The sequence below is a fragment of the Budorcas taxicolor genome, chromosome 23 (assembly GCF_023091745.1).
Source record: "Budorcas taxicolor isolate Tak-1 chromosome 23, Takin1.1, whole genome shotgun sequence".
NCBI lineage: Eukaryota > Metazoa > Chordata > Mammalia > Artiodactyla > Bovidae > Budorcas > Budorcas taxicolor.
The window spans coordinates 46,756,557-46,828,234 of NC_068932.1; the positions used below are offsets into that span (position 1 = coordinate 46,756,557).

Sequence of the window (71,678 nt, forward strand, 5' to 3'; positions counted from 1 at the left end):
CCGAGGGCGCCGGGGGGCGCCGCAGCGCGGACTCAGGCAGGCGGGCACACGCGCTCAGGGGCAAGCAGTCCTGGCCCAGACCCTCCACGCGAAACAGGCAAGCGGGCAGGCTTCCCGCAAGCCAGGCGTCGCGCTGCCCTGCAGAAGGCGTCGCAGACCAGCCTCGGAATCGCAGGCCTCTCGCCTCCGAGGCCAGGGCAGCGAGCAGAGGGCCGTCCTGTGCAGATGGCCCGCAGCCCGAGCGCCTGGACCCGCGGTCTCCCCGGGGTGAAGGCGGGCACCCTAACTTTCATTTTTCTCGTCCTCTGCCCATTCATTCCTGCGTCCTGAGTGCCTGCCGGGCGCTGGAGAGAAGCCCCTGCCTTTCACATTTGCATGAGGACGTTCGTACACAGAGGACACAGACACACACAGAAGCATTTACAGCAGCGTGGCGAGTGCTGGAGCCCACGGCCAAGCGGGATCGACCGCGGCAGTCACAAACCCGGGGCTTCCTATCACCGAGATGAAGGGCCACACCTTGGCAAACTCCCCCCACCCCCCCACCCCCTACTCAAGTTTTAACTGTCTTACTAATTTAGGAGACTCAGCAGTCTCCTTCATAATCTCCATGTGGGGGCTTTTGAATAAACTCGAGTTAGAAAATTCTAAGCCTTCTTCCCTTAAACCCCCACCCCACCCCACCCCCAACAGCATTATTTACAGAATTCACTTTAAAACTTACGGCAAATATTGTACTACAACTTATCACTAAATTCATTACTGCCCCCACCACCACCCCCTTTTAAACTTTTTAGCTATATATCTTCAGGGTCTCGACGACTTCTGGTTCTTATTTTCTTGACACACACATTGTCACTTTCCTGTTTGGGAAGAAAAATATCTCTTAAGTCATTTGAAAGAACAGTTTGTGTAACCAACTCTACTCTGCAAAAACCCGAATCCTTACAGGGTGCGACGCAGGCCTTTAGTTCCAGAAAACTAGTCTTGAGGTTGGAAATGAGCTTTAAAATACAGACTGTAAAAGCTGCCTTAAACTCTTTTTACTATGTAAATCTTTAAAGTTAAATATTGTGTCTTGACAGAAAGGTTGGTAAGCTATTTTTAAGTTATAAATACATCATAAAGAAGAAAAAAGAAATTTCCACATAGTTTTTCACTGATTTTTATAAATACCACTCAGAAAAAGTGAATTCAAATGTGTAATCAGGCTGAAGCCTTTTGGACCTTCTAAACAACTGGTGTGTCCAAAGGGGACATCACTCAGTGCTAGCTGAGTGTGAGCAGAGACCACTCTTGGGTTGCTGTCTTTGGGAAGGGGAAGGGACACCCAGGCTGCCTCCAACTGGGAACTGTTCATGGGACTGTTTGCCTACGGACACCCCACCCGCTCTGTGTCCCAGCTTTCTGAGGGGACACCTTTGAAATCAAGTGTTACCTTTTGGGAAGTTTGTTCAATTTCTAAACACACACTGAAGGCAGTGCCTGGACCCTTAGTACAGGGTATGCAGTGAGCACTCAGAAAGTACTAACTGGATAAATCCCCTGAAAGAAGACGTCATTATGTGAATTTACTATTCAAAGTGGAATTCCCAAGCCACATCCACCTGAATACTGAGCCACAGAATATGGTTTAGATGCCTGCTTCTCCTGGTAGTTTAACTGGGAGTTGGCAGCGTATTATCCCATTTGCTGTGTCTGCTCTCGCAATGTGGGGTAAAACCTCTCCTGACATAGTCTCTAGGCTTAAAAAAAGAACAGGAGATTACTAGCCTTTTGAAGACTGTGGGCACATCTCTTGGCACTCCGGGTCACTCTCTGTTCAGATGCACTCTCTGAAGGGTTTCCTCGAGGGCGGACGCTAACCTTTCTGGATCTCGAACCCTTAGGGTCTGAATGTCCTGTCCCTTCTTTCTTTTCCTGCTTCTTCGCCAGGATGGCCACCCTTCCCTCACTCGCTTTCTCCTCTGCAGCCTCAGGCAAAGGCGTCTCGTTCTGCCTCCCAGGTCTCGAGCGCGTCTTCCTCTCTTCAACTTTGCCCCCAGAGGCAGGCTTCTTGGCTCCATCTTCAAGGCTCCGGAGCTTCATCTCCTGGGAGGGCTGCATAGACTTCTTTTCGCTTTTTATTTTCATCTTTTCTGCTGATATAAGAACCTCAGGTCTTTGCTCCTCTACAGAAGTTTTAGCAGGACGCCTGGAACGCAGGGACACTCCCTAAAAAAATTTAAAAGACATCCACAAAATGTCAAGAATGAGGAATACAAATTACAGATCTCAAGGTGGAGAACATCATTTGAAAGTGAACTCAAAGGGGAATCAATTGCAACATTTTCCATTGATTCATATCCTAACATGCAAGTAAGTCTAAGCAAGTCAGGGGTGTACCTGTCAATTTGCTCCTACAGAGAAATCACCATTTCCACCAATAAACCCTAAGTAAGGAATTCAGTATGAACTCCAACCACAACACCTGTCATATGTGTCAGCATGATGTTAACAAGCATTAAAAGGGTATTCCAGGAAAACACCCCACTATTCAGACAGCAAATGAATTCCTAATTCTTCAAGTCATTGCTAGAGCAGAACAGGAAAATTTCAATTTCTGGAATCAATTTACAAACTTCTCTGACAACACTTACAGCTCCCCTACTGGCTTGGATGGTAAAGAATCTGCCTGCCATGCAGGGGACCTGGGTTCAATCCCTGGGTCGGCAAGATCCCCTGGAGAAGGGAATGGCAACCTACTCCAGTATTCTGCCTGGAGAAATCCATGGACAGAGGAGCCTGGTGGGCTACAGTCCATGGGGTCGCAAAAAGTTGGACACAACTAAGCAACAAACACTTTCACTAACAGCCCTGACAGTTATGGGTGTCCCAGGACACACACACCCCCTAGGTAAATTGTTCTAATTGTTTAAGTACTGATGTAGATACTACTTGTACTCAGCACTCCGGGTCTAGAACAAGGCAGGACTGAGTTGCCCACTTTTTCTCGGCACAAAGCTCCATATCTGTGAAAACGAACATAGGAAGATCCCCTGGAGGGTGAAACAGCAACCCAGTCCAGTGGGGTCCATGGGGTTGCAGAGTCGGACACGACTGAGGAACTAAACAGCTCTATAAATTCTAAGGGGATGCTTTCCAATGGTCTGCAGCTACTCACTGTGTTGACTGTGGACCCACACTTACATTGGGGTGACATACAGTTGATAGCAAATTTATGCCAGAATGGAGAGCATCCACCCACGTTGCCATGCTGTGCCAAGTCATTCAATCATGTTCGACTCTTTGTGACCCCATGGACTGCAGCCCACCAGGCTCCTCTGTCTGTGGGATTCTCCAGGCAGGAAGACTAGAGTGGGCTGCCACGCCCTCCTCCAGGGGATCTTCCCGGCCCAGGGATCAAACCTGCATCTCTTACATCTCCTGCATTGGCAGGCGGGGTCTTTACAACTGTCGCCACCTGGGGAGCCCACCGGGCACAATCACATCACACCTCCCATCACCTTATTCGGAGCCTGTGTGACTTCTCCTTGCAGATCCATAGCTTTAGCTTTCAGGCCATCGTCAGGCAGGTTTCCCACAGGTTCAGTCGTTTGTGCCAAAGTCCGCAGGCTTCTCTTCTTCACTCCTGGGGGCTCAGGGGGCTCCCGTGTCTCCCTGGGGGCTGTCCTCTGCTTCTTCTGGAGTGGCCTCTCGTCCTCGGGGTCCTGGGCAGCTGTCACAGGGCGCAGTCTCTTCCTGCCTGTGACTCTGCCATCTTCTCCCTGCTCCCTCTCAGGGGACGGGGGAACGCAACTTTCACCTGGGTGTTCTGCAGGCTCTCTGCTGCCCACAGGGTCTTCTGTGAATCTTACTTTAGGGGCCCTGAGGACTCGCCGGGATGTTTCTACAGGTCTTCTGTCTGCTGCTTGCTTTGGGGCTCTCTTGATGGCAGTAGCATTGCTTTCCACTTCCTCGGCCTGATTGGGCTTTTGAAAGGGCTCCTGGGAACTGGCCGGGTCTTCTATGGTCTTCTCCTGAAATGCTTTTCGCCGACTCCTGACGCCAATGAAGTTTTCTGCTGAGTCCAGGTTCCTCCTTGACATTTCCTTGGCCATCTTGATCTTGTTCTCATCGCCCACAGGTTCTGTGTGCATGGCTTCCCCTGGAGTCTGTGCAGGCCTGCTGAGCGCTGAGGGCTCGTCTACAGCCACTTTTCCAGGTGGTGACCTGAGCTGTCTCTGTCTACCTGTTCTCCTGGTGACTGGTTCTGCTGGTGAAGACTGGCGGGGTGCTGGAGCCGTCGTAACATCACTCACTGGTTCCTTGGCCCCATCTCGCTTTTGGAAGAGCTCTTTGGCACCGGCCGGATCTTCCAGGGGTTGGGTCTTTTCCTTCAGTGTTCTTAGCCGGCTCCTGACCCCATTTTCTGCTGGATTGAGCTTCTGCTTTGAATTTTCTTTCAACACTCTGTTGTGTTTTTCATCACGTACAGGCTCGCTGTGTGTGGTTTCCCCTGGTGTCCCTGTGGGTTCTCTGAGCGCCGAGGGCCTTTCTATGTCCACTTTCTCTGGTGACGCCTTAAGCCGCCTCTTTCTGCTTGTTGGTCTGGTGACGGGTTTTGCTGGTGGAGACTGGCAGGGCATTGGAACGGTTGTAACATCACCCTCTGGTTCTTTGACCAGATCTGGGTCTTGGAAGAGCTCTTTGACACTGGCTGGGTCTTCCAGGGGTTGGGTCTTTTCCCTCCGTGTTCTTAGCCGGCTCCGGCCTCCAGTTACATTTTCTGCAGGATTGAGTTTCTGTCTTGGATTTTCCTTCAGCACTCCGCTGTCTTTTTCATCACATGCAGGCTGGCCCTGCGTGCTTTCCCCTGGTGTCAGTATGGGCTCTTCTTTGTCGACTTTCTCTGGTGATGACTTGGGCTGCCTCTTTCTGCTTGTTGGCCTGGTGACCAGGTCTGCTGGTGGGGATGGGCGGGGCCCTGGAGCTTTTGTAACATCACTGTCTGCTTCTTTGGCCTGATCTGGCTTTTGGAAGAGCTCTTTGACACTGGCTGAGTCTTCCAGGGGTTGGGTATTTTTCTTAAGTGTTCTTAGCCGACTCCTGATGCCTCTTACATTCTCTGCAGGACTCAGTTTCTGCCCTGAAGTTTCCTTCAACACCTTGGTGTCTTTTCCTTTGCCTACAGGCTCTGTGTGTGTATCCCCTAGTGTCTGTGTGGGCCCTGTGGATGCTGCAGGCTCTGCCACAGCCACTTTTCCTGGTGGTGACCTGAGCTGTCTCTGTCTGGTCGTTCTCCTGATGACTGGTTGTGCTGGTGGAGACTGGCAGGACGCTGGAGTGATTTTTACATCACTCGCTGGTTCCTCGGTCTGGTTGGGCTTTTGGAAGGGATCTTTGGCTCTGGCTGGGTCTTCTGTGGGTTGGGCCTTTTCTTTAACGTTTCTTAGCCGACTCTTGACGCCCGTTACATTTTCTGCTGAGGCCAGTTTCTGCCTTGAAGTTTTCTTACACACTTTGATGTCTTTTTCATCCTTTACAGCTTCTTTCTGCATGTGTAAGGCTTCCCCCGGAGTCTGGGAGGGCCTCCTAAGTGCTGAGGGCTCTTCTACACCCACTTTCTCTGGCGATGACCTGAGTTTCTTTCTACCTGTTCTCCTGGTAACTGGTTCTGCTGGTGATTTACAGGGTATGGCGGGGGGCTGGTCATCAATCATTATGGGTTGCTTTGCATGATCTGGGCTTTGGAAGAGCTCTTTGAAGCCACTCAGGTCTTCCAGGGGCTGGGCTTTCTCCTTAGTTATCCTGGGCTGCCCCTTGCGTGCAGTTACATTTTCTGCAGAGTCCAGTTTCTCTTCTGGAGCTTCCTGAGACACTGCAGTGCCTCTGTCACCAGCTTCTGGTTCTCTGGGTGAGTGTGTGGTTTCCCCCGGTGTTTGCTGAGGCTTCCTGAGAGCTGAGCAGTCTTCCTGCCTGTCCACTGTCTTGGAAGGTGTCCTGAGATGCCCCCTTCTACCTGGTGTTATGGTGACTGGTTCTGGTTGTAGAGACTGGCAGAGCATTTTAGGGATACTGTTATCAGTCATAGGTTCCTTGGATTGACATGGGGTTTGGAAGAGCTCTTTAAAGCCAGTCAGGTCTTCCAGGGGCTGGGCCTTTTCCCTAAGTGATGCTCTTGACCACCTCTTGCTTCCAGTTAAACTTTCTGCTGAGTCCAGTTTCTGCCTTGGAGTTTTCTTAAATGGTTTTTCTTCACCAATACCTGCTGGTTCTCCTTCTGAGTGCCTGGGTCCCCCTGGAGTCTGTGCGGACCTCCTGAGTGCTGAGAGCTCCTCCTTTATATCCACTTTCTGGGGAGGTGACTTGAGTTGTCTCTTCTCACTTGTTGGCGTGTTGAATGGTTCTGCTGGTGGAGATTTACAGGGCATTGTGGTGAGTTTGCCATCAGTCATTGCTCCATTTGCACGATCTGGGGTTTGGAAGAGCTCTTTCAAGCCATCCAGGTCTTCCAAGAATTGGGCCTTTTCCTGGGGTGTCCTTGGCCGCCTCTTGCTTGCAGTTAAATTTTCTGCAGGGTCTGGTTTCTCTTCTGGAGTTTCCCAAGATGCTGCCGTGCTTCTGTCACCACCCTCTGGTTCTTTGGGTGAGTGTGTGGTCATCCCTGGTGTATGCGTAGGCTTCCTGAGAGCTAAGCAGTCTTCCTGCATGTCCACTTTTTGGGAAGGTGTCCTGAGACTTCCCCTTCTACCTGGTGTTATGTTGACTGGTTCCAGTGGTGGAGACTGACAGAGCATCTTAGGGGTTTTGAGAACAGCCCTTTGCTCCTTGGTGTGATCTGGGGTCTGGAAGAGCTCTCTGAAGCCAGTCAGGTCTTCTAGAGATTGGACCTTTTCCTTGGGTGTTCTTAGCTGCCTCTTAATTCCAGTCACATTTTCTGCAGGGTCCAGTTTCTGCCTTGGTGTTCCTGTGAATGCTTTGATGTCTTCAAAGTCACCTGCTGCTTCTCCTGAGTGCCTGGTTCCCCCTGGAGTCCGTGCAGACCTCCTGAGCACTGAGAGCTCCTCCTCTATGCCCACTTCCTGGGGAGGTGACTTGAGTCGTCTCTTCTTACTGGTCGGCGTGTTGACTGTTTCTGCTGGTGATTTATAGGGTGTTTTGGTGGTTTTGGCATCTGTCGTTGTTTCCCTGGCTTGATCTGGGGTTTGGAAGAGCTCCTTGAAGCCGGTCAGGTCTTCCAGGGGCTGGGCCTTTCCCTTGGGTGTCCTTGGTTGCCTCTTGGCAGAAGGTACCTTTCCTGCAAGGTCCAGCATCTCTTCTGGAGCTTCCTGAGACACTGCAATGCCTCTGTCACTACCCTCTGCTTCTCTGGGTGACAGTGTGGTTTTTCCTGGTGTTTGTTGAGGTTTCCTGAGAGCTGAGAGGTCCTCCTGCACATTCACTTTCTGGGAAGGTGTCCTGAGATGTCCCCTTCTACTTGGTGTGTTGACTGGCTCTGATTGTGGAGATTTACAGGGCGTTTTGGTGGTTTTGTCATCAGTCATTGGTTCCTTGGCTTGATGTGGGGTTTGGAAGAGTTCTTTGAAGCCAGCCAGGTCTTCCAGAGGTGGGGCCTTTCCCTTGGGTGTCTTTGGCCTCCTCTTACTTCCAGCAGAATTCTCTGCAGGGCCCAGTTTCTGCTTTGGTGTTTCCTTAAACAATTCAGTGATTTTATCATCTCCTGGTTCTCTGCACCATGTATGCATGGTTTGCCCTGACGCTGGTATGGGTCTCCTGAGCACTGACAGTTCTTTCTCTGTATCCACCTTCCCAAGAAGTGTCCTGAGCTGTCTCTGTCTATTGGTTGGTGTGACAATTAACTCGGGTTGGGAAGATGTGCAGAGCATTTGGGGTGTTTTGAGAACAGCCCTTTGCTCCTTGGTGTGATCTGGGGTCTGGAAGAGCTCTCTGAAGCCAGTCAGGTCTTCTAGAGATTGGACCTTTTCCTTGGGTGTTCTTAGCTGCCTCTTAATTCCAGTCACATTTTCTGCAGGGTCCAGTTTCTGCCTTGGCGTTTCCATGAACTCTTTGATGGCTTCACCATCACCTGCTGCTTCTCCTGAGTGCCTGGTTCTCCCTGGAGTCTGTGCAGGCCTCCTGAGCACTGAGAGCTCCTCCTCTATGCCCACTTCCCGGGGAGGTGACTTGAGTCGTCTCTTCTTACTTGTTGGTGTGTTGACTGGTTCTGCTGGTGGAGATTTACAGGGTATTGTGGTGGGTTTTTCATCTGTCATTGTTTCCTTGGCTTGATGTGGAGTTTGGAAGAGCTCCTTAAAGCCAGCCAGGTCTTCCAGTAGTGGGGTCTTTCCCTTGGGTGTCCTTGACCTCCTCTTGGTTGCAGGTACATTTTCTGCAAGGTCTAGCATCTCTTCTGGAGCTTCCTGAGACATTGCAATGCTTCTGTCACCAGCCTCTGGTTCTCTGGGCGATTGTGAGGTTTCCCCTGGTGTTTGCTGAGGTTTCCTCAGAGCTGAGAGGTCTTCTTGCATGTCTATTTTCTGGGAAGGTGTTCTGAGACGTCCCCTTCTAGTTGGTGTTATGTTGACTGGTTTCAGTTGTGGCGACTGGCTGAGCATTCTCGGGGTTTTGACAATAGCCCTTGGCAGCTTGGTGTGGGTTGGGGTTCGGAAGAGCTCTCTGAAGCCAGTCAGGTCTTCTAGAGATTGGACATCTTCTTTAGGTGTCCTTGACTGCCTCTTAATTCCAGTCACATAATCTGCAGGGTCCATTTTCTGCCTTGGCATTTCCTTGGATACTTTGATGTCTTCATCACCATCTGCTGGTTCTCTATCTGAGTGTCCAGTTCCCTTTGGTGTTTGTTGAGGTTTCCTGAGAGATGAGAGCTCCTCCTCTACGTCCACTTTCTGGGAAGGTGTCCTGAGACGTCCCCTTCTACTTGGTGTGTTGACTGGCTCCAGTTGTGGAGATTTACAGGGTGTTTTGGTGGTTTTGGCATCTGTCGTTGTTTCCCTGGCTTGATCTGGGGTTTGGAAGAGCTCCTTGAAGCCGGTCAGGTCTTCCAGGGGCTGGGCCTTTCCCTTGGGTGTCCTTGGTCGCCTCTTGGCAGAAGGTACCTTTCCTGCAAGGTCCAGCATCTCTTCTGGAGCTTCCTGAGACACTGCAATGCCTCTGTCACTACCCTCTGCTTCTCTGGGTGACAGTGTGGTTTTTCCTGGTGTTTGTTGAGGTTTCCTGAGAGCTGAGAGGTCCTCCTGCACATTCACTTTCTGGGAAGGTGTCCTGAGATGTCCCCTTCTACTTGGTGTGTTGACTGGCTCTGATTGTGGAGATTTACAGGGCGTTTTGGTGGTTTTGTCATCAGTCATTGGTTCCTTGGCTTGATGTGGGGTTTGGAAGAGTTCTTTGAAGCCAGCCAGGTCTTCCAGAGGTGGGGCCTTTCCCTTGGGTGTCTTTGGCCTCCTCTTACTTCCAGCAGAATTCTCTGCAGGGCCCAGTTTCTGCTTTGGAGTTTCCTTAAACAATTGGATGCTTTTAGCATCTCTTGGTTCTCTTTGAGTGGGCGTGGCTTTCCCCGGTGTTTCGGAGAGCTTCCTAAGGACTGAGAAACCTCCGACATCCACTTTCTGGGAAGGTGTCTTGAGCTGTGTGCTCATCCTGGTGGGTGTGCTGACTGCTCCTGGCTCGGGAGACTTACAGCTCATCTTTGTGGCTTTGTTCTCTGCGTCCGTCACTTCCTTGGCATGAACTGGGGTCTGTAGGAGACTCAGGATGTCCAGCTGCTTCTCTTCCGGCTCTGTGTCCTGCGATCTCTGGAGGGTGGTCAGGTCTGCCGCTGGTTCACACTTCAGCTCCGAGGCTCTTCTTGATCTCCTCACAGCCATCGTCTTTTCAGAATTTTCTTTCGATTCAGTGTTTTGCTTACATTGTTCGAAAGACTTTTCACTTTCCTCTGTGTCTCTCTCCAGCTTCGGCTCTGGTTGTGGTGTTTTCCTCAGACGTCTTCCCAAGATGTCCTTGACGGTGTTGGGTTTTGCGTCTTGGTTCTCTGGCTCCGTACCTGGCGTGTGCACACTGCTGAGCCCCACAGACCTTCTAGACCTGTTTGCACTTGATGTTGCCTTTGGAGTCGCTGCCGTGGACACTGGAGTTTTCATCTCAGCAGCTGTGGTTTTATTCGTGCTCCTCGGTGTTTTCACAGGATCTTCGCTCATTTTAATACTGGGACGTCTCAAGGCAGGGCTTGCAGAACTTTGATCAGATGGCCCTTTCGCTGTATCCTGAGTCCTAGGAAACACATTCTCGCCTATAAAATATTAAAATACACATGATAAACAGATTCTGTTCACTGTGTTGTGCCAATTTGCTATCTGATTCTCATAAAATATTACTTAAAAGCTAGTTTTGGCTCCCATCTACCCTCCAGGATATGAGGCTGTCTCTGTCAGACAGAAATAAATGATATGAACCACACCCATGTACGAATAATGCTGCTGCTGCTAAGTCACTTCAGTCGTGTCTGACTCTGTGCGACCCCATAAACTGCAGCCCACAAGGCTCCCCCGTCCCTGGGATTCTACAGGCAAGAATACTGGAGTGGGTTGCCATTTCCTTGTCCAACGCACGAAAGTGAAAGTGAAAGTGAAGTCGCTCAGTCGTGTCCGACTCTTAGCGACCCCATGGACTGCAGCCTACCAGGCTTCTCCATCCATGGGATTTTCCAGGCAATAGTACTGGAGTAGGGTGCCATTGCCTTCTCCGATGAATAATGTTATGGGTGCTGTAAAGTGAGGTCATCATAGGTGGTGGTAAGGAGCTACAGGAATTAGGTAAAAGAAAAATAATTCCTTAGCTGGGGTTCCCTGGGACTTCCCTGATGGTCCAGTGGTTAAAACCTTCACCTTCCAATGCAAGAGGTATGGGTTGGATCCCTGGTCGGGGAGCGAAAATCCCACATGCCTCTTGGCTAAAAAAAACGAAAATATAATACAGAAGCAGTATTGTAATGAATTCAATAGACTTGAAAAATAGTCCACATTACAAAAAAAAAATCTTAAAAAAGAAACAAGGGTCTTCTGAAGGCTGCCACCAAGGTCTCAGTGACACAGACATTTTTCATCAAACCAGAGAAACAGCTGTTCAATCTGCTGGACCACCAATGCAATAATGGGGATTATACTTAGCATGCTTAGGGTCTGTGTTCCACAGGAAACATGTATTTTTCAGCAACAGGAAGCACCTCAAGCATAGCATGTTATTCTCGCTACGACAGGCACATGGTGATCAGTGTGAATGGCAGAGAAGATAAGACACTGTGTGCCCATCTCATACTCATCCTGCAGCAGGCGTCCACCCCAGAGAAGCCTCAGTACCTGCATGGTGCACACCTGCTGTCTTTCTCTTTGCTGACAGCACTTTCACATCTGAGTAATTTACATACAAGTATGATGAGAGCTTCCCTTCTAGCTAAGTTGGTAAACAATCTGCCTGCAATGCAGGAAACACAGGTTCAATTCCCCGGGTCAGGAAGATTCTCTGGAGAAGGAAATGGCAACCCACTCCAGTATTCTTGCCTGGAGAATCCCATGGACAGAGGAGCCTGGCAGGCTACAGTCCATGGGTTTGCAAGAGTTGGACACAACTTAGCAACTAAACCACCACCATGATGAGAGAGGGCTTCCCAGGTGGTGCTAGTGGTAAAGAACCCACCTGTCAATGCAAGAGACTTAAAAGACACAGGGTTGATCTCTGGGTAGGGAAGATCCCCTGGAGGAAGGCATAGCAACCCATTCCAGTATTTTTGCCTGGAGAATCCCATGGCCAGAGGAGTCTGGTGGGCTAAATACAGTCCACGGGGTCACAAAGAGTCAGACCCAACAAGCAACCTAGCACACACACACACACACACACGATGAGAGATGATTACACTTGGCTGCTTGTCAACCTCTTCACTTAGGCAAGATGAAGAAGGCCACGTGCACACAGGGAGCTTATGGTTAGTAAAAGGGTTTGCCTGTTTATGCAAGTCTCTGAAAGCCAGTGCTGGTTCCACTGCTGATAGAAACTCCCCCTATAAACAATGGGACAAAGAAGCTGGACAGCATAGTTTGTCAGGAGTGTCTGCCGTGGAGAGATACTACCGTAGCAGTTGTAACGAAAGACTGTCTACAGCTCTGACTGAAAAGGTCAAAGCGCTGGGGTGAAAAAAGGAAACCAACCAAAATTTTCCAAAGTGCACAGCAGAGGTTTCTCTCCTGAATGAGGTCCTGGAAGCTCTTCTCCAAGCAAATCCTCTGAATTCGGAAAAGTCGGGGGACACATGCTCATCCTTTGCGGCTTCTCTTTCCCTGGCGTCTTGAACATTTCAGGCAGCCCTGTTACACAACAGTGGAAAAGCAGTTAGTAGACTGCCCATACCTGCAAACAAGCGTGCCTGTCCCCAAGCACAAAAGAGGGGATGGCAGAAGGTAAATAACAGATCATCCCCTAGAATTCCTGGGATAGAGTCTTAGGAGAGGGTGATGCTGGTTGTGAACCCATTTTTAGAAGCGGGCACTGGGGAGTTAGATCATTTATACGTCTCCTCTGCCCTTCTTCTTGGAAAGAAGATCTAATGAAGGAGGTCGACATCTGCAGTCTTTTAGAGTGTTCTCCAGATGTGAGCACTGTGGAGAGGGCAGAGATTGCCCTGTGGGGTCTCCCTACCATGCCTGCTGAAACTTAGGGCCCTCAAGCTCCTTGAAATGTACAAACAAAATGTCTCTAGATTATAAGTGATATAGGACTGCCCATTTTTAGTACTCTCAAGTAATAATATCACCTTCTTTTCACTTTAACACCAAAAGGCAGTACTAACAAAACCTCAAGCTGGGATAAAAAATACAGTTCTCCAAAGGGAAGATTGAAGTTTCTCAAACATTTATTATCCCCCATTCTCCTTACTGTTCTCATTCTGACAACAATGGATCAAAAAGATGCTCTCAGGTTGGCAGCGTCTGCAAAGTATGTTTGGGAGCCTGTTCTGAAGGTGCCCAAGCCAGCAAAGCCCCTTAAAGCCTCATCCATCCACTACTGCTCAGGCGTCACTGAAAATATCCAGGATATTTACGCTTCATCATGTGTTAATGTTTTGTCATAAAGTACTAATGCTGAGGGCGACCATTGTTGCACGTCTACAGAATGTTTTGAAGGAAGGCTGAGAACATCCACACCCCACGTGCTAAGTATTTAAACTTCTCTTCATCTTCGTCTTCATTGTTTCACAACATATACCTTAATACACTCTCAGTGCGCGCAGTTTACAGGGATACACAGATACACATGGAGCTCCATGTTGGGTGGTATAAGCTCCATTGTTTTTTTAATTTTTATTTATTTATGTTTGGCTGTGCTGAGGGGTCTTCACTGCTGAGTGGGCTTTTCTCTGGTTGTGGCAACTGGGGGCTGCTCTTGAGTTACGGTCCAGGCTTCTCAGGGCGGTGGCTTCTCCTGCTGCAGAACACGGGCTCTGGAGCGCAGGCTCAGGATTTGAGGCGCATGAGCTTAGTTACTCTGCAGCACGTGGGATCTTCCCAGACCAGGGCTCGAACCAGTCTCCTGCACTGGCAGGCGGATGCTTATCCACTGAGCCACCAGGGAAACCCGAGCTCCAAGTTTTTTTCCCCTCAGGGAGCATCCTGTCAGAATGCTGGTTACCACTGTTCTACATTTTTGTAGTTTGCTTTTAAAAAGCTAAGCGTGTTGCTCCAGATGTGACTTTAATTAGAGGGCATCTTGCATTGTTATGTAAGTGGTACAGTAATTTTCCCATCTGAAAATCTGCCAGGAGACAAAAACGGGATGCCACCTAATGGATGCAAGTGTCACCTCCCACCAGAAGTGGGAGCTCAGAATGGAAGCCACTGGGCAAGCCATGCACCAATAGCATCAAATCTCAAAGCCAGGGCCCTGCCGTGGCCCTAACCTGGTCCAAGCATAAGCAGGTCACATCACACTTTAAAAACAGCAACACTGGCTCAACTACAAAAGGTTTAAAGAAGCCCTTCCACAGGCCTTTGTTCCATAAAACAAGCGGAGGAAGTCTTCAAGAAGCAAAATATCACTTAAATCAAATACCCCAACTCCGGGGTAACCTATTGGTAGAGATGCAAAGAAAGGGCAATTACACGAGCAAGCCTGCTTTCCTCACCAACCACACAGCAGCTGCCAGTTTTCCTGTACCTGTGATGCTCTCCCAGTCAACGATGTGCATTCACTTAGGTAACCACCAAGGATCTACCTAAGGGCACACAGAGCTGTATTCCATATCCTGTAGTAACTCATAATGGAAGAGAATTTTAAAAAGAATATAGCCATCACCTGGTGGTCCAGTGGCTAAGGATTCGCCTTCCAACGTAGCGGACATGGGTTTGATCCCTGGTCAAGGAACTAAGATCCCAATGTCAGAGGGGCAACTAAGCCTGCGTGTCTCAACTACTGAGCCTGCGTCACCACGACTAGAGAGAAGCCTGCGTGCCACAAAGAACTGACACAGCCAAATGAGTAAAACAGCTAAAGAAATATTTTTTTAAAAATAATTATATACCTATATATTTGAACCTCTGTGCTATACACTTAAAACCATCACAACACTGTAAACCAACTACTCTTCAATCCAAAGGGAAGACAAGCGTGCATTTCCCGTCTGCTTCCTGCAGGACGTGTGACCCCAAATCATAGAGGACCGGTCCTTGCACTCCAATCCACCTCCCTCTTCCTTGAACACTATGTCGCACCCCGTCCTCACCCCCGAGTTGTCTGGATTATTTATCCTCCTGTCCCAGGCACAGCAGATAAACAAACGAGACGCCCACCCAGGTGGGACCCCCACAGGAGGAGGACAGGGCTCTGGTTTATAAGAGCCAGGGCTATGCTTTTACCTGAAAGATCTTCACTGAAGTCCCTTGGTTTGCTGACCACGAAGTTGTTTATCACCCTGTAGGGCCGAGCCGGCGCGGTCACTTTCTCGAGCTGAGCTTTCCCTATGACGATGGTGCAGGGAGAGTTCGCGTGGCCGGTGCTGAACTGACTGTGAACGGGGTCAGGCGGCTTCTGGAAAATGATCGGGAGATCAACAACACGTCAAAGCCTGAAAGCCACCCTTTGCGTCCCCCCGACACGTCAAGAGCACACGCCACGTTGGAACACGCACCTTCGGAGTGTTGGCTCTTCTCTGCCGTCTGCCCGGCTGCTTGGGAAGGCCACGTTTCACAGCTTTATTCTGGGCCTGCTTGGCACCGAGTTTCACTACATCTGCCCATGATCTTGCCACTGTCACAGGAAAGAGATGCGGAGACGTTCCCAAACCGGCACCCACGGAAAAGTCCACCTTGAACCCATCTGCAGACACCACGCACTCACCGATCAAATTGGCCTCCGAGGCACCGCTCCTTCTCCTGGAGAAAATCGTCTGGAGGATCCCGTGCTGGCTCCGCTCCAGGGACGCTCTCTGGGGAGGGAGGCTGCCGCTCCGTCTCCCTCCTTTCCTGGGGACATCTGTCTGATGCGGGGACCTGCCAACCCCCGACACGCAAGACGCCTTGGACAGCCTGCGGCATTGGTCAGGAGCGGCCGCAGAAGCGTGGATGGCATTAGCAGCCGGAGAGCTCATGAAGGCATCCGGTGAGGTCACTTCCAGACGGACTTCTGAAGAATCTTCTTTCCCTGATGGCTGGGGCTGCTCCTGGCAATTGGAATGTGTGTAGGAAACCTTACCCCAAATATAACATCTGTGTAATGAATGCGAAAACCCTACCCACTCAACAATTTTAGTTGTGTAAATCTCAAAGCACTGACTGCTCCGACTAGTGTCTGTCAAGAGTACAGTGGAGATAGGAGTCTGTGTCTCTCACTTAAAAAGAAGGGGGAAAAGAAAGCACTGAATAAGTCTTGACTGAGGCATTTCCAGTGGAAAGGTGGAAGGAACTTCCTGATGAGTGGGGCTCTGATCTATATCCAAGGAAACACCCTCTGTGGGAGTCTAACCACCTCGGGTCAGCATGGGTTCCAAACCCACGGGAAGGGTGGGTTCAGCCCATTTCCAGGGCTCATACAAAAGAGGTGGGAAGGAGACATACATCATGCTCCTATAGCAACAGGAAAAGAAAATTAACTGAAATGAAAAGAAATTAAAGACTACCCAGGCCCTCTGGAGAAGGGGAGCTGGGGGGTGGGGGGCACACCTCTCTAGAGATATAAGATCACACCCCTAAAGGGTCAGTGATGAAAAATTCCAAAGAGCTGATGGTCAAAACCATGGTGTGCATGTCATCCAAGCTCTGTCTTTCACCTTGTCATTCTAAAAGGGAAAGAACACAATCTTACAGCTCTGTCTTTCCAAATGGTATTTAACTATAACCTGAGCGTGACCACTTGGCCCAGAAGTGTGGTCAGCAGGCTGCCTCTGCAGAGAAGGGAGGTCCTGAGGACCCACCTGTGCTCAGCCACCCTTGGGTTGTGGTTCGGAACTCAGGGGTCCATTTGCCAACACCTCTGGGAATGCGTTCTCACAGAGACATTGATGCTTTTTACTTTATTAGAAAGAAGGTCTTCACTGTTATTCTACTAGTGTGAGAGTTTTGGAAAGAGTGAAAAAAAAAGTGTACGTCACTTCAGTTGTGTCCAACTCTTTGCAACATCATGGACTGTAACCCACCAGGCTCCTCTGTCCGTGGGATTTCCCAGGCAAGAATGGTGGAGTGGGTTACCAGTCCCTTCTCTAGGGGATCTTCCTGACCCAGGGATCAAATCCGGGTCTCCTGCACTGCAGGCGGATCCTTTACACTGAGCCACCAGGGAAGCCCCTGGAAACAGTGTGGACCCAGGATGTGCGCCATCATCAGACCCCAGGGGGAGGCCCGCGGGGAACCTCACCTTGATGATTTTCTTCAGGACGGTGGGCGTGTGGGCGGCCAGTGACCGTCTTTGCTTTGGCGTCTCTCCTCTTTTGAGAGGTGTGTTGGGAGGTAAGTTTTCGTCAAATAATTCGGGTCTCAGGCAACCCCCAAAGGAGACCCGCCTCCTCTTCGCAGCCACGCCCTCCATCTTATCTAGAGGAATGGGCACAGATGTCAGAGTGCAAAGGAAACCGCGCCCCAAGTGCGACCTGCTTCCACTAACCATTAAAGACAAACCTACTGCAAGTTCACTGAGGCCTGGCACCTCACCACCTTCATACTCTCCTGATGCTGATGAAGCTAATGAAAGATCCAGGACAAACCACAAAATGCCAAGGCCCAACGTGACAATGCAAGGATTCTGTTTACACGGTGACAAGTCCTGTGCGGACGGAGCCTAAGAAGGGCATGGCTGATCAATGGTTCCCACTGTGGACCAGAGGGATGCCAGCGGTGAGCTCCCTGATCAGTGGTCCCCACTGTGGACCAGGGGGATGCCAGCGATGAGCTCCAGCAGTGGACTGAGTAGGCTTTCCCAAGGGACTCACACTCAGGCCTCACCCAGACCTGCATGTGAGTGGAACCAGGGGCTGGAAGCTTTTCCCAGAGATCTGGACAGGCAGGCCCAACTACACACCTTTGTGAACTGCTCATCAACACAAACCCTTGTCTAAGCGACACGCCCCATTTGTGACACTCATGGGGAACACCATGAAGTCATGCACGTGAGTCTGATTTCAGAACCACACACCCCACCCCATGGGCTCTCTGCAGATGCAGAGCCGACAGCCAGGCACAGCCTGAGCACCCAGGGGATCCCCGTGAGGACTGTGAGCCGGGCACAGCCGCTGAGCACCCGGGGGTCCCTGTGAGGACTGTGAGCTGGGCACAGCCTCTGAGCACCTGGGGTCTCCTCGGGAGTGCGGGAGGCTCCTGAGCTGCATCGCCTGCCCCACGGGTCCCATCTCTGCTGCCCGCAGCATGCCATCAGGTGGCTTCCCCACTTGCAGTAGGAAGAGAATACGACACCTATCCCACTGGCCCACCTATGCCAACACGGAGGCTGGGGAGCCGCTGTCTGAAGGGCACCCACAGCAGCGCCTGGCATGTAAACCCACGGAGGCGGTCCAAGGGTGTTCTAGGAACCACCCCCCATGGAAAGATTTCCAAGATTTCCACTGCTTATTCTAAAGGCTCAACCTATAGGATATAAGAGCTTGTAGTTCAGAACTGAACTCCTATGAAAAGCAATTATGCTCAAGCTTATTCTCCCAAGAATCAAATATATTTTGGGGCCACCCTATCTCCTTAGACCCCTGCTAATTCTTCCCTAGTAGCCAGCACCTCCTCTGGTTGGTGGGTTACCAGGGCTTTCACATAAATCTATGATGACGAATATGGCTCTTATGATAGTCCCTTATTGTCTCACAGAGCGAATCATTAGCAAATGAAGGAAGGGACCGCTAATTCACATCTAGACACAAGGCAGGCATAAACTTTGGGGGGGAAATAAATGGACAGTTAAATAGACTTACTTGTGGAATCACCGAAGCTGCTGATTTCAGCTGCATCAAGGCCGGATAACCCAGGGCCCACTTGTCCAGTTGCTGGGCCCAGCTTCTCAGGCTTGTTGAGAAGATCGCTCTGAATCTTCCTTTCAACTTGCAGGGCCAGTGAAGCTGAGATCATCGGAGGTGGAATCTCAGTTTCTGCAGTCAGACGGTCGACATTTGCAGGCACACTCTTTCTCTTTCTAGAGAAAAGCTTTTCTGGTGTATTTCCAAAACTCCCAACTTTAACAGGTGTTTGATTTTCAGGCAAGGACTTCTGGGGAGTGAACATCTGGTCATCTGCCCTGGAGCCTTCACTTTGGTCTAGACTCTGGGATACACGGCCACCGCCAGCACCCGGGTCTGCACTCCGCCGCCTCCTGGAGGGGCTGTGTGGTGAACACCGCAGGGGCATCGTGGTTTGCTGTGAACACCGCACGGGGGTCCTGGTTTTCCTTGTCTCCGTCTCCATGCAGGCGATGCCAGGACTCTTGGGCTCCTTGGGCATCTGAACCGGCTCCCCGCTCCCCTCTCCCTCAGTCTGGCTACTTCCTTGCTCCCCCAAACTGGGGTCTGCCTTTATGTGGGGGCTTCGGCCCGACTTCCATCTGGATTTGGGGGAGACCAGAGTCTCGTCCTGTAACCCATCAGTGCTTTCTCTGCCTGTTGTGCAGTGACGCTGCGGTCCTGATTTTCTGCGATTCTGCAGAACGCTGACTTTTCCTGGGTTCACATCTAACTCCACTTTCATTGACTCGTAAAGCTTCCTAAAGGGAGACTCACTCTGGTCACTCCTTTTAAGATACTGTATGGAAGAAAGAGCCTTCGGTTCTTCACAACAGGCCCCTGATGCTACACTGGGATCTTCTTTTGAGTCCCCAGTGGTGGGATCCGTCACACCTCTGTGGGTATCTCCAGGAAGTTCTGAGGAACGAACATGACTGGGTGTTTTCCTGGCCACATCGTCTTCCCAGCGCCCCCAGATGGCATGTGCGGCCGTGACGTCTTCCCCATGGGCCACAGGCCTTCCTGAAACAGCTTCTTCCGTGACTTCTGAACAGGCACTGGAATCTTGAGCTTTCCCTTCTTGACAATGAATTATGAAATAATAAGAAGTTTGAGATTTTCTCAATGATTTTAACATGCGCAATATGCACATTTTGGAAACTATTTCAAATTGTCTTAAAAACCTAGCTTTTCACTTGGCCTAAAACTTTCTTAATGTCCAAAATGCATGGTGACAGTATTCTGACACTAGTGTTACAAGCCAAATAGATAAAGCACCTCAGTGCATGACGCCAGGATCAGGCATCCAGCGCTGCCCATCCGCCCAGGATCAAGGGGACAACTGAACCAGCCAACGTGTCCCGACATGCACCCTCCAACCAGCACGGCGCCCGGACATCACCTGGGGGAAAGGTTAACTGGGGTGCCCGCCTATGTCTGTCCCTTCCGCACCACAAGCCTACATGAAGAACTGATCTTACAGGATCTCAGGAAAACAAACGAAAACAGAAGACTACTGACCTGGATTGGAAGATAAGCTGGATCTTGAGACCCGACGCGAAGCTTCCTGTAAATGGGCAAAATATGAAGATCGATTTAGAAGCCTTTTCAGATACTGGCAGTAAATCCTATTTACTAAGATACTCTTCTGGTGGGTGGCCTCCTCTACCCTACTGCTCTTTAGGATGTGAAGAGACTTTGGGAAATGAGCCCAGACCTTCGGGTGCTGGGGCTCACAGCACAGGCATTTCTCAGATGAGTTTTTAATCCACTGAACTTCTGTAAAAGAGGAGTCAAAGCTGAAAGTCAACATCACCTACCCTCAGGGTCTGGGAACCTACCAAAGACACAGGGTCATTGACTTCACACTCCGTTTTAGCAGAAATTGGCTATAGGATCCTTGGGGGAGGTGGGATTAATTTAGCATGTGGGCCTTTGCTGGCAGACACTGGAGGTGTATCTGAAAGCTCAGGAGTTAAGGTAGAGGTTAGGGTTAGGGTTAGCAGCGCGCCCAGAGACTCTGCACCCCCGGAGCACTGATATCAGACCTAGCTTTCCTGCTTGGCCGCCTTCATGATCTTTCCCAGGCAGCTTTTTATCAGGAGAAGACCGACTACAGAATAACAAGAATACAAGATACAGAAGTCCAATACTGTTCCAAAGTTAGAAAAATAATGTCCTCTGAATCACTGGGGGAAATCACAAAATATACCCAAAGGCAAATACTTTAACTTCTGTCTTTAATCAATTTCCGATTTCTTGGTATTGAATGCACTGCTTCTCAAACTTCCTGTGTGAGGGCTCAGTTTCTGAACAATAAAAATGAATTAAAATTTTAAAATCTATACAAAATATAAGCCCATATTTTTTTTTGCACGCTAATATCCAACAGTCATAAAGATCACAGTCAGATGACATGTTCTAAGTATTCAATTTCGATATTTCCGTTATCACAACCCAGATAACACTCTGGTCACAGACCCTTGGGACCTCCTATTTAACCCTTAGTTCAGCTTTTCGATTGCTTTCTTTATACCTACTCACAAGTTAGAGTAACAAGTTCACAAACTCCAGGAGATAGTGAAGGACAGGGAAGCCTGGCATGCTGAAGTCCATGGAGTCACAAAGAGCTGGACACGACTGAGTGGCTGAATAAAAAAAGCAAGCTGGAGGGGGCGGTGGCAGGCGGGACACCTCAGAAGCTGTGTGTATTTAGTTGCTCGGTCGCATCTGACTCTTTTTGACCCCATGGACTGTAGGCCACCAGGCTCCTCTGTCCATGGATATTTCTAGGAAAGAATACTGGCACGGGTTGCCATTACCTCTTCGAGGGTATCTTTCCGACCCAGGGACCGAACCCACATCTCCTGCACTGGCAGGCAGATTCTTTACCACCTGGGAAGCCCTCAGAAGCTAGCCGTCCCCCAAAGCTGATGAACAGGTGGACGTTAGTTACTTCTCTCGGGAAGGAGGAGCACCTTCAAATGCAGAGCCTCTGGCTGATCTCAGGAGTCCCTGTGATAAGACTCTCAAGCCAGGGCGTTCCAACCTGGTCAGACAAGGCTAGCTTGAGTAGCTTCGTAAAAAGGAGGACGGACAGAAGTCTCAGGATTTACCTGGAACATTCTAAGTCCTACTAAATCTCCCAGAACTGCATTTTAGGAAGACGGACCATTTGGAATGTGTTCTCTTCACTGAAAAACAAAAGGCAGTGCCTCTCCTTCAGTGTTATGGGTCATCTGTCCATTAAACCTGGAAAGCATCTCTGGCACCCACAACTCTGATGTGATTATCTCAGAAAAATAAAAATGGATGAATGGGGCACAAAATGAACCACCAGATCCCATGGTTCTGGAATCGGAGTTCTATGTCAGGGCTGTCTTAACCAAAGGTTTGCAAAATCAGATTGTGAGACACTTGAGGAGACTTTGGGGCCCAAAGTGTGATACTCAGTACTCCCCATGTTGAATAAAAGAGGAATGATAGCTTAAATTATCTTAATATATCTAAGCTCAGCTTGTTTAAATACCTTAGTGACACTTTCCTACTATAACTGATAAACTGTTCTCCTGTGTAATGAAACACAGTGTCAGTGCAGACAAAAGCTTTCATATCATCATGCAAAAAAGACTCAGAGCCCAAAGCTGGATGACATCCCCCATCACCTGGTCCCGTCTTTGTCCTGGAAATCCAGGTGACTTGCTTCCATCCTGATGACTTTCATTTTCATACCTGAAGTGCACAGAATCACAGACACATACTCAGGTTAAAGGTTTGTGACCAAAAATAAAACTACTATATCTGACTTATGTCCAAGGAATAAACTTCAGGTTTTGTTTAAGATATTACCTTATTCAAGCAAAGATATTTAGAGTTAGAGAAGTGTTTTTACACGAAAAACTTAGGTAAATTGCTTTGTTTCGTTCAGAACACCATCATCAGAGACTGGGACCAGATTAATTTCTGAACCCTAACTAGCCTTTACAATATCGCTGAGCACCTACTCTGTTGGAACCAACTGTGTAATAGAACAAAACCAGGTGTCTCCTAGTTTTTTCCCACGGAAATCATGTGATGATCTGGAAGGTTAACCAAGAAGCTGGTGGCATCTACCACCTTTCATCACTTTGTGATGTCACTCACTGCAGAGTAATTACAGAGCTATACTTTAACTTTGGATCACTATGAGCTCTTCAAGCTTCCCACTTACTCCATCTGTTTCTGAACAAAGGCCCATTTTAGGAAGATGTAAAGATGTTTAGGAAGAGACACAGTTGTTCTAACAGACTTCGGGTATCAACTCACAGAACATTTTACAACACATACTGAACTTAGGTATCCAGGTAAGAGAGGATGAAAAGAATTTAGATGCCACCTAAGTAAGATCTAAAGGCTGGGCACTGAAGAATTGATGCTTTTGAACTGTGGTGTTGGAGAAGACTCTGGAGAGTCCCTTGGACTGCAAGGAGAGCCAACCAGTCCATCTTAAAGAAGATCAGTCCTGGGTGTTCATTGGAAGGACTGATGCTGAGGCTGAAACTCCAATACTTAGGCCACCTGATGCTAAGAGCTGACTCATTTGAAAAGACCCTGATGCTGGGAAAGATTGAGGGCAGGAGCAGAAGGGGACGACAGAGGATGAGATGGCTGGATGGTGCCACAGACTCAGTGGATGTGAGTTTGAGCAGATTTAAGGAGATGGTGAAGGACAGGGAAGCCTGGTGTGCTGCAGTCCACGGGATTGCAGAGTCGGATGCGACTAAGCGACTGAAGAGCGGTACCAAACAAGACTGGAGCCGCCAGGCGTCTGGGATTGTTCCTCATGGCGCCAGAGTTCTGAACCAAGCCCTTCTTCCTCAAACCCATTTTCTATTTGTTGCTAGAGGTATTTGATCATCTCAATCTTAATCTGAGCAGCATTTCATTGGGGGAAATAGTTCTGGTTCTCCATTCCATATCAGATATTTCCTATCCAGAAGTCTCTATCCAATAAAAACACCCTTTAAAAATGAAGGCAAATTCACAAAAAGCACAGAAAAAGAAAAGATCAGGATATTCAAATCAGAAAATATCTATTGAATACAAATGAAGGCAGTCATGAAAACGGAGTTCCATTTAGCAGAATGGATGACAAAAAGGATCCAAACTATTAATATATTGCTTCCTACAACAGATACAGTTGAGAATCAAAGACACAAATAGTACTGCAAAAATATATATATATATATTTCATTTATCTTAAATTCAAGCTTAACTGAACAACCTGGGCTTTTTTGCTTTGTTTTGTTTTACTAAGTCTGGCAACCTTAGTGATTTGGTCACAGAAAATCACTAACAGCATGTAAATTCTTCTAGACTTCACTCTCTTTCATATGGGATGAAAGACCTTTTTTCTTTCACCCTCTACTTTCCAAAAGAGGGCATCAAAGAACTCAATTTGCCTGCATGATGAGTTTCTATTTAAGACATCTTTATGACTGTGTTTAACCTGTAAGTAAGTGTGCTTTGGCTAAATGTCTAACTTACAGTACTGATAATCATTGAATATTCAGTAGAAACATTTTTAAAGGATACATGTTCTTAAAAAGACATACATAGGATGTAAGTATAATGATGGAGAAAGATACACCAGGCAAACAGCAACCAGAAGACAGGTACAGAGGTTGTACCAACACCAGACAAAATTAACTTTAAGATAAAAATTATTTAGAGACATTGCACATTTTACAATGATGAAAGGGTCAATCTGTCAAGATCAACCAGTTATAGACAAAAGTCCATCTAGCAGCCAGTTCCTAGAGACCATCTAAACCTTAAGGATTATGAAAGTTGAAAACAATGTGATTTAAAAAAAAAAAGAGGCAGAAAGAACTATAGTATGAAATCTCTCATCAAAAGCATTTACTAAAGGTGCAGGATATTTCAGAATGATACATGATGGAGCTTCATCCTCCCACAGGAGATAATTCTTAATTTAAACCCACAGTATGGCCTCAAAAGAGAGGAAGCAAAAACTTACAGAGCTAAAAACAAAAAAGAAAAAAATCCTAAATGCATGATTACAACTTACCTGTCCAAGTAACTAAGAATCAGCAGAAAATGTTACCAGGATTCTAGTTGGGAATTTGAATCTTATGGACCTATACAGATAGAACACTCTGCCCACAGCTGTGGAACACACATTCTTTTCAAACACACAGGACAGGTTAGTACAGAGTTAACCACATCTGATCATAAAAAGCAAGCTCTGACTCATTTCAAAAACAAAATTGATCAAATGTCCACCCAGAATGAATAGTGTATATCTGTGTGTAAAACTGTGGTTAATTCAAAGAAATCCTTAAGCAGTGAGAAGGAATCAACTGGGATGGGTCCACCCATCCTGTCCATGCTGTGAATCTCACAACCGTAAGAGCAGAACTCAGTCACAAGTGTAGGCAGTTTAATAAAGGCAGACAAAACCATAGTGGTGAGAGATGCAAGCTTAGGCAGGAGAACTCCGAAGCCTCTTAGGCAATCAGAAAAGCCACGCTCTCGTGGTTTACGTGGTGAGTGGAGATAGTGATGAGAAGATGCATGAGGAAAAGCTTCCGGAAATGTTGCTGATGGCTTGGGTGGTATATTAGTTCTCTAACCAAATGTCACACCCTTAAACAAGAGAAATGTCTTTCCTTACAGTTCCAAAGGCCGGGAGTCGGAAATCAAGGTGTGGGCAGCATGCCCTCCTGGGACGTCTCTCCTAGGCTCCGGCTGCTTCCTCGGGATTGTCCCGAGTACCTGCTCCCCCGGCTTCTCTGAGTCCTAGTCTCTTCTTATAAGGACACGGGTGGGAGTGGATTAGGACTCACTCTAACAGCCTCAATTTAACTTAATCCTCTTTTTCAAGGCCTGTCTGAAAATGGTCCCATGCCCGGGGAGCTGGGGGTTAGGATTTGAACTTGTGAATTTAGGAGAGCACATTTCAGTCCCTGACAGGTGAAATCACAAGGCTGGCCCGTCCCAATAAGTTGAGTCATGCGTCTCGTTTCGTCTCTTTCTCTATGACTGTACTTGATCTTAACAGAGAGAAGTAAAATGAATGCAGTTTCACAACGTTTGCAGCAACACGATTCTCCTTTAGGACCTGGTTGCTGTCCTTGGCACAGATATCTGCTCTCAAATCCTTTAGCTGGGCACAATAAACTCCATTTGTCATTCCTTCTAGATGCTCATGAATTTATTTAGATGAAGACTTAGTGATGGGAATGACAGCCTCAAACATGTTGACGTTTACCCGCATTAAAGAAGGATCCCTGGTGAACTGTGAGGCTGGTTTTTGGTGACTCAGAAAGTCTTTAGCCCAGTTAGATCTTACCTACCTGAAAGACCGATCAACAATAGTTATCACATCGCCATGTTCTAGCTGTACAGGTTTATCAAAAGTTGATCCATTTATTTGTGTTGGATTTGTGGAACTCAAATTAAACAATACTGCCTATAAATAGAAAACACAGGAGAACATGTCACTAGTAAATGGATACAAAGTGAAAAGTTTTTAAAAATAGACTTCCCAAAACCCACTCACCTCTTGCTCACTGATTTCAATTTTGCAGTGCTGTTTGGACACTACAGGAAGCTGAATACGAATGTCACACTCGATACCCCTTAATTTGAAAGAATAAAGATTTTTTAGGTTGTTGTGATTAAAAAAAATTTACTGACTCAAAATAAAACAGCATTTGATCTGTTAATGCAATGACATAAAGGAAAAACAAACTGGGCAATGTAAATGATCTTTGCATTTTGCTGGCAATTTTTACAAGTATTGTAGAAGCAGCTACTTTAAATCATTAAAACTTAGAGTACTTAAAAAAATTATAATGGAAAATATTAGAATACAAAACTGAATTTCCTTTTGCTAAACTATTTATGCTTATAATTATGAGACCCAGATAAAGGAGTACTTCACATCAGTTTGGAGAATAATTATTTTTTGGACTCTGCTTTTTTTTTTTTAATAAAAAGATTTACACATGTTTGTTGGTAATGCTATGTATGTTTAAAGGTTTAATCAGCACCAAAAGTGCTGTATTTCATGTTAGGACCTCTCTGTGCCTCAGTTTCTTCATAGACCAAGAGGACTCCATTGGCACCAACATCATGGTGCTCTGCACACAATTAAATGAGTTACCCAGGTCTGTCACTTCCCTGGCACGCAGTAAATGCTCACAACTTGTGAGCTTTTGATTGTTTTAAAACTGCACTATTAACTGACAAAGTCACAAGTCTCCTCTCATTCCAGACACTAAACACAAGCAACAACCAGTTATCTAGATGCAACCTGTCTTTTCACAGGAAGCTGACATCAGCAGCAAGCACCGCAAGAGAGAAATCCCCAGACCACCAAGAAGCTGGTCGAAGATGCCTGAGCAAGGCTCCCTGGGCCTCTGGTGCCCCTGGTACCATCCTAAGTTTAACATGTTTGAACAGACCGTGACGCCTCTGTTCTCAACAGGAACCTCTGGAGCCTTAGAGTAGCCCTTCCTCCCCGTGTCACACGATCAAACACTACAAATGGGTTTCTAGATTAAACAATCTTGCATAAAAAGACACTTAATCACTACAGTAATGAAAGAATGCCTGCCATTTGATACCGAAATTTTTTTTTTTTGGTCTTTTCCTTTTGAAGAGAGTAGAAGTTATGGAAAGTGAACAGCTACTCTAAGTCAATGAAAAGATTTTGATTTTGAGGCATGAGAGAAAGATTATCTCGTTAGAAATGAGAATGTTTGGCAGGAGACTGCCAGCGAGAATCGCTACAGAGCAGTGGTTCTCCACCTCGGCCCCTGACATCCCAGCCAGACAGCTCTTTGTAGGGGCAGCCGTCCTGTACATGGTAGGACTGGCAGCAAAGCTGACCTCTGCTCCCTGACGTCGGTGACGTGGAGCTCCCACATCGTGACATGAAAAAATGTCTCCAGACTTTGCCAGGTATCTCGGGGGGTCATATGGCTCTCAGCTGACAACCACTGCTACACACTGACTCCAAACCCAATTCTCCAGCTGATGTTTCAACAGGACAATTGTTGGCGTGCCAGACAGTAACCACCTCTGATACACCAGACCCCATACCAGACACCAGCTACATAATTATTAACAAGACAGTTTCTGTTCTCAGGACCTTAGGAGTGAACCGGACAAACTGCAGTCTCATTACCACGTGTAAGTTAGGAAAAAAAAGAGCAGTGCTCAGTGAAGTCTTCTTCTCAGGGTACATGAATCGCTCATGTAGGAGGGTAGAGAGCAAACTTCAGAGACAGAAGCGCCAACTGGCCAACAGCACCAAGGTGAGCCAGAGTTTGCCCTGTGGTGGAACGTGGGTGCAGGATGACTGGTAGGAGGATGGAGTGTGGGTGGGAGGGGGTCAGGGTTCCACCAAACAGGGTTCTACAGGGAGGGTAACTTACCCATCACTTTTAGAAAACGAGAGCCGGGCATGATTAACAGTTCCTGTTTATACACGGACCACAGTTACTGCCACCAACAACACAGGAAGGCACCCAAAGAAATGTTCTCAAAACACAATCGGAAGGACTCTTCTTCCCATTCCCACTTTTTTCCCAAAAAGACCAACAAGCCAACACAGATCCCTTCCTTATTTGTTCAATAGTAACCCCCAGCAGCCAAGGAATGCTCAGTTCAGAGTTTTCAGATGAGCACAGCGGCCTTCGAAAGCCTGCCTGAAGTCAAGCAGGATTTGAGAATCCTTTACATTTTTCTCTAATTATAGATTTTTATCAAACCAATTTTTAAATCTTTGATTAAACACACACACACAATTATATAAACATCATCCTCAAAATTCTATTTCACATGAGTCAGCCAGTCACATTGACAGTACATAGGCAATCCTGAGCAAACCCAAGGGCTCCTCTGCTCCTGGAGCTGTGCGTCCCATCTGTCAACCTGTGGTTAGTAACACTGAGGGGGTTTTAAAGCCAAATTATGTCAATTGTCCACGCAAGGGCAGGGCTCACCTTCCAAACATGCAGGTGCGGAGGCTCAGCGGAAAGTGAGGGCCATCCACCCCGCTCCTTTTGATGGTAACCAGGCGTCTTGTAGGACCCATTTTCTAAACAAGAATTTGAGTATAATCCCCGACGGGAAGGTCAGACATCAAAAGGTTTGCTGAAGCGGACTTACAGGTCACTGAAGGAAATAACAAAAATAAAACACGTGGGGAGCCGGAGGTTACCCTAAAGCAAAGAGCTAAGAAGGCACTTGTAAGTGACCAACTGGGATCGCTTCACCAATGCTCCGGCCGCCCCGACCCACACTTTATACTGACCGCTGTGGAAGCCCCAGGCTGGTCCCGGGCTGCCCCCCCACAACTCGGGGCCCCCCTCACAGACCTGCGGCCAGGACGGCGCCCACCAGGGTCGCGGCCCCCCCGGAGGTTCCCGCCGAGACCCCACGCGAGCGCTGAGAATGAGCAGGGCCCAGCCCAGGGCGCCGGTGCCCGCAGAGTCCCGAGTGGTCCACGCGGCCCCCCCGGGGCCCCGCCAGCTGCCCCCGCACCCCGAAGGGCCCCGGCCGCGGCTCACCCGGGACGAGTCTCCCGCGCCGACGCCAGGGGATCGATCCACCACCCCGCGGCGCGCACCTCGCGTCGGCCCCGGGAGGAGCAGGGGACCAGTCCACCTGCGTCCGCCTCCCGGCCCGCGCCGCAGGGACCGACCGGGCCTCAGCCCGCAGACTCGCGCCCACCTCCGCCGCGGCTGCGGTCCCCGCTCCACCCCCCGCCCTCGCCCCTCGTCCTCGCAGGCGGCCGGATGGCCCAGCCCAGCCACGTCCCGGAGGCGCCCGGCGGTAGCGGCTCGGGCGCGAAAAGCCGCCGCGGCGCCCTCTCGATTCAAATGATAACATCGATTCAAATTTGGCGCTAAGCGCCGCGATTGGGCGCAGTGGCGTAGAGACAGACCAATGGGAGTGGAGGGGCGGGCAAAGGAGAGGGTTAGGGCTGCGCGGGGCGGGGCGGGCTCCCGGCTTAGACACAGACCAATGGGAGTGGAGGGGCGGGCAAAGGAGAGGGTTAGGGCTGCGCGGGGCGGGGCGGGCTCCCGGCTTAGACACAGACCAATGGGAGTGGAGGGGCGAGGCTGGGGCAGGGTTAGGGCTGCGCGGGGCGGGGCGGGCTCCCGGCTTAGACACAGACCAATGGGAGTGGAGGGGCGAGGCTGGGGCAGGGTTAGGGCTGCGCGGGGCGGGGCGGGCTCCGCGGGGGCGGGCTCCGCGGGGCCGGGCGGACCGTCTTGGTTCGCGTACATTCGCGGAAGGCGCCCTCGTTAAGGGTCCTCCACCCTTACAGCGCAGACCCTGCTGAAATGCAGCCGGGTCCCACCTCCGCGAAAACCTTGCCTCCTTTTCTCTAAGGATCAAACACAGTTAACAATGGTACATAGTATGTTACTCGTTGCTGGTAGGTTTACAGTTTTTTTTAAGTTCCTCTATTTCCCTAAAGATGGCCAATTGTTACAAGCCATCTTTTGTGTCTTTTCCCAGTAATACACACGATTCTCTTTTTTTGTTTTTAAAAAGGCATGAGGAATATCGTAAAATACACTTTTTTCCGCACTTATACTCACTGCTTTATAAAGATGTAGACAGCGTCTTCCTCTTTACTTTTTGGTGGCTATAAAGTATTTGGCTTTGAAATCGTAATTTTCTTAATCTTTGCTATTGACTGTCATTAATTTAGGTTTTCTAAGATTTACTGTGTTTTCCTGTTAGGAAGAATTTTCAATGAGTAAAGCTTATGCACTACAAAATGGATGAACTGTAAAATAATTAACCACGGGATTCCTCCATGTGCGTGACCGGACGGGCGAAAGGAGATGCCGCGGGCCATCACGCTGTGAAGGGAACCGGGGACGGTCACCCTTGGAGCTTGGTTCTCCTTGATCGGGAACTGCTGTTCTCACAGCTTGATCTGGGAGCCCTCGGGTCTGAGATCCTTGCAAAGGGAAACCCACTTTTGTAATAACAGACAGTCCTTGCCCTTTTCACTGCCATTTCTTATATGTGGAGGATGGCATTTCCCTGGTGCAGAAGCAGATGAGAGAATCCAGCTGGTTGTTTTTTGGGTGGTTTTTTTTTTTTTTTTTTTAAACTAAATCAGTATCACGGAGATTTGCAAAAAACATACAATAATGCTGCTCTTTCACTAATTTTTAATAATAGAGGTTGTTTTTTTAAAAAAGGTGTTTCTATGTGAAAATGAAACGGGATCATCACTGCTTTAAAATGAATTGATAAACGAAATTTTTTTTAAGTATTAAGTAAAAATACAAAGTATTAATAGCCTATATAAACAAAAGGGCTTAGTGGTCCTCAGTGGTTTTTTGTAAGAGCGAAAAGGGACCCTGAGACCCTGAGCCTTTCTGCTCCTGAAAGACAACTCAGAGATATATTGCCTGCGGGAAGGTGGGAGAGAACCTAGAAACGTGACGCTCCTGTATAGGATTTCCAGCTCTGGGTCCTGTGTGACAACGCTGCTGGGGCTGGGTAGTGTAGATGCCTGGATTCTATTAACCTTCTTGGGGGTTGGTTTCATTTCTTTCCCCTTACACTATCGAAGCTCATCCCCGATCCACCCCGTGGAATGCTGCTCGGTCACTCTGCTTATTGCTTGTCATCAGGACTGTTCTGTGACCCTGTGGGAGCAGCCTACTTAGAACTAGGAGGTGCTAGATTTCCTGTGAAATGATCTTACAAACCCTCGGCCACACACACCATACCTTCAGTCCTCCAGCGAGAGCAGGGAATTAGGAAAGACTTCAGGGGCCGTCAAAATTGGGGCGCTTAGATGTGCGGGAGGACCCCCTTTTAAACTGTCGATGGTAAGCTGGAGCAGCGGTGATCGACGGGAGGCTTGCTCCACAGCCCCAGGTTCCATCAAAGCCCAGGTCTCACTCCTGGGAGGAGCATCCCTTTGCACAATCAGCCTTGAAAAGGACCCGGAATAGGGACCCTGTAGTTAAAGCACCGCTGACTGGGATGGACAGGACTCTGCCGACGTGGGGAGTTTTCAGGGTACACACTTCCAGACCTTCATACTCTACACGCATGCGTGCGCGAAATCAATCAGCCTGAGAAAGTGTCTTGCGGTGGGGGTTGGGGGAGGGTGGTGGTCCTTACCCCCGGGCTGGTCTCCCTGGCCCTCCCCCTTCCTACTCTCACCTGCCAGAAACTCCGGAAGAGGCATTACCCCGCACCCAATAAAGGGACAGTTCAACAGTTCCGGTAAACTCCAAGACCCTCCGCCCGATTAGAGCGTGCACTTCCAATAAACTGAATATATGTTTAATATTTACCATCTCTGAGATGTTTGTCTTCTTTGGTCATCCTTGTTCCAGTAAATAGTCTACTGTGTATACTGACACTTGGTCCTGCTGGGGTACAGAGAAGGGGCGAGGAGGGAGGCTCCCCTCCAGGCCCGTCCCCTCCCCCCACCACCTCCACACACAAGTTCAGGGTCTCCTCGCAGGGTCTCCTCCGCATGGGGCCGGTGCTCATCCCAGTCCATAGGCTCTCTTGAGTGCCAGCCAGATGCCCTGGCCCCGGGACCCCTGGCTGCAGGTAGGGGTCGCAGAGCCCCCCAGCAGCGGCCCTAGACTCCTCGCTTCACTCCCCACCCCCTTAATCACCCTTCCAGTCCAGGGAGGAAACAGCCCTTAGGCGTGGATCTGGGACAAGAAAAGCGGCTGAGGGTGGGGCTGGGGTCCTTCTGATGTGCCTCCTGCAAGCTCTTCCTTCGTGTTGGTCAGCCGCCCTGCTGAGACCCTGGGGCCCCCTGGGTGTCTGGTCACTGTCAGCTCCAGCGCCCATGCCCAGGCGTTGACCACGCCCCGGGCACCTGCCTTTCTCCAACTTCCAGCCCCAAAGCTGGGCTTGCTTCCCCAGGCCCTAAATCTGGGTTCTCCTGGGCTCCCTACACAGGATGCCATTTGCCTCTCATCTCAGTCAGAAGCTGGACTCCTCGACCACTCCCCCTAGGCAGCATTCCACAGGTGTGGTGACCAAGAGGTCTGTGGGGTTGCCCCTACTTGACTGCCAGCCTATGTTCCCACTGGGTCTCCTGGGCCTTCATTCCTGGCCCCTCTAGGAGGCTAACTGCATCTGGGCCCAAGCACAGGTGGGGCCACACCTCCCCTTCCAGACTCCCCATCACCTCCCCATTCCCTTAGTCCTAGCTCTGAAGGGGTGTGGTACAATCCTGCTGCCCCTGGGACCTCACCTCAGGACCTTCTGGAGAGGATCTGATCACAGCTGCTGCAGTCCCCAGATCATGTGACTTCCTGGCCCACACCCTTCAGAGGTTGCTAACTGCTTTCAGAATTGAATAAAAACGCCTACCAGGACCTAGAGGCCCCTGTAACAGGGCCTCTGCCTCCTTGGTCCGTGTGGTCCCAATTCACTTCCAGCTCAAGCCCCTTGAGGTCTTCCTTCTCCAAAGGTGCCCAGATCTCTCCTAGCCTCAGGGCTGTTGATTCCACCCACTATCCCAGGGAACTATTCACTGCGGGAGGAAGGGGAGGTGGGCTTCGCAGACAGGCTGAACCACAGCTAGAACAGGTTGTTTAAGAGCCCACCTTGAGGAGTCACCCTGGAGGTTCCCAAGCAGTGAAGGATGGCTCCAGCCACCCAGCACCTGCCCTGTGTGCCCACACTCGACTGAATGGCCGAAACGGGAAGGGGAACCAGCGCACTGGTTTCTACTTTGAGTTTAAAGACAGAAACTGGACAGAACATCGCACCAAAAAACATGAAAGGAATTTTTTTAAAAGCTAATAGTATATGTTGTTGCTATGAAATATTTGGAAAATAGACGTGTAGAAGGAAAAAAAAGTTATCCCAAGATGCATACACAGGCACACACAAAGGCCCAGTCCTATTTTTATCTGTATAGTGTTATTTTGCACGATAAGCGGTGCGTATCTGTATAAACACACACTAGTTTTTCTTATACTTTCATTTAGGATTAGTACATAAACATTTTCTCATTCACTTTTGGTGAATATCACTTTGATAATCTTAATTCCCTGTGTTTGAACATTTAAGGTTTTCCGCAACATTTTATTATTATAAATAATTGGCTAATGCATATCTTGGCAAAAACCTTGTTTTGACAGAACAGATTATGTCTTTAGTTTATATTGCCCAAAATCTAGTTTCTAGATCAAATAATATTTGCTTCTTGTCATCGAATTGCATGCTTTTCAAAAGGCTTACAACAATTTTTCTACTCAGCGCAATGCTTGAAAATGCATATTTTACTACCAGTTCTGAGCATTCACATTTTAAATTCTCCGCTACTTTGATTAGCCAAAGATGGGATATTGTTTCCATTTCAATTTTTATTTTTATTTTTTTAATATTTAATTTTTTTGAAATACAATTGATTTACGATGTTGTATTAGTCTCAGGTAAACCACAAAGTGATCATTTCAGGTGCACAACTATATATATGTATATATACATACATGTATTCTTTTTCAGATTCTTTTCCATTGCACATTAATACAAGATATTGAGTATAATTCTCTGTGCTATATACTAGGTCTTTGTTTGTTATCTATTTTTCATTTTGAATTTAAAAAGTCCTGGTAAGGTTGAATACTTTTCCTTACCTATTTAAATTTTTCATCTTTTTTACTTTTGGGCAACAGTCTTTTTTGTGCCATTTCCCTAAGTATCTTTAATGTCTTTGAGTTTTCTCTATCAATTTATATAACAATATATAAATTATTGTTCTTCAGAGTTAGTAGAATTTTAAAAGTCAGGCATAAAGCCAAAGAATATTTAAAGCCATTTGTTGGATTCCTTGGATAAATGTGTATAAAGAATAAAACTCCCTAGCTCTCTGAGAAAATTCTATGCATGACTGACATATATGGTAGGGGCAAGGGACAGATAAGATCAAAAAAGCTGTCTTCAAAGATGGCCCAAAAGCCCACAGTGAGACTCCCAGAGTAATGTCGCTTGTGAGTATAAAATAGGAAAATAAAAGTAAAATAAGGTCAGAAAAGACAGCAGGTGCTTGATCCCTGGATTCCTTGAAAGCACACTGGATTCCTTGATCTCTATCCAGGAGTGGCTTCACTTCAAATGGAGACACTGGCATATCAACAGGCAAAGGACAGTGCAGGGCTCTGCCAGCATACCGACATCCCCAAAAGATGCTGAACGAAACCACCACATCAGAGGGGAACTGACATAGGAGGGAACGATCTTATTGGAGAAGGTTATTACCTCTAGGTATATGATATATGAGTAGCTGAACTAGATAGGTAATTGATAATCTAATATAAAAGATTATTCTTCCCATTGTCAAGGGTTTGAGAAACCATGTGAAATGTTCAATTCTGTGGTTCTCATAATTCTTGGAATCCCAGGGCCAGATGGTGCCCCTGGAGAGAATCTCATGAATCCTCTTTCCCAGAGGTAACGTGTGTCTCATCATTGAAACTCCGCTGGACTCAGTCTTGAGCATCTGGCTCTTGCAAAATGAAAGTAAAGATCCATGAGCTTTATTGTTGTTGTTCAGTCGCTAAGTCGTGTCTGACTCTGCGACCCCGGGGACCGCAGCACGCCAGATTTCCTCTCCTCCACTGTCTCCCAGAGTTTGCTCAGACTCATGTCAGTTGAGTCTGTGATGCCATCCAACCATCTCATCCCCTGTTGCCTCCTTCTCCTCCTGCTCTCAGTCTTTCCCAGCATCAGGCTCTTTTGCAATGAGTTGGCTTTTCACATCGGTGGGCAAAGTTTTGGAGCATCAGCTTCAGCTCAGTCCTTCCAGTGAATATTTAGGCTATATTTCCTTTAGGATTGAATGGTTTGATCTCCTTGCAGTTCAAGGAACTCTCAAGAGTCTTCTCCAGCATGACAATTCAAAGGCATCATAACATCGGGAAAGGTAATTTTCCTTGAGATCAACTCTCTTTCACCAGTTTTTAAAAAATTGCCCTTTACATAAGTCTACTCCTAGAGGAAGTTTTGCTCATGATGAACTGGGCAGTTAGTAACTAGCAAAGCTTAACTATTTGCTTCACAAATACAGCACACTGACAAGCAACCGAGTTTCCAGGTGTGATGGTTCCTCTGGGTGACAGACTGTAAGCTGAGCAGGACAGGGCCCTGGGAGCAAAGGTGAGAGAGGAGCCATACACAAGTCAGGGCATCAAGTACCTTGAAGAAAGTACAGGCCAAATCGGAGCACTTGTTGCTAAAGACAGAATGAAGCTAAAAAGTTAGGAGTCCTAACCTCCTATCCTAATACTGTAGGAAGACTCTGTCACCTAAGAAATAAAGACATGAATTGCAGTGGAATGTCCTAGGCAATTATCATGACAAAAGAGAAAATGATTTCCCCAGAGAACTGTAAAAGCAAGCCCGGAAGAGGTCTTCAAGTATAGAGGCTGCAGAAAATTTGTCTTAAATGTGGAAGAGCTCAGGGCTGGGGGCAATGGCAACCCACTCCAGTACTCTTGCCTGGAAAATCCCATGGACGGAGGAGCCTGGTAGGCTGCCGTCCATGGGGTCGCTAGGAGTCGGACACGACTGAGCGACTTCACTTTCACTTTTCACTTTCATGCAGTGGAGAAGGAAATGGCAACCCACACCAGTGTTCTTGCCTGGAGAATCCCAGGGACGGGGGAGCCTGGTGGGCTGCCGTCTATGGGGTCGCACAGAGTCGGACACGACTGAAGCGACTTAGCAGCAGCAGCAGCAGCAGAGAATCCAAGACTGAAGATGCCATTATTAAGGTTCACTGCTGAACAGTAAATAAAAATGCAAGTGCAGAACTAAGGCCAAGTGATGGTTTTTGGGAAAAGGGTATCTTTTATGGAGGGGATATGCTCTGACCATGCAGACCTAGCAGCTAACAGCAATTAGGGTGGGGTTGAGGTGAGAATACATGGAAGCGTAAACAAGCTCTCTGATTGTCTTCTGTGGGAATTCCCATCCTCCCAGGTATGAACTGGGAGTAAAAGAATATTACATCGGATTAAGTACCGTGTCAGAGAAGGTTTTAGCTAATTTTCAAGAAGCCTCATATTAAGAAACCAAAAGAAGGGACAAAGATATTATATAAAGCTGTTAGTAGAAGGGTAGCCATTAGACCATGACTAGAAATACTCTCAAAAATCGAAACATGCAGAAGAGGCAGAAAATACAGATAACATATTGAATAACTAACTCCATAACTGTATCCATATACACACCTAGTAAACTATAACAAATACTTATCAAGTGTCTCAAGCATATATCAAATATATCAATCATTCAATACCTTTCAGTGGCCTATTCAAACAAGAATTTTTAATATTTCTGTAAACTGCTGTGAAGTGGTTGCCTCCAAATATTATCAAATGAAACGATACATTAGGACAAGTTGCATCTAGCATGCTGTGTTCATCTAAAATATAGGCTTATGAATACAAATGCATATTTGCTCTTATTGACATGAAGCAATATACATATAGCATATATATGTACATATACATATATATGTGTATAATACCCATATAATGTAAAATGCATATAATGCAAAAATGCAGGGTGGAGCACAAGAAAAGAGGCTAGATCTCTCTGAACCTACTTTCTTTGATAGGTTTGACTGTTGAATCATGTTAATATTTACATAAATATAAAACCAACTGAATCAGAGACATAGAAAGCCCTAAAAGTAGAAATGAAAGTGAAACTAACACTCAGACAGCAGTAGAGCCGCACAAAGAGCAATAATTTAAAGTCTTACAATAACTTAATGGCACATCCCTTGATAGTCATTCCCTAAGGGCATAAAGGAACTGAAAAATAATATCAAGCAGTTTTCAATGATTGCATTGGTAGCAATATTGATATCATTATTCTGATCTTATTATGATGGGAAAAAGCAAATAGGTAATTATGTGCGTATCACCAGAGAGTTTTTCAGCCTAAGAGAAAAGGATATAAATATGAACTCAACAGTGAAGTGTTCTGTGCTTCCCTGCAAAGAAGGGACCCCCCTCAAATTTGCTTTGGGTGTTGGGCCCTCCCAACTGTCCGGAGGAGAGTCTGAAGGTCTCACGATCCAGGTAACTGAGGCCCTAGGGGAGCAGGCAGCTTCTCTCCAGGTCTGAAAAGGCTTGAGGGAGTGGGGAAAAGAGCCCGGCTTGGGGTGTCACGGTGGTCGGGAGGTGGGGCCGGCAGGCGGCAGTCTGCTGCTGGGACCCTGCTGTTTGAAGGAGGGAGCCTCTGGCCTGTCTTATCGGCTTCCTCAGAGGTGGGGCTGGTGCGGGACTGGAAGGGGTGCAAAGGGTCAGCGTCAGGCATCATAATGACAGAGTCAGGTTCCTTCTTAAGTAAATTTTGAATTGGAAATGGCTGTATCAACTCATTCTTTTAAATAATTATTTAAATGGCTGTATTATTTCTTTTAAATAAATGCCCGTATTATTTCTTTTAAAATGTAAAAGAGAAGACGTAATTCCTGAGAGATTCCTTGAAAAGACCTTGAACTTACCCAGTAGTTACAAGTGTCCTTACCTCCTAGGTTAGGTCCTCTCAATACTATTTCCTATGGAAGGAAACCTGGTTTCCCTATGGAAATAATAGTAAATTCCATATTGGGGGCAGGAACGGGGCAGGATAACCCCAGACTAATCTGACACATCAGTAAGCAAGGATGTCTCTCAGAGATGACTGGGGTCATGTCTAAAGAACCCAGGAGCCACGGTGAAGAGACCCCCTTTACTCAAACTTTCGTATTCGGGAAAAAAAAAAAAAACCTACAGTGAACTGAAACACAAAAAATAAATTCCTCAAGTTTACAACGATTCCTTAAAAAAAGAAAAGAAAAGAAACTCACTGGACACCTTCAGAGGATGTAAGGAAACCAGTCCATTCTGGCAAAGCAAGGGAGAAGGTTGAGTGAAAACTTGTCTTTCTTACATCAGCTTGTCTCAGGGCAATGATGCAGCTGATTAGGGAACGTTTCTCTTTATACAGGCATTTAGTAAATGCCCAGAGAAGGGAAACTGTCAAAGAATCTCATAACTCTGCAAATCCTTCATGAAAAAAATACATCCAGGGGGTGATCGTGGAAGGGTACTCACATCGCAGAAAGAGACTGAGCTTCGTGTGCAGGCTGCAGGCAGTAGATACCTGGATCTCCAAGGGGGTTCGGGAGTAAAGCACCTGGACTGAGGTTTGGCCTCCGGACGGAACTACCCGTGTCCAGGAAACCCGAGGGAGAGGAGTCCGTATTAAACAGCACCAGTGACAGGCAGAGGTAAGATCAGGGGTGAGAGACTCTGCAGACAGGGAACATGGTTTCTTCAATGTCCTACAAGGAAACAAACAAAAAATAAAGGGGCCAAAGGAACTATATATTTAAAGGAGCAGATAAGAAAGTCTTGGATTCAGCTATGACAGAATCCAAGAATTCAGCTAAATGGGTCTTAGACCCACTCTCCAACTGCCAGCAGTAGTAAAATGGAGCAAGATATCTGAGGCACTCTCCGCAGGAACTGGGCCATGGCCAGCTCAGGCTGCATCCTTGAGAAAGGAAGCACGGGACTGGAGTCACGTTCTCCCCCAGCCGCACTCCGATTGTGTGGGGGTGCAGGGAGGCGAGACCAAGTGGAGAGGAGTCGTCTCACCGTCCTGAGGAGCAGAGACTAAAGACCTGGGTGCTGAGAAGATTGGGGTGGGGGGTGCTGCAAGAGGAGGGGCCTCGTGCAGAGGGATGGGTGTGCAGACACCTTGGCTGAGAGGCCTTAGCCAGGGGCTGGACTGCGCAAGTCCAGGGGAAGACTTTGCAAAACCTGATAGCTGTTGGGAAAAAGTTTGTCCAAGGAGATTTCTATATCCAAGGAAAGTACCATGTTTTTAAAGCAGGGTGTGTGTGTGTGTAAATAAAGACATTTTCAGATAAATACAAGCCCAGAGAACTAGCATTCATTCTCAAAACACCAGGAACTGCAATTTTAAAACCACAATGAGACACTGTTTTTACACACCCACAAGAATGGTTAAAATTAAAGAGACAGAGAATAGCCCATGCCGGGGAGGATGTGGAGCACGGGGTGGGGGGTGGGGGACTTTGGACGTTGCTGTGGGCATGCATGTGGCGTGACCAGGACAAAACCTCTCGGGCAGATCCTTACAAAGCCAAACATCTTCCCTGCGATCCGCAGTTCCACTCCTAGGCATTTGCCAAAGAGAAATGAACGCATATTGCCACAGAAAGATTGGTGTGAGTAGCTACATCCAAACCTGGGAGCAATCCAAGTATCTATCAACAGGATGTTTCCTGAGAGGCTATGTTACATTAGAGGGGCTTCCCTGGTGGCTAAAGAACCTGCCTGCCAATGCAGGAGATGTGGGTTTGATCCTAGGTCCGGAAGATCCCCTGGAGAAGCCAATGGCAACCCACTCCAGTATTCTTGCCTGAGAAAATCCCATGGACAGAGGGGCCTGGCAGACTTCAGTACATAGGGTTGCGGAAAGACAGACTGAGGGGCTAAACCACAACGTTACCACACAGGCTGTGTTCCAGTCACATGGTGAAATACTACAAAGGACTAAAAAAGAAGGACGTCTTGGTACATAAGACATTGTGACTCAATCTCAAAGAACATGATTACTTTGGGTAGAAGGAGTTAGGCACAGATGAGTATGCCTGTCCATTTATGTGAATTTCTAAAACAGGCAGAATTCCTGTAAGATAACAGAAGTCAGTGGTTTCTGGTGGGCTGGGTGGTAGGGGAATGGATTGCAAGAGGGAACTTTCAGGGGTGATGGAAACCTTTTATAGTTTGATGAATGTGTTCATCACACAAATGGTTATATTTGACAAAACAAGGATCTGTATGTCTTGGTATATGAAAAATTTTACCTGAATTAAAAAAATGTTTTTAAATCAAATGAATACAATTCACAGGCCTTTTTAGACTTGATTTAGAAAAATCAACTGTTAAGGACACATCTATAAGGCAGCTGGAGAAACTGGGTCACTGAATGAATATTTGATGATATTAACTGGCTGACTTTATTTTTGGGGCTCCAAAATCACTGCAGATGGTGATTGCAGCCATGAAATTAAAAGACGCTTACTCCTTGGAAGGAAAGTTATGACCAACCTAGACAGCATATTAAAAACCAGAGACATTGCTTTGTCAACAAAGGTCGGTCTAGTCAAGGCTATTGTTTTTCCAGTAGTCATGTATGGATGTGAGAGTTGGACTGTAAAGAAAGCTGAGCACCGAAGAATTGATGCTTTTGAACTGTGGTGTTGGAAAAGACTCCTGAGAGTCCCTTGGACTGCAAGGAGATCCAACCAGTCCATTCTAAAGGAAATCAGCCCTGAATATTCATTGGAAGGACTGATGCTGAAGCTGAAACTCCAATCCTTTGGCCACCTGATGCAAAGAACTGACTCATTTGAAAAGACCCAGATGCTAGGAAAGATTGAGGGCAGAAGGAGAAGGGGACGACAGAGGATGAGATGGTTGGATGGCATCACAGACTCAATGGACATGAGTTTGGGTGAACTCTGGGAGTTGGTGATGGACAGGGAGGCCTGGAGTGCTTTGGTTCCTGGGGTCGCAGAGCCAGACACAACTGAGCAACTGAACTGAACTGAAGGAAATGCTTTTGATGTGATAATAGTATTATTATTGTGACAATGGTATTGTTATGTTAAAAGACTTCTGTTAGAGATACACACTACCTATTTACGGAGGAAGAGATAGGATGTGTGGGATTTATTTAAAAATAAACCACTGGAGGGCTTCCCTGGTGGCTCAGCGGTAAATCCTCCAAGGCAGGAGGATTGTGGGAAGACCCCACATGCCGAGGAGCAACTAAACCTGTATGCCACAACTATTCAGCTTATGTTCTAGAGCCTGGGAGCCACAGCTGCTGAAGCTTGTGTGCCTTAGCCCCAGGGCTCTGAAACGAGAGAAGCCACTGCAATAAGAAGCCAGCACATTATAACTAGAAAGTAGCCCCACTCACCACAACCACAGAAAAGCAACGATGACCCAGCACAACCAAAAATAAATACATACATAAAATTATTTTTAAAAAACACAGTTTATTAAAAAAAAAAAAAAAACCAGTGGAGGTCAGAGGTGGAAGTGTCCTGGGGACATGGGTGAACGCAGATGCCCGTGTACATCAATTATTGAAGCTGGGTGATAGGTACATGGGGGTTTGTCACGTTACACTTATTGCCTCTGTAAGTTTAAACTTTTCCAGGAGAAAAAGTTTTAAAAGTGAAGCGTAAGAATATCAGGAAGCATTTCATGGGTGGGCCTGGGGTTCTTTGGCAGGGGTGGGGATGGGGGTAGAGCAGGCAAGGCAGAGATGCCAAGGAGACAGAGGAACCCAAGTGTGTTAAGTCTTAAGGGACCAGTTAAGACCCATGGCCTTCCTGACCAGGTAATTACTGGGCTCTGGGTGGGGTCCTGGAGCTGCCTACCGCAGCCAGATGGGCCACTTGACAAGCCTATGCCTTAAAGAAGTTTCTATTACAATTTTTAAAGTACAGTTCAGTTCAGTCTCTCAGTCATGTCCAAAATGCTAGAAATTACCGATAGTTCAGTTCAGTCACTCAGTCGTGTCCGACTCCTTGCGACCCCATGGACTGCAGCACACCAGGCCTCCCTGTCCATCACCAACTCCCAGAGTTTACTCAAACTCATGTCCATTGAGTCGGTGATGCCATCCAACCATCTTATCCTCTGTTGTCCCCTTCTCCTTCTGCCTTCAATCTTTCCCAGCATCAGGGGCTTTTCCAATTAGTCAGTTCTTTGCATCAGGTGGCCAAAGGATTGGAGCTTCAGCTTCAGCATCAGTCCTTCCAATGAATATTCAGGACTGATCTCCTTTAAGATGGACTGGTTGGATCTCCTTGCAGTCCAAGGGACTCTCAAGAGTCTTCTCCAACACCACAGTTCAAAAGCATCAGTTCTTCAGCATCTAGCTTTCTTTACAGTCCAACTCTCACATCCATATAGGACTACTGCACTTAAGTAAGCAATTACTGTACTTAAGAAATTTTTTTACTTAAAAAATACTTTACTTGAAAAAAAGACTTCTGTACTTAAATAACCAATTACTGTACTTAAAAAAGTTTTTTTTAACTTAGAAAAAGTACTTTACTTGAAAAAATACTACTGTACTTAAGTAAGCAATTACTGTACTTTAAAAAATTCTGTGAAAATTTTTAAAGTACAGTAATTGCTAGCATTTCAAGGAAAAATCTAGCCTTGGGGCATTTCTTGAAAGCCAAAAAGAAAAAAGAAAAACCGAATCAGGCCACCCGCATCAGGCCCAGCCGGCTCCGGACTTCTGGAGCCAGTGGCCTGAGCGACCCTGGCCCCAAGCATCCTGGCCGCCCCCTCGGCTGGTGGAGCCCGGAAGCTGGGAGGACCAGCCCGCGCGACGCCCCGAGCGCGATGGGCGGGGCCGCAGCGCCACCTGGCGACCAAGCAGGGCCACTGCGCCTTCAGGTAGAGATGCCGGTCTCGGTGCTGGCGCAGCTGCAGCCCTGCGGAGCTGGGACAGGGGCTTAGGACGCACGGGGCGCGTCTGTGCCACTCCGCGGGGAAGACAGCTCCACGTCTCCGCGTTTGTGCCTGAGGTCATTGCACGTCTCGGAGCTGTGCTGGTACGGGGATGGGGCGGGGTGGGGGGCGCTGTATACACGGCTGCCTTGTGCCAACGCGCGCGGGGTTGCCCTGTATCTCGCCCGGCAGGGAGGGGCCTGGAGACCGGCAGGTCCTGTCCGCTGGGTTTCCTGGAATCACGGGTCCTCCTCCAAAGCAAACCCAAACTGAGTGCTGCCGGAGTAAGACTGATCCAGATAAAAACCGTCATCGACGGGAGAACTCTGAACGCCGTTAGGTGCCAGTGTGTTCCGAAATACTATGGGAGAAATGCGTTTGGCTGTCTCATGAAGACTTTGCATCATTACTGCAGTAATTCTTTTGAATAATTTGCCACTGCTGTAATGATACATTATTGTCTGAAGATTTTGACCTTTTCTTTAAAAACAGTTTGGAAACTTTAGACATACCTGCCCAATTCTGTTTTAGGCATGTATGAAGTGTCTGCTGAATGCCAGAAAGTGTGTTAAAAGGGCAAATATGATGGTCTGTGTTGCAAAAGGCACCCGGTCTTCAGGGGATAGTTACCCGAGAGACCGTGAATGGGGTGTGATGGAGTTACCGAGCTATAGCGGAGCCTGTGTGTTATTCAGAGGGTTGGGCTAGTGCGCCATCTAGAGAAAGATCTCGGTAGTCAGACAGCAGTGCTGCGCTCAGTCGCTCAGTCCTGTCTGGTTCTTTGCTATCCCGTGGACTGCAGTCGGCCAGGATTCTCTGGCCATGGGGATTCTCCAGGCAAGAACAGTGGAGTGAGTTGCTGTGTCCTCCTCCAGGGGATCTTCACAACCCAGGTATCACACCCAGGTCTCCTGCACTGCAGATGGATTCTTTACCAACTGAGCTACGAGGGAAGCCCTAGAATACTGCAGTGGCTGACCTATCCCTTCTCCAGAGAACTTTCCTGACCCAGGAATCAAATCAGGGCCTCCTGCATTGCAGGCAGATTTTTCATCAGCTGAGCTACCAGGGAAGGTCAGTCCGACAGCAGTAACCACCGCAAAGATGTCAAGAGGTTATCTGTATAAGAAGGAGCCCGGTTCTGGTTAACTTCCATTTCTGTGCAGCTGGGAATGTTCTCCAGGTAAACTTTGCAGAGAGACTGAACTGAGAGAAGTGTGCAGGATGTTAGAATCTGTCGTCCTGAGCTTACTGCCTGGAGCTCTGAATTAGTTAACATGATTGCAATTTTTATCAAGGGCCTGTTCTGTATCAGACCTCTGCTCAGCACAGCAGGCTTCTCAGAGTCCTAGAAACTGTGGTTACTACCGCCAGGGGCAGGACTGTGTGAGATCCTGGGGTGCAAAATGTAAGGAAGTGTTTGTGTTACGCAACACAAGTTCTTGTGCTCAGTGCACAGTGAGGCCAAACAAACCATCAGAGTTTGGAGCAGAGAAAGGTTTACTGCAGGTCTAGGCAAGGAGACAGGTGGCTCATGCCCCAAAGCCCTATCCTGAATGCACAGCCTGACGGGTGAAAATGTTTCCAAAATTCAGCCTCTGTACACTGCTGATTGATTAAATCTCGGAGACAGTTTTGGTTCAAGTGGGGCTTCCTCAGTGGCTCAGCGGTAAAGAATCTGCCTACAATGCAGGAGACACAGACAGGAGATGCAGGTTCCATCCCTGAATCGGGAAGATCCCCTGGAGAAAGGAAGTGGCAACCACTCCAGTATTCCTGCCTGGGAAATCCCAATCCATGGGGTCGCCAAAGAGTTGGACTCAGGACTCAACAACAACCACAACAGCAGAAAGAAAGAGCTTTATTGCTTTGCCAGGCAAAGAGGGCCACAGCAGGACAGTGCCCTCAAAACTGTATGACCACCCCGGAACAGGTACTGCAGAGTCTTACAGTGATCAAAGGGCAGGCTGTGGTCACTTCATGGACAGTCTTCTGATTGGCTGGTGGTGAGGTAATTGGGAGTCAGCATCATCAACCTTCTGGTTCCACCCAGTGTGGGGTCTATACGTTTATGGGCAGCACATAGTTAACTTCCCCCACATGGTGGGGGTTTCTGTATCTGCTAAACAGCTCCAAAGACAATGAATGGCTCAGAATGTTACCTATAACCCTTGAGGAGGAGCTCAGACTCCTTCAGTTCAGTTCAGTTCAGCCGCTCAGTCGTGTCCGACTCTTTGTGACCCCATGGACTGCAGCACACCAGGCCTCCCTGTCCATCATCAATGCCTGGAGTTTACTCAAACTCATGTCCATTGACTTGGTGATGCCATCCAACCATCTCATCCTCTGTCATCCCCTTCTCCTCCCACCTTCAATCATACCCAGCATCAGGGTCTTTTCCAGTGAGTCAGCTCTTTGTATCAGGTGGCCAAAGTATTGGAGTTTCAGCTTTAGCATCAGTCTTTCCAATGAATATTTGGGACTGATCTCCTTTAAGATGGACTGGTTTGATCTCCTTGCAGTCCAAGGGACTCTCAAGAGTCTTCTTCAACACCAAAGTTCAAAAGCATCATCAATTCTTCAGCACTCAGCTTTCTTTATAGTCCAACTCTCACACCTTGACTGTGTTTCATGGCTAAAGTATTGTTCTTTTGCCTTGCTTGGCTCTTTTCCTTTCTTTCAGCATTTTCTCACTTCTCTGATTGTATTTATTCTTTGACTAAAGGTTTTTAAACAAACAAAAAGGCAGGCAGAGGGCATGGGTGGGCATCTATTTTGGGCAGGCCTCCTAGGGTCCTGCTCCGTTACAGAGACTTCTGGAGTCGACATGGACTGGCCTGGTCATGGACAGCAGCCCTGCTCTGTGGGGAACCGGCCCCCACCCTTTGCTCACTCCTCCACTGAGACCACACCTGCCTCTTGGCACTTGTCACAGACTGAAGCTCTAATTCACATTATCATTTGATACAAATAGTGATGCCGATCATGTTGGAAGTCAGGGCGGGGTCTCCCATCTGTTGTGAGTCAGGCAGGACGGTCCCTGGTTTCCTGTGCTATCTCATTATCCTTTGTGACAATCTGGTGGGGGAAGAATCATCTCTATTTGGGAGAAATATGTGGTACATGTATACAATAGAATATTACTCAGCTAGAACAAAGAGGGAGTACCTCAAGGCTGCATATTGTCACCCTACTTACTTAACTTATATGCAGAGTACATCATGAGAAACACTGGGCTGGAGGAAGCACAAGCTGGAATCAAGACTGCCAGGAGAAATATCAATAAACTCAGATTTGCAGATGACACCACCCTTATGGCAGAAAGTGAAGAAGAACTAAAGAGCCTCTTGATGAAAGTGAAAGAGGAGAGTGAAAAAGTTGGCTTAAAGCTCAACATTCAGAAAACGAAGATCACAGCATCCGGTCCCATCGCTTCATGGCACATGGATGGGGAAACAGTGGAAACAGTGGCTGACTTTATTTTTCTGGGCTCCAAAATCACTGTAGATGGTGATTGCAGCCATGAAATTAAAAGACGCTTACTCCTTGGAAGGAAAGTTATGACCAACCTAGACAGCATATTAAAAATCAGAGACACTACTTTGTCAACAAAGGTCCATCCAGTCAAGGCTATGGTTTTCCCAGTGGTCATGTATGGATGTGAGAGTTGGACTATAAAGAAAGCTGAGTGCTGAAGAATTGATGCTTTTGAACTGTGGTGTTGGAGAAGACTCTTGAAAGTCCCTTGGACTGCAAGGAGATCCAATCAGTCCATCCTAAAGGAGATCAGTCCTGGGTGTTCATTGGAAGGACTGATGTTGAAGTTGAAACTCCAGTTCTTTGGCCACCTGATACAGAGAGCTGACTCATTTGAAAAGACCCTGATGCTGGGAAAGATTGAGGGCAGGAGGAGAAGGGGACAACAGAGGATGAGATGGTTGGATGGCATCACCGACACAATGGACATGGGTTTGGGTGGACTCGGGGGGTTGGTGATGGCCAGGGAGGCCTTGTGTGCTGCGGTTCATGGTGTCACAAAGAGTCGGACACGACTGAGCGACTGAACTGAACTGAACTGAATTGGTGGTAAAAGTAGAGTCTGGCCATAAAGAACAATATTGCATAGGAACCTAAAATGTTAGGTCTATGAATCAAAGTAAAGTGGAAGTGGATAGGAATGGGTGACTTTAATTCAGATGACCATTTTATCTACTGCTGTGGGCAAGAATCCCTTAGAAGAAATGGAATAGCTCTCATAGTCAACAAAAGAGCCCAAAATGCAGTACTTGTGTGCAATCTCAAAAATGACAGAATGATCTCGGCTTGTCTTTAAGGCAAACCATCTAATATCACAGTAATCCAAGTCTGTTTCCCAACCACTAACACTGAAGAAGCTGAAGTTGAACAGTTCTATGAAGACATACAAGACCTCCTAGAACTAACACCAAGAGAAGGTGTTCTTTTCATCATAGGGGACTGGAATGCATAAGTAGGAAGGTAAGAGACACCTGGAGTAATAGACAAATTTGGCCTTGGAGTATAAAATGAAGCAGGGCAAAGGCTAACAGAGTTTTGCCAAGAGAACACACTGGTCATAGCAAACACTGTCTTCCAACAACACGAGAGATGACCCTACACATAGACAGATGGTCAGTACCCGAATCAAACTGATTATGTTATTTTTTAGCTGAAGATGGAGAAGCTCTATACAGTCAGCAAAAACAAGACTGGGAGCTGACTGTGGCTCAGATCATGAACTACTTCTTGCAAAATTCAGACTTAGATTGAAGAACGTGGGGAAAACCACTAAGCCATTCAGATACGACCTAAATCAAATCCCTTGTGCTTGTACAGTGAAAGTGACAAGTAGGTTCAAGGGATTAGATCTGGTAGACAGAGTGCCTGATGAACTATGGGCAGAGGTTCATAACATTGGATAGGATGGTGGTTTAGTCACCAAGTTGTGTCTGACTCTTGCAACCCCATGGACTGTAGCCCGCCAGGCTCCTCTGTCCATGGAATTCTCCAGGCAAGAATACTGGAGTGGGTTGCCATTTCCTTCTCCAGTTGTATAGGAGGTGCTGATCAAAACAATCCCCAAGAAAAAGAAATGCAAAAAAGGCAAACTGGTTGTCTGAGGAGGCTTTACAAATAGCTGAGAAAGTAAAAGAAGAGAAAGGCAAAGAAGAAAGGGAAAGTTATATCCATCTGAATGCGGAGTTCCAAAGAATAACAAGGAGAGATAAGAAAGACTTCTTCAGTGAGCAAAGCAAAGAAATGGAAGAAAACAATAGAATGGGAAAGACTAGAGATCTCTTCAAGAAAATTAGAGATACCAAGGAAATATTTCATGCAAAAATGAACACAAGAAAGGGTAGAAATGGTGTGAACCTAAAGCAGAAGAGATTAAGAAGAGATGGCAAGAATTCACAGAAGAACTGTACAAAAAAGTCTTAATGACCCAGATAACTGCAGTGGTGTGATCACTCACCTAGAGCCAGACATCCTGGAATGCCAAGTCAAGTGGGCCTTAGGAAGCATCACTATGAACAAACCTAGTGGAGATGATAGAATTCCAGCTGAACTATTTCAAATCCTCTAAAGATGATTCTGTTTAAGTGCTGCACTCAGTATGCCAGCAAATTTGGAAAACTCAGCAGTGGCCACAGGAATGGAAAAGGTCAGTTTTCATTTCAATCCCAAAGAAGGGCAATGCCAAAGAACGTTCAAATTACCATGTATTTGCACTCATTTCACACGCTAGCAAGGTAATGCTCAAAATCCTGCAAGCTAGACTTCAACAGTAGGTGAACTGAGAATTTCCAGATGTACAAGCTGGATTTAGAGAAGGCAAAGGAACCAGAGATCAAACTGCCAGCATCCACTGGATCATAGAAAAAGCAAGGAAATTCCAGAAAACATCTACTTCTGCTTCATTGACTATGTTAAAACCCTTTGAATGTGTGGGTCACAACAAACTGGAAAATTCTTAAAGAGATGGGAATACCAGACCACCTTACGGGCTTCTTGAGAAACCTGTATGCAGGTCAAGAAGCAACAGTGAGAACTGGACATTGAACAATGGATTGGTGCAAAATTGGGAAAGAAGTACATCAAGGCTGTATATTGTTATCCTGTTTATTTAACTTATATGCAGAATACATCATGCAAAATGCTGGGCTGCATGAATCACAAGCTGGAATCAAGATTGCTGGGAGAAATATCAATAGCCTCAGATAGGCAGAGGACATCACCCTTATGGCAGAAAGCAAAGGGGAACTAAAGAGCCTCTTGATGAAGGTGAAAGAGGATAAAAGCTGGCTTAAGACTCAACATTCATAAAATGAAGATCACGGCATCTGGTCCCATCACTTCATGGCAAATAGATGGGGAAAATTGGAAACAGTGACAGACTTTATTTTTTTGCGCTCCAAAATCACTGCAGATGTGACTATAGCCATGAAATTAAAATACACTTGCTTTTTGGAAGAAAGCTATGGCAAACACAGACAACATATTAAAAAGCAGAGACATCACTTTGCCTGCAAAGGACCATAGAGTCAAAGCTATGGTCTTTCTGGTAGTCATGTATGGATGTGAGAGTTGGATCATAAAGAAGAGTGCCAGGCGATTGGTGCTTTTAAGCTGTGGTGTTGGAGAAGACTCTTGAGAGTCTCTTGGACTTCAAGGAGATCCAACCAGTCCATCCAAAAGGAAATAAACCCTGGATATTCATTGGAAGGACTGATGCTGAAGCTGAAGCTCCAATACTTTGGCTACCTGATGCAAAGAGCCAAGTCATTGGAAAAGACCCTGATGCTGGGAAAGATTGAGGGCTGGAGGAAAAGGGGGCGACAGAAGATGAGATGGTTGGATGGCATCACTGACTCAATGGACATGAGTTTGAGCAAGCTCTGAGTCGCAAAGAGTCAGACATGACTGAGCAACTGACAACAGTAACAATAAACGAAGAACACAGTCACTGAGGCCCGGGGCACGTGTCCTTGTTAACACGCATATATCCTCATGATTTCAGAGTTACAGCGTGTCCTCGGCTTCTGCAGGGAATAAGTGTCCACAGATAACGTCCTAGGAATCAGAAGGACCCGGATGCAGCCCTTGACTCCAGGAAAGTACACATCTCCGTTGTTAACTCAATCTGCTGGAGGTGAGCTCGCGGGAAGCTTGCTTGGAAGAGCTGTGGCCATAATTAGAACAATCCCTCCCCCTTCTCGATGGGCTCACGTCTTAGGATGGAGACCCCATGCCTGCTCCTCTGGTAGTTGGAGGTTTTGTTCCATTTACTGGGATCTCAGAGGAAGGGCTTGTTCGAGCTGGAATTAAACAGACACGGCAGGTTCTACTTCTGAGAAGTTCTACACATTTTTTCCTCTTAATCAATTATTTGTTGTTCCCCACAGTGGCTCCTGATGCTTGAGATGTTCAGGGGTGGATGTGGAAAGAAGAGAATTTACCCCGGCTTGTCACTGACTTCTGCCTCAGGTCACATGAATGAGTAGGTGAATGGACGGGACAATAATATAGTGACATATTCATGTTATGTTAATGCCATGTTAATGACATAGCACTTAGGAGGCCCTTCCTATGTGAGCTGAGTACCATAGAGGTCAGTGTTTCTCAACTCCAGAATCCCATTAGAATTCCCTGGAAAGCTTTAAACAGGAAAGTCTGAACTCTATCCTCGACCGGCTTAACGTAGGACCTTTGATTTCATGACAAAAGACTCGCAGTCCGAGAGTCACCAAGGTGGATTTTGTCATCTCAGCTTCACGAAAGGCCTGAGACCAGTTTACAGGTGAGGTAATGTCACTAAGAGCCCCTTCATCTCAGGGGTGATTGAAATACCATTTCACTTCTTTTTGATTTTAACAAAGTCCAACTTGGCGATTTTTTTTCCTTCAAGAATCTTATTTATTTATTAATTATTATGGCCATCTGATGTGAAGAGCTGACTCATTTGAAAAGACCCTGATGCTGGGAAAGATTGAGGGTGGGAGGAGAAGGGGACGACAGAGGATGAGATGGCTGGATGGCATCACCGACTCAATGGACATGGGTTTGGGTGGACCCCAGGAGTTGGTGATGGACAGGGAGGCCTGGCGTGCTGCAGTCCCTGGGGTCGCAAAGAGTCGGACACGACTGAGCGACTGAGCTGAACTGAACTGGTTATTATTTCGGCTGGGCTGGGTCTTCGTTGCGGTGTCTGGGCTCCTCTTCGTTGCCGTATCTGGGCTCCTCTTCGTTGCGGTGTGCGGGCTTCTCCCTGCGGTGGCTCCTCTGGTGTAGCACGGGCTCTAGGCACGTGGGCCTCAGCAGCTGCTGGCTCAATAGTTGAGGCACCCGGGCTTAGCTGCTCCAAGGCATGTGGCAACTTCCCAGACCAGGGATTGAACTGGTGTCTCCTGCATGGCAAGGTGGATTCTCAACCACTGGACCATCAGGGAAGCCCCTGACTTTTTGTTTTGGTTTTGAGCCTAAAGATATGCACCTTTCTCTGTCTTACTTGTTTGCTCAAGTTGCTTGGACCTGTCAGACTCCTTGCAACCCCATGGACTGTAGCCTGCTGGTTCCTCTGTCCATGGAATCTTCCAGGCAAGAATACTGGAGTGGGTAGCCATTTTTTACTGTCTTAGGATGGCAGACTCTAGCATCGTTTCTTAGAGGTGTGAGCTGGGTGACTTTTTGGCAACGTCTCAATTCCTGAGCACCAGTGACTTCACAGCATCCTGAGGTCCTTTTCGTTTTCTTTGTTCCTGGCCCTGGAGTAACAGCTGATGCCTTTTCTCCCTGAGATGCTCGTGTCCGAGAACGTCCGTGCCCCACCCCAGCTCCGCCTCTTTTCCACATCAGGTGCGTTTACATCCTGCCTTTCATGATTTCATTGCAAAGCCTGCCCCATGAGGGCACCCCACCCCTGCCTGAGACCCCAAGCCGTGGGCTCTGCTGCCCTGGCACCTCTGCCCCCTGCACAGATCTGGAGGGTGCCGACCCAAGGCCCAGGGGTCCGCAGGGCCGGCCCCCCCCCGGGCCTCTCCCCGGCCTCGCGGACACCTCGCTGTGTCTTCACACGGCCTTGCCTCTGTGCATGAGCTCCCGCTGGCATTTCCTTTTCTTACAGGGACTCCAGTCCTGTGGGATCAGGACCTGCAGCCGTGAGGGTTAATTTTGAGTCCGGATCCGCTTCTGTGATTTCCCCGCCTTTGTTACTATAGGCATACAGAGTGGCCTGCCTCAGGGAGCCCTGCCCGCCCCCTTCGACCTGACCCTTGGGCTCGGGTGCCCTGGTTTGGCTCACAGGGAGATAGCCTGACCCTGCCCACCTGTGAAGGCTTGTAAGGAAGTGAAACTAACACACCTCCCTTCTGAGGCTGGCCATTTTAGGAGATAATTTGCAAGAATTAAACCTTTTTTTTTTTTTTTTAACTTCGCTTCCTCACCTACCCCCATCTCTGATTCCTAAAAGAACCTGGCTTCCAGGCCCCCACAAGATGGCTATTTTGAGGCGCTAGCCTGCCATCTTCTTGGTCAGCCAGCTTTCCAAATAAGGCCACCTTCCTCGCCTCAACACCTCCTCTGGGATGTACTGGCCCACTTGGACTCTTGGGTAGCAAACCCGTTCTAATGACCTCATGTGTTTGATTACCTCCAAATACAGTCACAGTCTGAGGAACTGGGGGTTAGGACTTCAGCACTGTGTGTTGACAGGACACAGTTCTGCCCATAACTGACCTGATACAGTTGAGGAGACCCTGGGGTTGGTGGCAGTGGGAGGGCTGGGTGACTCTGCTCGGGGTGGAGGGTTTCTGGGGTCCAGCCCGCAGACTACAGGAGAGAAGCCTGCCACGTCGGGCTGGTCCAGGCTCTTCTTGAGCTTCGTGGGTGGGGGGCAACAGGATGACTCCTGAAGGGAACCCTTGCGTGGGGCCCAGCCAGGAGACCCCGCCGCTCTGAAGGCAGGACTCCAGGGACTGGAGCGGGGAGGGGATAAGCTTGACTCTCCGCCGGAGCCGGACTCTGAGCATCCTCTTTCTTCTCCACTAGTCATCTCTCTGGCTTCTTCCCACCATTGCCGTTCCCTTTCCTTCAGAACCAGACGGGGGCAAACAAGCCCAGGGCACCGGTGTTTACCGCCTCCCTGCCGGGCCTGCCTCCTTCCCCTCATCCTAGCCTGTGGCCGGTCTGAGGCCCCACTTTGGCCTGACTCTGGATTTCACGTGTCGGGAGTCGATCCTGGTCCCAGATCTTCCAGCTCAGAAGTGGGGCTGCAGGATCTTACCGGAGTTCTAGGCGTAAGTTTTTTGAGAAAAACTACATATTATTTTCCATAGCAGCTGTGTCATTTTACAGTCACAAACGCCTCAACGCTTGTTCTCTCTCTCTTTATATATATAAAATCACCATCCTAACAGGTATAAGGCTTGTCAAATGATGAAGACAGAAAGAAAATTTGCTATATGCAAACAGTGGACTATTATTCAGCCTTAAAAACAGAAGGAAGTAAAAAAAACAGAAGGAAATCGGATTTTTTACCCATAGAGGTTATTACAGAATATTGAGAATCTGAAAAATAGTGATTGCATATGTATAACTGAGTCACTTTGCTGCACAACTGACACTAACACAACATTGTAAATCAACTGTTGCTGCTGTTGTGTAGTTGCTAAGTCCTGTCTCACTCTTTCGACCCCATGGACTGTAGCTCACCAGTCTCCCCTGTCCGTGGGATTTCCCAGGCAAGAATACTGGAGCCGGTTGCTATTTACTTCTCCAGGTGATCTTCCCAACCCAGGGATCGAACCCGTGTCTCTTGCAAGGGGAAATGGATTCTTTACCACTGAGCCACCAGGGATACCTCAACTGTACTCTAATTTAAAATAAGCTAGAAGTCCTGAGGCCAGAGGCCTGCAGAATGAGCATTTGTTATAGAAAAGGCCTTCATAAAAGTTTACATTTTTTGATCGCTCTGATCGGCTTCAACTTGCTCCTAATTGCTCGGGTGATGGGTGTAATAGCTAAACAGGGGATAATGATGGAGGAGGCCATTACCTGAACGGTAGTCTGTGTGCCAGCATGGAGAGAGGCGAGTCTTGCCTCCTGGAGTTGAAGCCCCTTTGTTCTGCAACAGGAAACCCCTCATGACCTGAAGGCAGCACCTGTTTTAGACTTGAAGCTCTCAGGTGAGGTGCAGCTGAAGCTCAGTGACTGTTCTGCAGTTGTCTCGTCATCAGGAGGACGCGTCTACGAGGCAATCTCCTCTGTAAACACAGACACTGATTTTATAATTTGCTCTCAGGCAACTGATAGGGGGGCTGTTTTTCTCCTGCCTTTTCATAGCAGCTAAATCACAACCAGGGCTTTTCAGAGCTCAGCAAACCGGCATCATTAAAAACAAAAGTTATTAGTTTTGATGCCAAACAAGATGCGGCTGAAATGAGTGAGTGCAATTCACATCCACACGCCCGCTTTCTCCTTTATCCTCTCGCAGAGCCTCCTCCCATCTCTCATGTTCCTTCCTTCCTTTGGGATGTTCCTTCCTTTCTGCAGCCCTGGGTTTGGACTGATTGCTGCTGTTTTAGGATTTGCACAGGGTACCTGCTTCCTGTTAGCCCTAAGCAGAGATGGGGGCCTGGTAGGTTCACGAACTGTGACTATTCAATGAGCAAGAACGTTGGCGTCTGAATCTCTGGATGACCTTGGGACATTCCCACCTGGCATTCTAGAACTGTTCCGAACCAGCTGCTTTAGACCAGATGGCAGGTTCTGTTCTCTTTGGACCTCAGTTTTCTGTCTTCAAACCTTGATGTGTGTGTGTGTTTTGATTTTTTTAAAATTTTTTAAAGATTTTTTTTGATGTGGCCCATTTTTAAAGTCTTATTGAATTTGTTGCAGTATGCTTCTGTTTTATGTTTTGATTTCTTGCCCTCCAGGCATATGGGATCTTGGCCCCCTGACTAGGGATCAAATCCGTAACCCCTCTATTGGAAGGCAAAATCTTAACCACTGGACTAACAGGGAAGTCCCCCTTGATGCGGTTAAATTTATTTTTCTTCATTCTCTGCAAAGCCCTTTATTCAAACAAATAAAAGCAGGAACGTGTTTTGAGTGGGGTGAGGGGATAGAGGGGTCAGGGAGACGACCCCAGCCCTGTAGCCCTGATCCACCTTGGAGGCCCACGGGGTCCAGGTGGCTCCTCAGATCCTCGGTGGTTCTGCACTCATTGGCCTGGAGGTTTACGTCCTCCACCTGGTCCATCAGTTCCGTCTCAGGTCAGTTGCTTCCGTGGGCTCATTGTGCTCAACTGAGGGGCCAGCACTCACCTGGCCGCCACTCTTCCAGGCCAGCCGTCTATGATTCTACAGGATACCCAGGATCCATTGCAAGGGAGTGGTTGGCAACCATCCTGCTGTGGGTGCCCTGCCCCGTCCTCTCTGCATCCCTAGGGTCTCCCCTCATTTTGGTGTCACCCTGCCAGTGGTCACCCACCCTCAGAGCTGCAGGTCCAGACACCTCACAACCTGTCTCTTTTCTTTCCTTCCGACCCCTTGTCTCTCTTCCACAGCTGCCAGATGAAGCTTTTGTAAAACAACTTTTGCCCACCCATCACATTCCTCCTTAGAAAGTTTAACAACCACCCCCACATGCCCCAGTAACCATGAAATAAAGCCCCAGTTCTTGACCTGGCATTTAGGGCTGACCACATTCTGCTTGAAAAAGACCCTGATGCTGGGAAAGATTGAGGGCAGAAGAAGAAGAGGGTTACAGAGGATGAGATGGTGGGATGACATCACTGATTCAGTGGACATGAACTCGGGCAAAATCCGGGAGATGGTGAAGGACAGGAAAACCTGGCGTGTTGCAGTCCCATGGGATCGAGAAGAGGTGGATATGACTTGGCTACTGAACACCGTTCTAGTTACCAGCCGTCTTCCCAGTTCTGCCTCTGAAGGATGCTCAGCCACCTCATCACCTGCACTGCTTGCTGGCTTCCTTCCAAATTGTGAGAAGGAAGGAAACAGGAAGAAAGAAAGACACACGGGTAAAAACAGGAGGGAAAGGAGTTGGAATCTCTGCTGCCTTGACTCTGGCCAACTCTCCCAGAACCCACTCTCCCGGCTGGAGGACAGAGAGCTCCCATCCCCCAACTCACTGCTTCCACCAGTGGCAGAGTTCCCGGAACTCAGGATTTGGTTCAAAGAAAAAAAAATCCCTTAGGCAGAATTGTGGTGATCAAATGAGCAGACAAGGATTTGCATTAGTTGCTCAGTTATGTCTGGCTCTTTGCGACCCCATGGACTGTAGCTCATCAGGCTCCTCTGTTCATGGGATTCTTCAGGCAAAAATACTGCAGTGGGTTGCCATGCCTTTCTCCAGGGAATCTTCCTGACCCAGGGATTGAGCTCAGGTCTCCTGCATTTCAGGCAGATTCTTTACCATCTGAGTCACCAAGGAAGCTTGATGGGGATTTAATCCTAATTTATTAACAATCTCAAAGTATATCTCAGTGTGTCTTGGTCTGTCCTATAGAAACTAGATTATGACGGAATGAACAGATGAGGTTAAATACACCTGCACACTTCCCCCAACCCCGCCAACAGCATGCTGGAACACCACACGTGGTAAGTGGACATCACTGATGTTATCCCGGGGTGTCACCTCATAAAGGGACAGGTGTTTCAGCAAGTATTTACTGTCCGTCTTTGGTTCTCAAAGTGCCGTCTGGAACCTTAGGGAAGCCGCAGAAAATGGTGCAAGAGAGGGCTGTGTGGCCTCCTGTGAGTTGCTAAACCTCTCTGAACTTCAATTTTCTCACTTGCGAAAGGGGAAAGCCTTAAACTGGTTGACTCAAGTGAACCTCACAATCTGCAAGAGTATCACTTTCTGCCTCCTTTAAGCCAAAGCTCCCTCTGATTCTCTGCCCGGAATCCTCCCTGTATTCTTCTTTGGGATCCACAAATTCCCAGGCTCTGAGCCTGGACAGGGGCAACTGGCCTCGGGCATAGAGACGGTGGAGGGAGAAACTCCAAGGGAAAGAAGGACTTGAGGCCAATGTGGCTGGGACTTCCCTGGTGGCCCAGCAGCTCAGACTTCACCTTCCAGTGCAGGACGCACAGGTTCAACCCCTGGTAGGGGAGCTGAGATCCCCCATGCCTGGAGGCCAAAAAGCCAAAAACAGAGGACCAGGCAGTGTTATAATAAATTCAATAAAGACTTTTAAAACGAAAAGCTAATGAAGGTCTCCCCATGTGGCTGGGCTGCGGGGAATCCAACGTGAGGGCCCGGTCACCAGCCAGGGCTTTAAGGTGCAGGGAACTTCTGGCTGCCAACGGTTAAGGCAGCACCTGGATTTTTTATTTGTTTACTTATACAGTTGGCTATGCCAGGTCTTAGATGCAGAATGTGGGCTCTTTAGTTGTGGCACGTGGGATCTAATTCCTTGACCAGGATTTGAACCGGGGCGCCCTGCTTTGGGAGTGTGGAGTCTTAGCCACTGGACCACCACAGAAGTCCCCTGAATTTTTATGTGAGAAAATAGATCACTATTTTCCATAATTTATAAGATAACATTATTCACACTTAGATGGAATAATCACTTAATTCATTTAAAAGATGGAATGTGGAATAAGGATTAGGGGACTTTTCTTTAAAATGTGTACATTTTGAATCTGACACAGAAATTCTACCCCAAACTCCAGATGCTCTTGAGAAACTGATCTAATAAAACGAAGAATTAGAAAGATCACTCCTAATAGCTTAAGGAGAGTTTAGTGGTTTAACAAGCAAAGCAGATGGTATTTTGTTAAGTGAAGAAAACACACTTTCTAAAACAGAAAAGTATAGTGTGATCCCATTTTATGGAAAAGATCCAAGAAAGAAAAATACAACATATATAGACAGTAAACTATCTGAAAGTATATAGCCTATTGAATTTTTCCATCTTTTGAATTATATTTAGTGCTTACATTGAATGTTTATTTGATAAGAAGAAGCAAGCATACTTAAAAAGTCTTACTTTTATGTAACTCTTGATAGAAACACATGCTCCATCTATGAGTCAGTCTTGCCAAAATAATCAAACCTGATTCTCCATAAATGCTGCAAATTCAACGACCAACTCCCAAGAAATACAGGGGATCCACAGGGGAGTGATCAGCCCAATGCAAATGGAGGAGAATGCTAAGGGGTGAGTGACTGGCTTCTTTAACAGATAAAGAAATTGGCCAGAGATCAAGATGAAGATAGGAGGAGAGGAGAGAGAGAGAGAAGGAGAGAATTTAGAAACTCCAGGAGGCTTCTTAAGAGGGGCAACGGCCATTATAGCATGTGAAACTTATTTGGATCTTAACTCAAAGTGTAAACAAATATCACCCAGCACATTTATGGGACAATTGGAAAGTGCAACTCGGTCTATGTCATGCTGTTAAGGAATTCTTGCTAATGTTCCTTTAGGTATGATAAGGATTTTTATTTATGCATTTTTAAATATTTATTTCGCTTATTTATTTGACTTCTCTGGGTCTCAGTCGCAGCCCTTGGGATCTTGTTCTTGCTGCGGCCTGCAGAATCTTTGGTTGTGGCATGTGAACTCTTAGGATGTGCTCGGTCGCTCAGTCATGTCCGACTCTGTGACCCCATGGACTGTAGCCTGCCAGGCCCCTCTGTCCATGGCATTTTCCAGGCAGGAATACTGGAGTGGGCTGCCATTTCCTTCTGCCGGGTATCTTCCTGACCCAGGGATCTAATCCGTTTCTCTTAGGGTAACGATTTTTATATGTTCAAAAAGACTGACTCTTTAAGACAGACCCTAAATATCTCCAGTTGGCTGGCCAGGACCTGCTCCCCAGTAATAAGGGAAGGAAGCGGACGAGTGGGTGGGGACCCAGGAAACAGGATCTGCCCGTGAGTTTTGAATATTGAAACTGGGTTGGACCCGGCATTCCGATCACTGCCCTCCTTACTTGCGTGCCTGTTGACATCTCCCGTGATGACGGAATCTGGAGAAGTTGCCCTTGTTTTCTGGAGTGACTCGGACCAGCTCGCCGGGCTCGAGGTCTCTGCCCACCTTTTCCCTGGAGGACCCTCCAGTGCCCCTCCTTTGCCATTTCCTCTTCTTTCCCACTTGGTGGTTATCTGGAGAACTCCGGGGGTGGACTTGCTGGAACCTCGGCAAGGTGCTTCGTGTCTCTCCACCCTGAAAAGGGTTTCCTCTTGAGTACTTGAGGACCAAAACTACCTGTGCTAGGAAGTCTCCTCCCCGGGGTCTTTCCATGCCTGCCACTTGCCATTCACGGTGGGCAGCAGGGCACCACCTTTGCCGTTCAGGTACGTTACCAGCTAAACCCGAATCATTAGCCTTAATACAACTTTAAAACAATTATTGAGCTAACTGGATGCAAATTAAACAAAATGAACCTATAAATATATGTGTTTTTCAAATTAGTAATTGGATTTTTTGATGATCTTTGGCGTGACATTGATAAGCTGCCTCTCATAACGGTCTAATTAGGCAATATGTAAACTTTGGCATTCGGTTCTGTCCTGGTGCCTTTTTCAAATGATGTTTGTAAAATTTGCAATTTCATATTACAGATTAAAAATTAAAAACTGCAGGAGGCTAACATTAAAATGAGAATTCATTTCAGGGAAAGCCCTGTAGACAAAATTCACCCTAATAGAATTGTGCATAAGGGGCTGCAAATCACGATGTATAGTTACACAAGGGAAGCCTTGTCAAAACCAGTATTGTTGGTCTGTAGTTCTATTCACAGTATTAAACCCATCAGCAAAGCCACTTTGGGGAAAATGTGAACATTATCAAAGAACAGTAAATTAGCAAGAAATTAAAGCATATACCCTTGTATTTCCAAAACAAAAGATCCCTTCATTAAAAACCTTTCATCAGTGGTTTAATATTCATAGCAGTAATTTGCATAACTAAATCAGTTTTCACTGATGAGAGACGACCAAAGTTTTTTCACTAATTTCTTTTTTGAATGAGCTCTCTAGTTTTTTGATTAAAATTTCACACCAGTAGTTGAACAGAATTGAATACACGGCTTAGCCATATTTGCAAGTATCATCTTTTAAAACACCAGATTAAATGTTACTTCTTGGGAAGGAAGGTATTGTTCAAAAAGCTTTGTTTACCTTAACTGCACCTATTTTTCTCTCCTTGACACTTGGGCCTTGAGTAGACAAGCTTGGTGAGGGGCGGAATCAAGTTCGGACTTGTTTCTTGGTCTTTTTCCTGAACCTGTCGGTGGGCGTTGTCTGAAGGAGCTGCTGAGACCTGCTAGTTCTCACAAAGTGATCTCCTACACATGTTAGGATGTTTTGGCATCTTTGTGAAAGTACCTCCCAGCACTGCTTCTCCTTAGAAGAGGTGGTACCCTGGGGAGGAGGAGAGGCAGGGAGGCCAGGCCATCTGGGCAGGCCTTGGAGATGAAACAGGGTGATTGTGATTTTCAGAGTTTGGCGTTTTTTTCTGTGACATCTGCCCATCTGTCTAACAGTTTAATCCGAGTTAAAACCGAGCTCACAGCCTCTGTGCAAAGCACGCAATTATTTTCTCCTCTTTCAACCTGAGGGGTTCAAAGGTCAGTTGATGCATACTTTTTGATAGTGCAGAATGCGGAAGGTAGTTTCATGACTTTGATCAGTTGTAGGTGATTTTCAGACTTCTTGAAAAAGTGCAGTTGAAGATCCCAGGGACTTTTCTGGGTGTGGAGCTTGCTGCCTACTTGCAAAGCCGTATCTGGAAAGTTCTGGTGCGTTGACCTTCTCCTGGGAGCAGCATCTCCCCACTTTCCTGGTCCCAGGTCACCCCCAGCCACTGCCTGAGATGTGGCTCAATAATTCCAACTCTGGGGAGTTGTGGGTCAAAACCACTCTTTCCCCACAGATGTTCAGCTTTCACTGACGAACTGGTTTCTGGAGATTCTTGCATTTTTGAGGACCAGTTGTATTTCTTGATACCCAAACCAGGAAAGTCAATCACTGACATAAAAATGAGGATGTTAGGAGAACAATTTTTAAAATTGCATTTTATTGGAGTTTTCAGTTCAGTTCAGTTGCTCGGTCTCCGACTCTTTGTGACCCCATGAATCGCAACATGCCAGGCATCCCTGTCCATCACCAACTCCCGGAGTTCACTCAAACTCATGTCCATCAAGTCGGTGATGCCATCCAGCCATCTCATCCTCTGTCATCCCCTTCTCCTCCTGCCCCCAATCCCTCCAAGCATCAGAGTCTTTTCCAATGAGTCAACTCTTCGCATGAGGTGGCCAAAGTACTGGAGTTTCAGCTTTAGCATCATTCCTTCCAAAGAACACCCAGGACTGATCTCCTTTAGAATGGACTGGTTCAATCTCCTTGCAGTCCAAGGGACTCTCAAGAGTCTTCTCCAACACCACAGTTCAAAAGCATCAATTCTTCGGTGCTCAGCTTTCTTCACAGTCCAACTCTCACATCCATACATGACTGCTGGAAAAACCATAGCCTTAACTAGATGGAACTTTGTTGACAAAGTAATTTCTCTGCTTTTGAATGTGTTATCTGGTTGGTCATAACTTTCCTTCCAAGGAGTAAGCATCTTTTAATTTCATGGCTTCAGTCACCATCTGCAGTGATTTTGGAGCCCCCCAAAATAAAGTCAGCCACTGTTTCCACTGTTTCCCCATCTGTTTCCCATGAAGTGATGGGACCAGATGCCATGATCTTCATTTTCTGAATGTTGAGCTTTAAGCCAACTTTTTCACTCTCCTCTTTCACTTTCATCAAGAGGCTTTTTAGTTCCTCTTCACTTTCTGCCATAAGGGTGGTGTCATTTGTGTATCTGAGGTTATTGATATTTCTCCCAGCAATCTTGATTCCAGGTTGTGCTTCTTCCAGCCCAGCGTTTCTCATGATGTACTCTGCATAGAAGTTAAATAAGCAGGGTGACAATATACAGCCTTGATGTGCTCTTTTTCCTATTTGGAGCCAGTCTGTTGTTCCATGTCCAGTTCTAACTGTTGCTTCCCGACCTGCGTATAGGTTTCTTGAGAGGCAGGTCAGGTGGTCTGGTATTCCCATCTCTTTCAGAATTTTCCGCAGTTTATTGTGATCCACACATTCGAAGTGGATCTTTTAGTGACTATTGGAGTGCAGTTACTTTATAATGTTGTGTTAGTTTCTACTGGACAGCAAAGTGCATCAGCTGTACATGTACATACACCCCCTCTTTCTTGAATTTCCTTCCCATTTAGGTCGCCACAGATCACTGAGTAGCGTTCCCGGTGCTGTGCAGCACGCTCTCATTAGTTATCCATCTTATGCACGGTGTCAGCGGTATATGCATACCACTCCCAACCTCCCAATTCATCCTATCCCCCTGTCTGCCCTTGGCGTCCATACTTTGCTTAAGAGAACATTTTTATAAAACATTTATAAAAATGGAGTGCCTTATATTTCATTCAGTCGGTGTATAATGTAGAATCTATTGGACACCCCACACTCTGCTTTTTTTTTGTTTTTTCTACAGAGGTCCTCAAACTCTCTGTGCTATGGATTCAGTAAGTGGCTACACAATGCAGTTCTTGTCTGGGATTCGTATATAGCCTGGGGTGGCGAGTTCTACCTTTCAACAGATGAGAGTATTTAGGGTTGGCCAAAGCATCTGTCTACCATGCAGGAGACCTGTGTTCGATCTCTGGGTCGGGAAGATCCTCTGGAGAAGGAAATGGCAATCCACTCCAGTACTATTGCCTGGAAAATCCCATGGACAGAGGAGCCTGGTAGGCTACAGTCTATGGGGTCGCAAAGAGTCGGACATGACTGAGCGAATTCACTTCACTTCACTTCACTTCAAAGTCAAGTTAAATTTTTTCTCATCAAATTATCAAGTCAGCTTACCAACTTGTTAGCCTATGTAACCAGATCTCACCAGGAGATCAATCTGTATATCTCTGAAACTAGGTTGAAATATTCCGTTTCATGAGAGTTTAAATAAAGCCCTTTTCACTCCTCGACTGGCCTGCGGTTCTCATTTCATTGTCCACTGCTCTTAAACAGCCATTTTTAGGCACTGGTTCCTTGGCTGCCCTTAAAAGCCTCTTCATCCCTGGAAAGTGGGGTCAGAGAGAGTGGACATCTCCACCACTCTTGGAGAGACCAGCAGAATAGTAGGAGTCAAAAAAGGAGAAAATCGGAAGGCACTGGTATGTCTTGGACCAGAGTGATTTGGCTGGTAGAAGAAAAGGGTGGGCGGAGGGCTTCCTGTCTGTGGGGGGTGGGGTCTGTCCTTGGGAGGGGGAGAAGGCAGCAGTGTGTGGGGTGAACCTGGCCCCCATCTGCAGGAACTGGTCTTGGACGAACCAGTCTGGCCTCAGAGCATCCCCCACCTTCTTCGCTTCTCCACAGGGGGGTTACATCCAGCCCAAGGAGGTGGAGGAAAGCTGTTGGGAAACCTTGATGACCCGAGTCAAGGAGGGTCAAGATGAAGGTAAGTCTGAGCTGGTTGTCCTGGAAACAGGGGAGCCCAGGAGGCAGGGCTGTGCCTGAGGAGGTACCCCTGCTTTCCTGGGGCTCCTAACTTCCCGACCTCTGTGACACTTTAATGTGGGCCCAGTTCTTCTACAAGAGTATATGACCTTGGGAACAACCAGAACTTCTTGATCCATGCAAGGGTATTAAATGGAAGTTTTAGATAAAATGCAGGACAAAGAGGGCTGTGATGGAAAGAAAAAGCAGAGCTAAGAGAGGAACATGTTTGAAATGCAACTTTAACGGCGAGATCGGGGTCTTGGTGGTCATCTTGGACAAGTGGCCAGAGGGGCATCTGCCCGAGTGCAGCCTTGCTAAGGGAAACTGGAGGATGCTGGTTCGCTCAGTAAAGCCCCAGGGCCAGCGCCCCCTGACAGAAGCCACATTCGCTTTTGGAATCCGTTTTAGAGCAAAGCTGGCCACCAAGCATTGGTTTCTTGACTGAGTTCCACCTTCAGAGCTGATGTCCAGCCCTGTTTTAGAAGGAGGTGTCAGCCACCGCCCACGCCCCCCGTTCAGGCTTGTGCTGATTTTCCAGGATTGAAGGAACACTTGGCTCCCAGCACCCCCGATGCCTGATGCATCTAATCTCTGACACCCTGCCAGCTCAGGAAAGATTTCATAATTAAAAATGTAAAAATGTTAATTACCTGAAGATACTTCCTGATGGGTAGCACTGATCAGGAGGGAAATTGATGGTATTAAGACAGGGAAAATTATTAGATTAAGCAATATTCATGGGAAATATATCTCATAAGAGCCCTGTGTGTGGTCAGGCATGTTTGGTTTTTTTTTTTTCTTTCCTTTGTAGGAGGAAATGCACTCAACCGAAAGAGAATTTGATGAACCAAGTTGATCAGAAAGAAAGGCATGTCTTCCTGGTCAGAGAAACACTCAAAAGTCCAGGAAGGATGCAGGGAGACAAGGAGGAAAGAACCACTCAGCTTTGATGTTCCTGTGGCCTCATGAGAGAGCTGTCATGTTGAGGGAATCGGGTGAGGGGAAGTCCTGCTGAAGATCTGGGCTGGGGTCATTGGTGGGTGGGCTGAAATGTGCCCAGGAAGAGTGTGTGGGTGCCTGTGCCCACACCAGGGGGTGTCTGATGCTGGGAGAGATTGAGGGCAGGAGGAGAAGGGGACGACAGAGGATGAGATGGTAGGATGGCATCACTGATTCAACGGACATGAGTTTGACCAAACTCCGGGAGATGGTGATGGACAAGGAAGCCTGGTGTGCTGCAGTTCATGGGGTCACAAAGAGTTGGATGTGACTGAGCGACTGAACAGCAACAATAACTCCGGCTGGGGTGTAACGAGCACCTCAGAGCAGCATCGTCTGCCCTGTTGAGTGCCCTGGCTGCCTGGAAGACTTCTGTAAAGGTCCAGAGTTTAAGCTCATTTAGGTTTAAAACCAAGCAGTTTACGTTTTTTTCTGTACCTCTTTTCCCAACTACTCCTCTTTGCTGAGATTTCCCCACAGCAGCCATACATACTTCACACACAAACAGCAAGGCTGTGTGCCAATCGAAACTCATTTATAGGTGTTAAAGTTTGAATTGCATACAGTTTTTACGTGTGGTGAAATAGCTGCTGCTCCTTCTTTCTCCCCCTATCATTTAAAAATGTAAATTCTATTCTTAGCTCATGGCCTGCAGACTGTAGTCGGCCAGCACTTGCTGGGTGGGACTATCTTAGAATCTTTACTGGCAAGTCTCCTCCTTGATAATTTCATGTATTTTAAACTCTAGAAATGAAACTTGCCATCTTAGTTGAACGAAACCACAACATTAATTAGAAGGCAAGAACTGAGATGTCTTAGTGGGTCACGGGTGATAATTCAAGTTGAACAATAATTTGAATCTTTTCTGAATTGCTGCAGTAAATTTTAAAAACTGAAATATAGTTGATTTACAAGGCTGTGTTAGTTTCAGGTATACAGCAAAGTGATTTATATATATAATATATATATGTTTTATATATATATATATATATATATATATGTATGTATTATTGTTGTTCAATTGCTAAGTCGTGTCCGACTCTTTGTGACCCCAAGGCCTGCAACATGCCAGGCTTCCCTGTTCTTCACTGGGTTGGAGATATATACATATACATATACATATATATATATATATATATATATATATATATATATATACACATGGTGGTGGTGGTTTTGTCGCTCAGTTGCGTCTGACTCTTGTGACCCCAGGGACTGTAGCCCACCAGGCTCCTCTGTCCATGGGATTTTCCAGGCAAGAATACTGGAGTGGATTGCCATTTCCTTCTCCAGGGGATCTTCCCAACCCAGGAATCAAAGGCGGGTCTCCTGCATTGCAGGCAGATTTTTCACTGACTGAGCTATGAAGGAAGCCCTATATATATATACATGCTTCTTTTCCATTGTAGGTTATTATAAGATATTGAGCGTTGTTTTCTGTGCTATACAGTAGGTCCTTGGTTATCTATTGTATGTACAATAGTGAATTCTGGCATTTTGTCTGCTTGGTATGATGTACTGTTTAGACAAGAGCTTATGTGGATAGTCATTCATTCTTGACAAGAGTCAAATGTCTCTGTGTATCAGTGTGAGGCCCTTGGAGACACAGCTGTAAGATGGTGAGGCAGAGCCCCTATATAGTTTATGGCTTAGAGAGACCAGCTGGGACGGGTGGTTTAATTGCTAAGTGGTGTCCCACTCTTGTGATCTCTTGGACTATAGACCACCAGGCTCCTCTGTCCGTGGGATTCTCCAGGCAAGAATACTGGAGTGGGTAGCTGTTCCCTTCTCCAGGGGACCTTCTTGACCCAGGGAATCAAACCTGTGTCTTCTGCGTTGCAGGTGGTCTCCTGCATCGCATTCAGACTCTTCACCACTGAGCCACCAGGGATTCCCAGGGAGGCCAACTGGCGTTTAGCAATATCTGCGCAGGTACCCATGTCATGATGACTTTGTCACTGGTATTGCAGCAGTGCCTCATACGTATCTCTCGGACCTTCAGGGTGCCCACCTTGCAGCTACCTGTGTCCACCTCTATCTGGGGCTCTTCTCTCCCTGCCTCCTCCCCTACCTGTGGGAAGGCCTGCTGGCTACAGCAGGTGTGCCCCCCTGAAGTGTGACACCTGAGGCAGTGATGGAGGAAGTGACGCCCCTTCCAGACTCGACCAAGCACTTCCAGAGGAGGTGTATAAATACCTCAGCTCCCTTGCCCCCCGAGCAGGAAAATACTCCCATTTTACACCATTTCCTAGCGTTTCCCCATAGGGAATAATCACCCATACTGACTGCTGGCTTGAAAACAGAGGGTGACATGTGACAGCTTGTGATCAGTCTGTTGGATCAGAGAGGCAACATTTAAACTGAGTGCTGGCAGAGGAAGTGGGAGCTAGAGCAGGGGGCATCAGGGGTGTGCATGTGAGCGCCAGAGGACCTTGAGTAGGTGGAAAGAAGCCGGGGTGTCTCACCACCTGCTTTGCTAGGCACTGTGCCAGGTGAGGGGGAACTGAGGTTTCTGCTCTCATGAAGCCAAAGGTCAACTGTGGTCAGATTCCTAGAGGAATAATGGGCTGTATCTTGATCTTTCTAATTTTCATATTATCTTCTGATATAGAAATATTCTATATGTGCAGAGAGTAAGTTGCAGAAAAATGGAAGGAGCACAAAGCCAGTGGACCCCTGGGCTCTTAGACCCTGGTGTTTCTCCCTCTGTGATGCTATTGATGGTTCCTGAAAAGGGAAAACCATCTTCTACAAAACCAGGGGTACCTGCCCACCACGCAAAGCAATTCAGAGCACTCAGCAGTAGACCAGGGGCAGAGCCACCCGGAGTCCGTTGGGAATGCTCTGCGTGAAGTCCCTGCAAGATTGTTTTCTACAGACACACATGGTAGCCTGTGTATCTGTTTTATAAAAATGGAACCCCAGGAGTTGTCACTCTTTTGAAACCCATTGTTTCGTTAGTGTATAATGAACAATTTCTGCGCTAAGAATTAGACATCTAGTAATTGTTGTTGTTGCTCAGTCGCTAAGTTGTGTCCTGCTTTTTGTGACGTCATGAACTGCAGCATGCCAGGCTTCCCTGTCCTTCACTAACTCCTGGAGTTTGCTCACTCAAGTTATTGTTAGACATCTCATAATAAAGAATAATTCAGATGACTGTACTATATATTCCAGGACATGGATATTCTGGGATGTATTTATAAATATTTTTTTGCTATTATAAGCAGGGCTGTTAAGAATAGTCATGTATGTTACATTGAGCCGATGTGTCCAGCAATTTCTATAGGCTCAGCTCATGGACTCAGAGCATGCTCAGAACTGTGTCTATGTTAATTGATCCTCTAATTTATTCTCCTCCTTCAGTTGTGTTTAAGGGTCCTTCTATCCCCATCCTTATCAGCTCCAGATATATCTGGATACCAAACATTTCATATCCGTATCATATCCAGATATCATATATTTCCATGATTATCAATAACTCATAGTGATACATCCTAAAAATTGAAACAATTTTTATCAGTGCCACACAGGTTGGGGCAGCCTAGATCATGTACCATGGGTCAAACCTGAGCCCCTGCCTTGGAAGCACAGAGTCTTTTTTTTTTAATATAAATTTATTTATTTTAATTGGAGGCTAATTACTTTACAATATTGTGATGGTTTTGCCATACATTGACATGAATCTGCCATGGGTGTACATGTGTTCCCCATCCTGAACCCCTCTTCCACCTCCCTCCCCATCCCATCCCTCTGGGTCATCCCAGTGCACCAGCCCCGAGCACCCTGTCTCATGCATCAAACCTGGACCGGCAATTTGTTTCACATATGATATTATACATGTTTCAATGCCGTTCTCCCAAATCATCCCACCCTCACCCTCTCCCACAGAATCCAAAAGACTGTTCTATACATCTGTGTCTCTTTTGCTGTCTCGCATACAGGGTTATCGTCACCATCTTTCAAACTTCCATTTATATGCATTACTATACTGTATTGGTGTCTTAACTGCTAGGTCACCAGGGAAGTTCGATAATAGGCCTTCTGAGTGCTCTGTTTGCCAAGCTCTGAGTCTGATGCTTTTCACGCATGGACTGTTTGGTTCCGTGTGGGGGACAGGACAATGCCCTCTCAGAATGTCCACATCCTAATCCTCAAAACCCATGAGGATGTCACCTTACATCATAAAAGGGACTTTGCAAGGGTGATTATGTCCATGATTCTGAGACAGAAAGATTATCCCGAGCCCAATATAATCACAAGGACTCTTAAAATGTGGAAGAGGCAGCAGAAAGTCAGAGCCGGGGAGAGCCTGGAAGAGGCTCCACTGCTGGCTTTGAGGATGGAGGACGGGCCAAGGAATGCAGGCTCCGTGGAGGCTGGAAAAGACAAGGGAGCAGAGCCTCCCTTAGATTGGAACCCAGCAAGGCCACTTCTGGACTTCAGACCTCAGAAGCTGCTGTTATGCAGTCTGACTCTTTGTGACCCCGTGGACTGCAGCGCCCCAGGCTTCCCTGTCCTTTATCATCTCCTGCAGTTTGCTCAGATTCATGTCCATGGAGTTGATGATGCCATCCAACCATCTCAACTTCTGTTGCCCCCTTTTCCTACCTTCAATCTTTCCTAGCATCAGGATCTTTTCTGATGAGTTGGCTCTTTGCATCAGGTGGCCAAAGTATTGGAGCTTCAGCTTCAGCATCAGTCCTTCCAATGAATATTCAGGGCTGATTTCCTTTAGGATGGACTGGTTGGATCTCCTTGCAGTCCAAGGGACTCTCAGGAGTCTTCCACAGCCCCAAAGTTGGAAAGCAGGGATTCTTTGGCGCTCAGCCTTCTTTATGGTCCAGCCCTCACATCCATACATGACCATTTTCTCAGACCTCAGAACTGCTGGATGACAAACCTGTGTTGTTTGGAGCCACCATGTTTGTGGTAGCTTGTTACAGCAGCAGCAGGAAGCTAATACTTTCATGAGTGGCACCCTGGTGAGAGCTCTGCTCTGCTCCCCACTTCACAGAGGAACCCGAGGTGTGCAGGTAAATCACGGGCTTAAATGAACATCGTGAGATTCTCTGTAATCTGCGGCACATCTAACAATAGGCAAAGCTGCACTGGGACTCAGATGTGTTTTCCTGAAAACAGTGATCAAATAGACTTCAGCCTGTTTCTTGCTGCCAGTCTGAGTGGCTAAAACCGAATTTTTTCAACTTTTTCTTTTCATCTTTATTGGCCATTTGGTAATTTTTTACTCATACCCATTCCCATTGATTTGCAGGAGCTTTTCATATTTTCAGCATAAAACCATTGTTTGTCAGGTATATTATGAGTATATATTTTTATATACTCATAAAATACAATATTTTTAATATTTTGTTGTTTATTTTTGTTTAAAGTGTGTTTTCTTATATCAAAATTTAATTTCTTAATTTTTATAGCAAAATTTGTCCATCTTTTTTAAGATGGCATTATAATTTTAAAAGACATTCTCCACTCCTTGTGTTTTCTTTTAATAATTGAGGGATACACTTTTTATATTTCACTCTTTGACACTTGTGGAATTTATTTTGGTGCAGAATAGCCAAGAGTCTAAAGTAATTTTTCTTTCCTTTTTCTGAATTTCTGTAAGTTCCTAGATCTGTGTCTCTATTGTCTGGACTGTGATCCGTTGCTCTGACTTTCCTACACAGGACACACAGCCCGAGCTACGGTCACTGGATAAGATCCTCCGGTATACAAAAGATCAGGTCGGCTTTGGGGGCATCAGCTGTGCTGTTCCTATTATCTCGTCTTGCATTTCCGATTTATAAATAGCTTACATCTGTGTCTCTTTGTGTTGTCTCATTCTAATATATGTAACATTCGCCTAATATATAATATTTATATATTTTGTCTTACTCTTTCTTTTCCTGTTTTTATTTTTTTGCCATAACAATCAAAAATTTTTCGTTAGTTTAAAAAAATGAATTCTGGTAATTTAGAAGCTGGACATACCCACTTTCTAGACAGCAGCTCTGCTTGCACTATTAAAATTTTAAAACATTTAAAACTGTATCACTGGTTTGACTATTTGGTGATTGTGAAAAGTGGTACACGATCATTTGTCTTTCCACTTTTTAATTTAAGTTTTGTTTTGTATTGGAGTATAGCTGATTTACAATGTTGCGTTAGTCTCAGGTATACAGAAAAGTGATTCAGTGATACATATGCACATATCCATTATTTTTCAGATCTCTTCTCCCATACTGGTTAGTACAGAGTGTTGAGTAGAGTTTCCCGTGCTAGGCGTTTCCCAGGTGCCTCACTGGTAAAGAGGCCATCTGCCAATGCAGGAGACACAGTTTTGATCCCTGGGTGGGGAAGATCTCCTAGAGGAGGAAGTGGCAAACCACGCCAGTATTCTTGCCTGAAAACTTCCGTGGACAGAGGGGCCTGATGGGCTACAGTCCGTGGAGTCGCAAAGAGTAGGACAGGACTGAGCATGCGGCAGCCCTGTGCTGGACAGGAGGTCCTTGCTGAGGCATCTGTTTTGTACATCAATTCAGTTCAGTCGCTCAGGCATGTCCGACTCTTCGCGACCCCATGAATCGCAGCACGCCAGGCATCCCTGTCCATCACCATCTCCCGGAGTTCACTCAGACTCACGTCCATTGAGTCAGGGATGCCATCCAGCCATCTCATTCTCGGTCGTCCCCTTCTCCTCCTGCCCCCAATCCCTCCCAGCATCAGAGTCTTTTCCAGTGAGTCAACTCTTTGCATGAGGTGGCCAAAGTACTGGAGCTTCAGCTTTAGCATCATTCCTTCCAAAGAAATCCCAGGGTTGATCTCCTTCAGAATGGACTGGTTGGATCTCCTTGCAGTCCAAGGGACTCTCAAGAGTCTTCTCCAACACCACAGTTCAAAAGCATCAATTCTTCGGCGCTCAGCCTTCTTCACAGTCCAACTCTCACATCCATACATGACTGCTGGAAAAACCATAGCCTTGACTAGGCGGACGTTAGTCAGCAAAATAATGTCTCTGCTTTTGAATATACTATCTAGGTTGGTCATAACTTTTCTTCCAAGGAGTAAGCATC

General features: G+C 47.1%; 1 protein-coding gene across 1 annotated transcript; it reads right to left on the reverse strand.

Moving 5' to 3' along the window:
• Positions 1–797: 797 nt before the first annotated feature.
• On the reverse strand, positions 798–28,577 carry MKI67 (marker of proliferation Ki-67). The gene is made up of 14 exons (XM_052661160.1): positions 28,486–28,577; positions 26,034–26,112; positions 25,828–25,943; positions 22,135–22,201; positions 19,991–20,036; positions 18,449–19,549; positions 16,891–17,066; positions 15,379–15,700; positions 15,170–15,288; positions 14,898–15,069; positions 12,198–12,353; positions 3,507–10,285; positions 1,774–2,214; positions 798–863 (listed from the first exon to the last, which is right to left on the reverse strand). Exons 1-14 carry the CDS (start codon positions 28,575–28,577, stop codon positions 798–800), a joined length of 9,732 nt encoding a protein of 3,243 aa, XP_052517120.1.
• Between the last annotated feature and the right edge of the window lie 43,101 nt (positions 28,578–71,678).

Bases quoted from the DNA above. Each gene is read 5' to 3' on its own strand.
- MKI67 (XM_052661160.1), bottom strand. From the start codon at position 28,577: ATGGGTCCTACAAGACGCCTGGTTACCATCAAAAGGAGCGGGGTGGAT. The intron at 22,202-25,827 runs GTAGGTAAGATC...TGTGCACTTCAG, and splicing joins ATTGTTGATCGGTCTTTCAG to GTATGAAAATGAAAGTCATC. The intron at 12,354-14,897 runs GTAAAAGCATAG...GTTGTGTAACAG, and splicing joins CTTCAGTGAAGATCTTTCAG to GGCTGCCTGAAATGTTCAAG.